This window comes from Mustelus asterias, chromosome 15, assembly GCF_964213995.1.
Source record: "Mustelus asterias chromosome 15, sMusAst1.hap1.1, whole genome shotgun sequence".
NCBI classification, from domain to species: domain Eukaryota; kingdom Metazoa; phylum Chordata; class Chondrichthyes; order Carcharhiniformes; family Triakidae; genus Mustelus; species Mustelus asterias.
Genome location: NC_135815.1, coordinates 81057045 through 81129133, shown reverse-complemented (window position 1 = coordinate 81129133; position 72089 = coordinate 81057045).

The window sequence follows — 72089 nt, the reverse complement described above, 5'->3', positions numbered from 1 at the left end:
TAGTTTTAGGGCGATTGGCATGGTAAATATGTGGGGTTACGGGAATAGGGCCTGGGTGGGATTGTTGTTGGTGCAGGCTTGATGAGCTGAGTGGCCTCCTTCTGTACTGTAGATTAATTCATCTGGAAGGAGTTCCCTGAATCTTAGCTCCTGTTTCTTCAGGATGCTCAGTGCGATTTTAAATTTTATGGGTTTTTCCAAGTCTTTGTGAACAGGAAGGTTGGTGTTGCTCATGACATCTCATGGAGCATGACAGTGTCACAGCCAATAACAAGTGGGGCAATGAGAAACAGCATTGGGAGACACTCATTAGGAGTGGATTTAAGAGTCTCTGATAACTGGCCCAATGTCAATGTTTAGCTGCATGTCCATGATCCGTGTACGGGAGCGGCAGGACCATGAGGCAGTGCAGCCTTCTGCAGGAGAGTAGACTAGGGCCATGGCTCCATTGCAGAGTGTTGTGGCTGTGCTTTCCCCATGCCGAACGAGGTTGTTCCGGCTTTTCGCTGGTGTTGCTGAGATAAAACCAAAGGAAGAGAATCCTGACCTCAGTGACACCCAGGTATTTTGGATGGGGTCATTTGTTAGGGACCAGATCAGAAACTCCAAGGTATGTTATGGAGTTAACCTAGACCCCAATCTTTTTTGATTTTGGCATTAGGATGAACATAAGGTGTTTTGCCCTGGAAGCCTCACAGTGTCAGGGACCTGGGTTCGATTCCTGGCTTGGGTCATTATCTGTGGGTAGTCTGCACGTTATCCTCATGTCTGTGTGGGTTTCCTCTGGGTGCTCTGGTTTCCTCCCACGGTCCGAAAGACGTGCTGGTTAGGTACATTGGCCATGCTAAATTCCCCCTCAGTGTACCCAAACAGGGTCGAGAGTGTGGTGACTAGGGGATTTTCACAGTAACTTCATTGCAGTGTTAATGTAAGTCTACTTGTGACACTAATAAATAAGACTTAAAAAATAAAACTTTAAAAAAAGTATGATTCAATTGACCCACTCGGAAGCTTTTATTAAAACAAACATTTTTAATACAGGTAAAAATAACAAAAATAGTGAGCATAACTTTTATCAATTGAAATACTTAAACATGACAACATATAATTCTTAACAACTAGAAATCTCTATAGTTCCAATGTCAGCAGTATCCCCATAGACATGAATCACTTTTTAAAATCAGCACAAAAACAGATATACTTACGTGGATGCTAGATTTTTTACACCTCTGGACAGAGATGCAGATGGCACCAGTTTTCTGACTCTCAAACAGCAACCTCCAGAGAAAGATTCACCCCCAAACACCAGACTCTCAGGGAAAGATTTGTTTCTTGGCAGCACCAGAGACCCAGTTGTTGGAGAGGCACTGCTCTCCAACAACTCCAATCAGCATTTAAGCTTAATTTCCCTGTGTAAGCCTAGCTCGACCCAGTCACCTGAGTTTTCTGTCAATCAGTCTGATCAAGTCCTACTCTGCAAAACCCCAAAGGAAAACATCAGAATAACAGAACAGCTTTAGTCCAGATTAATACTAACATTTTAGTAATTAGGACCAATTATGCTGCTGCAGTAACAGCAGAGGCTGCTGGTTACAGACCCAACGGCACCAGTGTTGGAACAGACTGTTAAAAAAATATCCTGCATAGAAACATGACTCAAATACATTTCCTAAAGGCACAGTATCGTCACACATGGACAACTCATCTCCCACAAAGGGAACAGTGTTCTTTCCTGTCCAACACAATTGCCTTCATTGGACAGGGGTAGAGTCATCGGGTCTGGAAGTAGAATTCCAAGTGGTCTGGGTCACTAGTGAATGTCCTGTATTCTTCTTGCCTTGTTGCCTGGCTCAGCAGTGCCAGTTATTCAACATTGTTAACATCGGGGACTCGCTGCGTGGTGCTGCTGTGAAGATATTGGAGAGGTCAGTGTGAGCACTGACCCTGTCACAGATCATTGTCAAGTGTTCCTGTTTGGCTGATCTTGTCCTCAAGTTAAACACAGAACCTCTGGTTATTGAGAAGCCGGAGATGTTTGTGGCATTGATTAGCATTTGGATAAGAGAAAAGTTCAAAGTTTGAAGTTTATTTGTTCGTGTCACAAGCAGGGTTACATTAACACTGCAATGAAATTACTGTGAAAATCCCTTAGTCGCCACACTCCGGCGCCTGTTCGGATACATGGAGGGAGAATCTAGCATGGCCAATGCGCCCAACCAACACGTCTTTCAGACTGTGGGGGGAAACCAAAGGAAACCCACGCAGACACGGGGAGAATATGCAGACTTCACACAGGCAGTGACCCAAGCCGGGAATTGAACCTGGGTCTCTGGTGCTGTAAGGCAGCAGTGCTAACCACTGTGCCACCGTGCTAGAATGCAGTCAAACAGTAATGCAGATCATTAACCGATCCTGCATTTATTGAAAGCCTGTCTAAATCACAGGGATTGCACATTCTCTTCAAAGTTGAGAATACGTTTTACTTGCTTAGATCGATAATGAGGATAAAAATCAAACACTGCAGTTTTACATTAAATCAATGTGGAACCGAATTAAAGGAGAGTTTCCATTTACATTTCCCACATTCAGCATGTCCCAATGCTCTTTATGGCCAATGAAAGACTTTGAGAAGAGTGGTCAGGGTGGCAACCTGGGGAAACAGCTCACAAACAGCCCTCATAAACTGCAATGTGACCAGATACGGATCATCTGCTTTCAGTGACGTCGGCTAAAAGATAAATATAGGGCAGGACACCAGGGAGATCTCCCCTGCTCTTCCTTCTGTTATTGCCACAGTAAGTGTGAGTGTTGCCCGTGAGCAACATACCCACTGAAGCATGAATACAAGAGTGATCAACTGCTAAAAGACATCAGAGTAGATTCTTGCCCTTACTGCCTCGGTTTAAAGGCATCATTTCAGGGAGATGAACAGGAGAAGCCCCTAGGGAGGTTTGCGTTAGCAGTTGGCTTTTTTTTAAGAAGAGATGCGATGGCCCAGTGGTATTACCGCCGCACTATTAAACCAGAAACTCAGCTCATGTTCTGGGGACCCGGTTTCGAATCCCATCATGGCAGATGGTGGAATTTGAATTCAATGAAAAATATTTAGAATTAAGAATCTACTGATGACCATGAAACCATTGTCAATTGTCAGAAAAACCCACCTGAATCACTAATATCCTCCAAGGAAGGAAATCTGCCACCCTTACTTGGTCTGGCCTATATGTGATCCTAGAGTGATGTGTTTGACTCTCGACTGCCCGTGGACAACCAGGGATGGGCAATAAATGCTGGCCAGCCAGCGTCGCCCATGTCCCATGAATGAATAAAAAATAATTGTCAGATTTTAGCTCTCTGGGATCCATTTAGGTAAAGCCTACTGCCCAACAGGTAATGGGAAAGTTGCCATTGTCCCAGATTGCCATAGGCTCACCCCTTTGAGGGTGCAAGAGAGAGAGTTGATTGGTAGTGATTTAACCTGAGGATCACCACACCACAGCTGAGGGTCAAGGTTGCGAAGGCGGGGCCTTCATAAATAACCTCAGCTGGTATGGGATGGCGTTGCTCCGCATCACTAACCAGTCGTCCAGCCAACTGAGCTAACTGATTCCCCTGAGGTTACAGCAAAATGATGCATCGACAGAGTGAAAACACTTTGGCACAGTGGTTAGCACTGCTGCCTCACAGCGCCAGCGACCCGGGTTCAATTCCCGGCTTGGGTCACTGTCTGTGCGGACTCTGCATTATCTCCCCGTGTCTGCGTGGGTTTCATCCCACAGTCTGAAGGACATGCTGGTTAGGTGCATTGGCCATGCTAAATCCTCTCTCAGTGTACCTGAACAGATGCCGGAATGTGACAACTGGGGGATTTTCACAGTAACTTCATTGTAGTGTTAATGTAAGCCTAATTGTGACACTAATAAATTTTAAACAGCACTGTGACTGTCTAACAATTATGCATCAATCACACTTCTATGGTAGATGATTCAAGAAGGTAGTCATCACCTTGTGCCTTCTTAATGTTTTTATTCATTCGTGGGATGTAAGCATTGCTGTCTATTGATCTTCCCTAATTACCTTTGAGAAAGTGATGGCGAGTCAGCTTCTGGACCTGCTGCTGCTCGGCAGTGCTGTAAGGGGAGAGTTCCAGGATTTGGATTTGATTTGATTTATTATTGTCACATGTATTAGCATCGAGTGAAAAGTAGAAAAGTATTGTTTCTTGCATGCGATACAGACAAAGCATACCGTTCATAGGGAAGGAAAGGAGAGAGTGCAGGATGTAGTGTTACAGTCATAGCTAGGGTGTACAGAAAGATCAACTTAGTGTAAGGTAGGTCCATTCAAAAGTCTGACGGCAGCAGGGAAGAAGCTGTTCTTGAGTCGGTTGGTACGTGACCTCAGACTTTTGTATCTTTTTCCCGATGGAAGAAGGTGGAAGAGAGAATGTCCGGGGTGCGTGGGGTCCTTAATTATGCTGGCTGCTTTTCCGAGGCAGCGGGAATGTGTGGACAGAGTCAATGGATGGGAGGCTGGTTTGTGTGATGGGCTGGTGCAACGACAATAATCTCTCTCTCAATGTCAACAAAATGAAGGAGATTGTCATCGACTTCAGGAAGCGTAAAGGAGAACATGCCTCTGTCTACATCAACGGGGACAAAGTAGAAATAGTCGAGAGTTTCAAGTTTTTAGGTGTCCAGATCACCAGCAACCTATCCTGGTCCCCCCATGCCGACACTATAGTTAAGAAAGCCCACCAACACCTCTACTTTCTCAGGAGACTAAGGAAATTTGTCATGTCAATTACAACTCTCACCAACTTCTACAGTTGAACCAAACAAAGCATTCTTTCTGGTTGTGTCACAGCTTGGTATGGCTCCTGCTCTGTCCAAGACCGCAAGAAACTGCAAAGGGTTGTGAATGACGCCCAGTCCATCATACAAACCTGCCTCCCATCCATTGACTCTGTCTACATTTCCCGCTGCCTTGGAAAAACAGCCAGCATAATCAAGGACCCCTTGCATCCCGGACATTCTCTCTTCCACCTTCTTCCAGCTGGAAAAAGATACAAAAGTCTGAGGACACATACCAACCGACTCAAAAACAACTTCTTCCCTTCTGCCATTAGACTTTTGAATGGACCTACCTCAATTAAGTTGATCTTTCTCTACACGCTAGCTATGACTGTAACACTACATTCTGCACTCTCTCCTTTCCTTCTCTATGTCCGGTATGCTTTGTCTGTATCACGCGCAAGAAACAATACTTTTCACTGCATACTAATACATGAGACAATAATAAATCAAATCAAATCAAATTATCCCATCATGTTCAATGCTGAGAAGAAGGCTGACAAGGTCACCTCTGTGGTGAGAATTGTTTTTAGCACAAGCTTTTAAACCAACCTAAAATTTTATAAACACCTGCTGAGCAAGTGGGCCAGTGAAGGTTTAAGCAAATATAGAAAAATTAGCCATTCTCCAGTTAGGTATTTTTCAGCTCGTTTGTCAGTGCCCTCTGCTGTAACATTACCTGTTATGATTCCTGCTCCCCAAATGCTCTTTGATTGGAACATGCTTTGCATATCCCACATCATCTCCGCAGCAGCACTCCTTCCATTCTTGAACAAGCACATTCCCTTGTCCACGATTGAAGAATTCTTCCCTCCCTTTATATTATTATTATCTCAGTCTGTATTAAAGAACAAAGAGAACAAAGAACAATACAGCACAGTAACAGGCTGTTTGGCCCATGAAGCCTGCGGTGGTATGCGGTTTCTATCCCTCTGTTTGCCCCCTGTTCATGTGTCTACCTGGATGCAGCTTGAACGTTGCTATTGTTCCTGCTTCCACCACCTCCACTGGCACCCACTCTGTGTGAAAAACTTTCCCTGCACATCTCCTCTAAACTTACCACCTTAAACCTGCAGTCGACCCTTCCACCCTGGGAAAAAGCCTCTGACTATCCACCCTATACGTGCCTCTTACAATTTTGTAGACTTCTATCAGGTTGCCCCTTAGCCTCCTTCTTTCCAGTGAAAACAATCTGAGTTTATCCGACCTCTCCTCATATCTAAAATTCTCCAGACCAGGCAAATCCTAGCAAACCCTCTTTGCACTCTCTCCAAAGCATCCACATGCTTCTGGGAGCGTGGCGACCAGAACTACATGCAATATTCCAAATGCGGCTTAATTGAAGTTTTATACAGCTGTAACACAACTTGCCAATGTTTATACTCGATGCCCCAGCTGATGAAGGCAAGCTTACTGTATGCCTTAGGTTCACTGGAGTCTCCCATTTCTTAATAACTCTTGTAACTTTTACTTTTTAAAATTTGCCTCTCTATCTCTTCCCCACCATTTGGTGGCCTATAATACAATATATTAGATTACTCGAGTAATAGCTAATCTATTGTTCTTTAATACTAAAAAAGATGACTGTCTTTAACCCTTCAAATGTTATTCCTTTCCAGTGCTATTCTAATCTCTGATCATCACCGACTGCACCTCCCCCCCCCGCCAACCCCCCATCTTCTTTTCTTCAGTCGGATTCCTAAATACTTGGCAACCTTGAGTGTTCAAGCCCCCAATCCTTGAAACCATAACTTCTTGGAGAGACTTGTGCCTGTATCTCACCAGTCATCTTCAGCCAGAAGTGTTGAGTGGACGATGCCTCAATTCCTCCTCCTGAGGTCCCACCATCACAGAAACCAATTTTCAGCTCATTTTCTCCACTTGAGGTGGATACTCAGTGAGACCTTGGAGTCCTTGTGCATCAGTCGCTGGAAGTAAGCACGTAGGACAGCAGGCCTTAAAGAAGGCAAATGGTGTGTTGGCCTTCATCGTGAGAGGATTTGAGTATAGGAATAGGGATGCTTTGCTGCAATTGTACAGGGCATTGGTGAAGCCGCACCTGAAGTATTGTGTGCAGTTTTGGTGTCCTTATCTGAGGAAGGATGTCCTTGCAATAGAGGGAGTGCAGCGAAGGCTTACCAGGCTGATTCTTGGGATGGCAGGTCTGTAATTTGAGGAGAAACTAAATCAGTTAGGATTGTATTCATTGGAGTTTAGAAGAGTGAGAGGGGTTCTCTTAGAAACTTATAAAATTCTGATAGGGTTAGACAGAGTAGATTCAGAAAGAATGTTCCCGATGGTGGGTGATGCGCTATCAATAAGGCGAAAGACTACCGGTGTGCCCATACAAGTGTAGGCTTTTATTCACAACAGAATCAGGAGCAGATCCCAACAAATAACCGACCTGGACTGAACAACGGGGAGGAGACAGCCACCTTTATACTAGGTGCCAAGGGGAGGAGCCAAACTGGAAGGGGATGTGTCCAGGTATGACAAACACACACAACGGTGGTCCATATAGGACAAAGGCACAACTGAGGTCCACCACAGTGGGGTAGTCCAGAACTAGGGGTCATAGTTTGAGGATAAGGGGTAAACCTTTTAGGACTGAGGTGAAGAGAAATTTCTTCACCCAGAGAGTGGTGAATGTGTGGAATTCACTACCACAGAATCTGGTTGAGGCCAAAACATTGTGTGATTTCAAGAAGAAATTAAATATAACTCTTGGAGCTAAAGGGATCAAGGGATATGGGGGGGAGGTGGGATCAGTGTATTGAATTTGATGATCAGCCATGAACAAAATGAATGGCAGAGCAGGCTCGAAGGGCTGAATGGTCTACTCCTGTTTCTATTTTCTATGTTTCTATGTCTGACATCCATAGCTGAGCGCCCTGGATACAGTGAGGGTCTGTAGTCTTGACAACATTCCAGCAGTAATATTGATGAATTGTGCTCCAGAACTAGCTACTTGACACACTGTTCCATTACAGCTAAAACACCGGCATCTGCTCGACAATGTGGAAAATTACCCAGCTTATGTCTGCCTCACAAAAAGCAGGACTAATCCAACCAGACAAATTACCATCCCAGCCTGCACTCAATCAGCACACTGGTGGAAAGTGTCATTGACAATGCTATCAAATGCCATTACCCGGCAATAACCTGCTCACTGAAGCTCAGTATGTCCTCCACCAGGCCACTCGAGTGCAGACTATGTCACAGTTTTAGCCCAAACATGGACTGAAGAGCTGAATTATCGAGGTGAAGTGTGCATCCACCCTTGCCATTACAGCAGATATTTCCCCAGCATTGGGGAAACTGGTTGGAGTCATATTTAACACAACAGGAAGATGGTGGTGGTTTCTTGAGGCCAATCATTTCCACCTCAAGTCATCACTGCCTCAGGATAGTGTCCTAGGTCCAAACATCAGTGTCCTTCCCTCCATCATAAGGTCAGAGCTGGGGATGGTCGCTGATATTTGCAGCTTGGGTATCATTTAGGCAGTTTAGTATCATTTGCAATTTCTCAGAGCCTGACACTATAGAACCATAGAATCCCTACAGTGCAGAAGGAGGCCATTCAGCCCATTGAGTCTGACTAACTCTCCGAAAGACCTTCTTACCCAGGCTCATCCCCCTGCCCTATCCCCGTAACCCCGCACATTTACCATGGGTAATCCACCTAGCCTACACATCTTAGGACACAAAGGGCAATTTAGCATGACCAATCCACCTAACCTGCACATCTTTGGACTGTGGGAGGAAACTGGAGCACCCGGAGGAAGCCCACGCAGACACACAGGAAACGCGCAAACTTCACACAGACAGTGACCCAAGGCCAGAATCGAACTCGGGTCCTTGGCGCTATGAGGCAGCAGTGCTAACCACTGCGCCACCCTGTGAACATATTGTGCTTGCATGCAAGACCTGGACAACATTCAGGCTTGGGCTGCTAAATGGCAGGTAGCATTGTGACATTAATGTACCTTTAAGAAATGTTTTTTTTTAAATCATGTTCTCTGCAGCTTGTAAGCTGTCCTTTTGGTTTCATTGTGGCACTGGCTGTCTGCTGGAAGTCCTTTTATTGCTGCTTCAATAGTTTAAGTGGGGTTTTGTTATTTTTACTCTGGGTCTCAGATACTTTCTGGGATTTTTTATGATCCTGCATTGTGAGGGGGAAGATTGATTGACAAGTCAAAGTCAGGTGGTTTCCCCCCCAGAAGAATCTAAGGATTGACTTTCAGTTTTGGTTTTAGAGTGAGAAGCTGCTCTGGTTGACAAGTGGCAGCCAGTTTTTCTCCCTTTTCCCCCTGGTATTTTAAATTCTGTTGGCTAGCTGGTAGCAGACTTCCTGGCATTTCTGGAGTGAAAATTCTGCTGTTGGTGGGTTGCTAGTTAGTACCTCGAGCCAATTTCTCTCCCCGGTGTTTTGGGAAGCTGCTCTTACTCCAAGCTTGTGCGTGTGCATCAGGAGAGCTACAGCATCCAACCAAAGGACTAGGTTCCAGCATCACGTGAGCATTCATATTTTCTGTTCTAAACCTGTGGCAAGGAAGTGTGTGTGGTTGGAACATTTCATATACTTGTTAAGGGTTATACAATATCATGGTTATTTTTTCTTTCTTGTTCGTAATTGGTAAAAGTGATGGCTAATTTTCTTTCCATATACGTTAACTGTAAACTTAAATAAGCTTTGTTTGCTAAAAGCTCCCCAGTAGGTCATTTGAATCACACCTGAAGTGAAACATATCATGCTCACCCTAGTCAAAATCAAATTGCAGACTTCATAACATGCTTTGGAATTTCTGACCTGAATTATAACAGCATTCGCATCACGTAAGTGCCAGACAATGAGAGCCTCCAACAGAGTGTCTAACAAACTATCCTCGACTTTCCAATGCCAACCCTGCATTGGGCTCTTCAGTTAGGAGAGGACTCACAGAAGTTGACAAAATCATTTACAGTTTGGAGACACTCAAAACAATGGTGTCTATCATGATGTGAATGCTCTACCTACACCACATGCATGGCAGAGTTGCGAAGGCCGCTCACTGCACCTTCTCAGGTATAGCTAGGAGTTATAAATAAATACTCGCTTACTGGGAACACCCAGCAATTCAGGAAGAATCCGCGGAAAAACTTGTGGCGGGATTTTACGCCCTTGCTCGAGTGAAACTGGTAATTCCCGGTAATTCCGGTAATTCCCGGTAATTCCCGAGTATCACACTGCAATGAAGTTAATGTAGAAATCCCCTAGTCGCCACACTCCGGTGCCTGTTTGGGTACACTGAGCGGGAAGTTAGCATCCCAATGCACCAAACCAACATGTTTTTTGGACTGTGGGAGGAAACTGGGGCACCTGGAGGAAAGCCTGCGTGGGGAGAGTGTGCAGACTCCACACAGACAGTGTCCCAAGCTGGGAATTGAACCTGGGTCCCTGGCGCTGTGAACAGCAGTGCTAACCACTGTACCACCATGCAGATTTACTCTTGTTTTTTGTTTGCAATAGTAGATTTTGTAACTCTCCTCTGACCAAGCTGCAATTGCAGAGCCCTGGTGTGGTTCCTCAGGTAAAGAGTTCAAGGTCAATGGGTGTCCACCTACATATGCCTTGAGAGCAGGTGCTTTTAGGCAGGGACCTTTCCCTTTGTTGGTATAAATGCTCTGACTAACCAGAACATCGCTTCCCATTGTCTTCAAATAGTTTGATGGTTGGGCCACTGTCAGTCTCATCCACATATCACTTAGATAAAATAAAACTTTTCCCATCCAATGTTTCTGGACTTCAAGTATGGAGCTGCAGAGACTGCAACAATATTGTGAACTTGAGTCTTTTTTAAATTTGTTAGTCAAATACAGTCATTATCCCAGGAATGGACATTTGTATTTTAATAACCAACTTCACCAAGCCTTGTCCAGACATGCAAGTGAGCTCAGTCATCTTACATGTCCAGGTGTGAGCAAGAAAAGAAAAGGTCACCTGGCCTCTCAACTCCATCTTGTTACAGGAAAGCATTCATTTTCAGGCTTCTACTTCATTCATTCATGTGTATAGTTCATATGGTAGGAGAATGATGACATGCCATTGGTTCCCACATGAACCATAGCTTCTGGCTGTTCCCTTGTCTGCTGCCCCTCAAACTGTTCTATGTCCTCTCAGTCATACTAGAGCAGATGATCTGGTCATGATGTCATTACTGTGCATCAATTGACAGCTCCTTTCCCTCCATTACAATGACTCCATTACAAAGGGTGGCACAATGGCACAGTGGTGAGTAATGCTGCCTCACTGTGCCAGGGATCCGGATTCAATTCTGTCATCAGGTGACGGTTTGTGTGTCTTTGCACGTTCTCCCCGTGTCTGCTTGGGATTACTCCGATTTCCTCCCATAGTCCAAAGATGTGCAGGTTAGGTGGATTGGACCATGCTAAATTGGCCCTTAGTGTCCAGAGATGTGTAGGTTAGGGAGATCAGTGGGGTAAACAAGTGCAATTATGGGGATAGAGCCTGGGTGGGATGCTCTGTCGAAGAGTCGGTGTGGACTTGATGGGCTGAATAGCCTCCTTCTGCATTGTAGAGATCCTATGACTCCACTCTCAAGGTGCTGAACTAGCTGGAAGGCTTGGGGTGGTCATGAAAATTAAGATATAAATGAAAGTATTTATTTATCATTCACTTCAATGCCGTAATTTTACTGCCCTGCCCGCCACAGAATCGGAGCAGGCAAGAGGCGAACAATGGAAAAGTCCGTTGACCTCGGGTGGGAATTACCGGTTTCACTCAAGCAAGGCCGTAAAAGCCCGCCACAAGTTTTTCCGCGGATTCTTCCTGAATTGCTGGGTGTTCCCAGAATTTTCTGGCTTTTCTTCCGATTTATTGGCAACCAGAGAATGTTGCTTTTCTGGTAATAACCATTTTGTATGAAACAATGGAAGTAAATCATACAAACCTCGGGACAAGGTACCTGGCATTAATACCGCTTCTGGAGCTCTCTCTTTCACGGTGTAATCAATCCTGTCCCCATGAACGAATTGACACTTCATAATGGCCCTAACGAGCAGACATAAATCACTAATTTATCACCATTCTCATGACGATATTTCAACACTCCTCACAGCAGAACGATTCAAACAGCAAAGGTGGATCCAGCTGAGGTGGTTTTGCCTCCTTGAATTCTGTTACTGCAAATTGTTTTTGATCAGTGTAATAAATCTTCATTTGCTCGTTTTAACTTCTCTTCTTTGCAGTGAAGTATGTCCGAATTCAGGAAGGAGATTTCTTTTCTCCACGTAACCGGTGCTGAAATCAACAGGATTCTCTTGATTCGATTCCCCCGCAACCACAAACAACCTTTGTTTAGGAATGATTATTGCATTTAGTGTCAAATGAAAGGTTCATATCTTCTAAATTTTAAGTTGTTGCATAGGACATGATAGAAATGTAAGGCCTTTTATTTCCCCCCTGTCAACTGTTTCTCAGTGGGTGTCGGGTTCATTCATTCCTCAGAATAGGCGTAGACAGCACTGGTATGTTGAATTTTTTTTATTGTGCAGAATTTTTAAATTAACACATTACAAAAAGTGAAAAAAAATGATTTACTGGAAAGAAAGAGAGGGAGAGAGACAGGGAGAGAGAGACACCAGCAAAAGCCAGTCCTGACAAGACTTGACCCACACCTCACACTGAACACTTTATACAGAATTATAACTTTTCCGTTACATCGTATTGAAATTGCTTGGTACAAGCTGTGTCTCTGACTTTCAAAAACAATTTGCAGCTGTGGCCGTGAAAAGCTTTGTTTTGGCTTATGAAAAAGCCGTTTCTGCTGGCATTGTACTTTCAAAGAATGCAGTCAATTTTCAAACTAATCCCAACATGCATGCTGAGTTTAAAAAATGGTCAAGTTAACTTTACCATTAGAGTTAGATAGGCAGAAATATCTTAAAATGAAGTCTTTGCACTAATGAGGCAAGCCATGCAAAGGATCCCACAGTGGGTAACACTCTCTTGCCTTTGATTGGTTCATGCTTCAAGTTCCACTCCAGAGACTTGAGTCCGTAATCCAGGCTGGCACTCGCAGTACAGTACCGAGGGAGAGCTGCACTGTCAAAGATGTCGACATTCAGACAAGACGCTAAACAAAGGTCATATTTGCCATTGCCAGTACATGCATAGAACCCATGGCTCAGTCCAAAGATTAAAATTCCACCCCCTACACCCTCACTAGCCAATTTAATCCTTCCACTAACATACGCCTGAAACCTTCACCCTCGCTGTAGATGGGATTCTTCAGTGCTGCAGCAGTGAATGAAGGATTCTGGCTGAGCGCCAAATTCTCCAATCTCACTAGCAGCGGGGATGGGGCAAATGAGATTGGAGAATCCCGCCTGTAATCAAAAAGATCACTTGGTCACGGTCGCATTGCTGTTGCTGGGATCATGTTGTGTGTAAATCAACGAACCCACTTCCTATATTCTCACAATGATTAAGCCTCAAAAATACTGAAGTGGCTGTAAAACATAACTAGCGCTGCTGTCTCACAGTGCCAGGGACTCGGGTTCGATTCTGGCCTCAGGTGACTGTCTGTGTGAAGCCTGCACGTTCTCCCTGTATCTGTGTGGATTTCCTTTGGGTGCTCCGGTTTCCTCCCACACTCCAAAGGTGTGCAGGTTAGGTGCATTGGCCATGCTAAATTGTCCTTCAGTATCCAACAATGTGTGGGTTAGGGGGATTAGTTGGGTAAAAATGTGGTTACGGGGATAGGGTGGGGTTTGGGCCTGAGTGAGATGCTCTTTCGGAGGGACAATGCAGACTTGATGGGCCGAATGGCCTCCTTCTGCAGTGTAGCGATTCTGTGGATTCTAAGGATCCCAGAGTGAAAGGTAATATATGAGTGCTCACATGTACTCAAACTGGAGCTCGTTGAGGGAATATGCTGTTCAGATAATATGATTTGAAATTTTGCCAGTTTTGAATGGTTAATAAAATGTAACAGCCTCCATTAGCAGGGGGAAAACGATAAAGTAGTTGATTTACTGTGGATCTGTATGGAATATCACTTCTGTCTGTTGGAATAGAGGAGTTTGATGATTAAAACACTGAGCTGTCTCCTCCCCCTTTAACTTTCGATTCTCTCTCGGAGATATGTCACACATAAAGTGCAGCCTCGTTAATCCGTCTCAGCCGCACTGAGAGTTTGGAAGCACGCACTAATACATATTTCACCTTTAAGTACCAGTATATTCATCAGGAAGATAAGAAACACTTTAAAGCCTCCCTCCGAAAGTACCAGTAGCAAATCCTTGCTGGAATTGGAAAATTTCTCAGAGGGCTGAAGGAAAAGGAATTGGTTTGATCAATTATTCTGGAGTATTTACTCAAAGGGCATCAAGGAACTTACATTATACTAAGAGGTCAGAGAAGGTAGAATTATTCTCCTTCAAGCAGAGATACTTTGGGCAGAATTAATAGGATCATTCAAAACCATGGAGGCTTTTGATGGAATTAATAATGAGAAAATGGCCCGTCAGATCTGCTGGGATTTACCAGCATTTTCTGTTTTTGTTTCTGATTCCAGCATCCGCAGTATTTTGCTTTTATTACAGAAAATGGCCTGAGTTTTCAAAGAACAAAGAACAAAGAACAATACAGCACAGGAACAGGCCCTTCGGCCCTCCAAGCCCGTGCCGCTCCCTGGTCCAAACTAGACCATTCTTTTGTATCCCTCCATTCCCACTCCGTTCATATGGCTGTCTAGATAAGTCTTAAACGTTCCCAGTGTGTCCGCCTCCTCCACCTTGCCTGGCAGCGCATTCCAGGCCCCCACCACCCTCTGTGTAAAATATGTCCCTCTGATATCTGTGTTAAACCTCCCCCCCTTCACCTTGAACCTATGACCCCTCGTGAACGTCACCACCGACCTGGGGAAAAGCTTCCCACCGTTCACCCTATCTATGCCTTTCATAATTTTATACTCTATAATTTTCCTCACCTTATGGAGGCAGCTTTTGAGATGTTTTAGATTTCAGTGCATTGTACTAGCGCCCCACAGTGTTCTCACTTCCTTGCTTCTTTCCCTGAAGCGAGCTCCCAGGGGAAATAATTACCCACCTGACAGCAAAAGTATCTTAAAAAGGCAACTAGTCCCTATTTTTGATTCGATTTTTATTGTCCCATGTATCGGGATACAGTAAAACGTATTGTTTCTTGTGCACTCTGCAGACAAATCAAACTGTTCATAGAGTACATAGGGGAGAAGGAAAGGAGAGGGTACAGAATGTAGTGTTACAGTCATAGCTAGGTGTAGAGAAAGATCAGCTTAATAGTTGATAGCTTCATTCGGCAGCAGGGAAGAAGCTGTTCTTGAGTCAGTTGGTACGTGATTTCAGATTTTTGTATCTTTTTCCTGATGGAAAAAGGTGGAAGAGAGTATGTCCGGAGTGCGTGGGGTCCTTAATTATGCTGGCTGCTTTGCTGAGGCAGCAGGAAATGTAGACGGAGTCAGTGGATGGGAAGCTTTGTCTGTATAGTGCGCAAGAAACAATATTTTTCACTGCATACTAATTCATGTGACAATAATAAATCAGATCAAAGATGATAGATGTCCCTAATGCCACAGGCATGGTCAGTCAGGCCCAGAGGGCTGTAGTTCTGCCCTTTTACCTTTTCAAGTATTACTGGAATGTTCTTTGGCTGGAATTTTCCGGCCCCCCGTTCACACCGGCGGGATCTTACAGTCCCACCTAGGGTGTACCCCTGCCCGGGTCTCCTGTCAGCGAAGGATGCATTCGATGGGAAACTCGATTGACAACAGTGGGACCAGGAGATCCCACTGCTGGCCAATGGTGGGCTGCCTCCACGAAACACATGGCGGATTGTACGGAAAATGCCACCCCTTGTGTCTTCTACACGAGACAGACAAAATACCCGTTCAACATTTCTGCCATTTCCTCATTCCCCATTGTTCATTCCCCAGTCTCACCCTTTAAGGGACCAACACGCACCTTAGTTACCCTTTTCTTTTTAAAATACTTGTAGCAAGAGGAGCAAGAGGTCTAAGGGGGAATGACCCAGAGGGTGGTGATGGTCTGGAATGCACTGCCTGGGAGAGTGGTAGAGGCGGGTTGCCTCACATCCTTTAAAAAGTACCTGGATAAGCACTTGGCACATCATAACATTCAGGAGGAAACCGGAGCACCCGGAGGAAACCCACGCAGACACGAGGAGAATGTGCAAACTCCACAAAGACAGTCACCGAGGCTGGAATCAAACCCGGGTCCCTGGCGCTGTGAGACAGCAGTGCTAACCCCCTGTTGCCACCCCTTTTTCTATGTTGGATGCTCTTCCTCCTGTTTATCAATTGGTGGGGAGGCAGGGGTGGGGGGGGGGGGGGGGGGGTCGGTGGGGGGGGGGGTGTGTGGGGAGGGGGGGAGGGGGGGGTGGCGGGGGAAGGGGGGGTGCTTCTTCAACCATCTGCTGTTCAGCTGTGGCGACTGAGCCGACTTCTCCCAGAACGTTAACTCTGTTTTTCTCTCCACAGGTGCTGCCAGACCTGTTGAGTTTATCCAGCTTTTTCTGTTTATATTCCAGATTCCCAGTGTGTTTTTAAATGGAGTTGAACCTCTCCAATGGTCTCAGTTGATGAGATGTAACTTGCATTTTCTGGATTGTTGGTCCAGTAACATAATAACCATACACACTTGGCCAAAAATAAAAGAACCATTTTCCAATTATGACGGTGATCAGCAGAGAAGGTTTACCAGGATGTTGCCTGGTATGGAGGGTCTTAGCTATGAGGAGAGATTGGGTAAACTGGGGTTGTTCTCCCTGGAAAGACGGAGAATGAGGGGAGATCTAATAGAGGTGTACAAGATTATGAAGGGGATAGATAGGATGAACGGTGGGAATCTTTTTCCCAGATCAGAAGTGACGTTCACGAGGGGTCACGGGCTCAAGGTGAGAGGGGCGAAGTATAACTCAGATATTAGAGGGATGTTTTTTACACAGAGGGTGGTGGGGGCCTGGAATGCGCTGCCAAGTAGGATGGTGGAGGCAGACACGCTGACATCGTTTAAGACTTACCTGGATAGTCACATGAGCAGCCTGGGAATGGAGGGATACAAATGATTGGTCTAGTTGGACCAAGGAGCGGCACAGGCTTGGAGGGCCGAAGGGCCTGTTTCCTGTGCTGTACTGTTCTTTGTTCTTTGTTCAAGCAGATACCAGCAATCCGGGATTCAACTTCTGCTGAATTATTGAATTACAGGCAGGTGAATAGAGAAAGGGGTAAAACAGTCAGTGAATCTTATAATTGTTTGAAGCCTCTCATGATGAGAGAAGTAACCTTTGGGAAAACAAGTTAACAGTTACACTGTGTAAAATCTTGCTCTGAAAAGAAGTTGCTAACACTTTAAAAAAGTTCCTTTGAGGAACTGATAGTTCTCAGCATTTCTAGCAGCAATACTCTACCAATGATATGGAGAAGGTGAGAGTTGGTTATGCGTAATGGAAAATGGGAATGTGAGAGAGATCTTATTATTGATTGGTCAGGCTATTGTGTTTGCAATAGGTCAGTACATGTTAACATTCTTGCTGCTGATTAGTCAGTACACGTTAATGTTCTTGCTTCTGATTAGTTGACTGTGTGAACTCAAGAAATATGAACATGAAATATGGGGCGGCACAGTGTGGAGTTTGCACATTCTCCCCGTGTTGGCGTGAGTTTCCTCCGGGTGCTCTGGTTTCCTCCCACGCTCCAAAGATGTGCAGGTTAGGTAGATTGGCGATGCTCAATTGTCCCAAGATGTATAGGTTAGGGGGATTAATGGGGTAAATCCAAGGGGTTATAGGGGTAGGGGTGGGCCGGGTTAAGATGCTCTGTTGGAGAGTTGGTGAAGACTCAATGGGCCGAATAGCCTCCTTCTGCACTGCAGGGATTCAATGAAACCTCCTACAAACACAGAGTGAATGGGACAAGTTAGCTATTGTCAAACATGCTCAACTGAATAACCCCCACATCCAATGGTCTGACTCAGAACTTATCATAGAAGCACAGAAATCATAGAAACCCTACAGTGCAGAAGGAGGCCATTCGGCCCATCGAGTCTGCACCGACCACAATCCCACCCAGGCCCTACCCCCACATATTTACCCGCTAATCCCTCTAACCTACGCATTTTAGGATTCTAAGGGGCAATTTTTAACCTGGCCAATCAACCTAACCCGCACATCTTTGGACTGTGGGAGGAAACCGGAGCACCCGGAGGAAACCCACGCAGACACGAGGAGAATGTGCAAACTCCACACAGACAGTGACCCGAGCCGAGAATCGAACCCAGGACCCTGGAGCTGTGAAGCAGCAGTGCTAACCACTGTGCTACCGTGCCGCCCCCATCTCATCCATCTTATCTCATCCATCACACACTAGCATACAAGGTTTGTCAGGGAGGCTATGGAGACCATCAACACCACACTGTCCCCCAACCTGTCTTATTATAGCCTTATTAACAGTGACATCTGGCCTACCTTACTGAAGAAACACATTGCCATCCAGCTGTACAGTCAAGCAATCAACGCCACGAATTAGTGTGAACTGGCCAATCAGCATAAAGGGTGTTAACACAAACTGGCTAAATGGCATCAAGAATGTTAACATGAACTAACCAATCAGCATCAAGAATATTAGCATGTATTGGCCTTCTGCAAAGAATTGCCTCACCAACCAGCTGTGAGATTCTGGCTGTTGTAGGGACGAATCCCTTGTACCAGTGCATTCAAGGAAGTCGAGTCGCAAGGCAAGGTTCAAAGCGTTTTTCTTTATTGTACAATTACTGGGATCCCAGGGAGACCCCTGTCGCCAGCTTAGAAACAGTGGCTTGGCCACATTGATCTCAATAGTTACACATTTGCTCTGGATATTTATAGGAATCCAAATTCGAGCAGGAACATTTGCTCATACATTTTTACAATACTTAAAAAGTGGCCTGTCTGGTCAGGAAGTTCCCTGGGAGGCTTGTCAATTTGCATCTGTATGGTGTGTGTCCGTGTTAATGGGACTGCCTGTTCTTGCCCCGGTGTTTTAATGTGTTTCCCATTATCCTCTCGATGTGTCCCCTTATCTAAATCGACCTCTGCTGTTTTGTGTCTGTATTCTACAGCTTGCGAGATTAGGTGTTAATGTCATTTTGTCCTGCTGTGTGTAGGGGGATTTAATCTAATCTTTTATTCTTTTTATCCTGGTTTATTAAGTTTCTTTGCCTGCCTTGGCCATTTTATTCCCTAATATTTTATTGACAGTACAGTTATGCCATATATCCCACTGCCAGGTCTTGACTCGCAGATATCCCGATCTTCTGGCCAAGGGCTGGTTTAAAATGCAGCTTCGTGCTGTTGCCGGGCAGAATAAGGATCTTTTGTCGGCTTTGAAATTAAAGGTCTCTCAGCTGTGCAGAGGGGGATTTAAACGAATGTCCATTCAGGTGTTCCCCTCTGCATTGTGGGCAGTCCAATAAATGAATATGTTTAATGAGGTGAATATTGATGAGATAATAAAAAATATGGCTTTTGGAAAATGGCCCATTTCAGTCCCTCCTCTCGTCCAGGGGGTCCCATTCATGGCTGACCCCCCATGGACGATCTTCAGAGGTACAGTGACTTGTACAGATGTCGTCCTTGCCGTTGTTCCTCTTCCTCTGTGGTGTGGTTAAATTCTTGCATCTGGATACTGGCAGTGGGTAGCATTCTTGATGCAATATTTGCACATATCACTTTAATACAGGTTAGGCCCAGGCAGAGTGTGAACAGGATGGCTACTACTAAAATTAATCCCTTCATAATGTATGCTCCCCAAACTGTGTTAAACAGCCACCCTAACCACCCATCAGTCCCTGTAAATCCCTGTTTAAAGCTATCCAATTGCTTTTGTATCCCGGACATGGCTGCTGTTATGTTTAATGTCTCGTCGTGTACATATGTGATGCATTTTCCTTTGATGATGGTGCATACCCCTCCTTGTCTGGCTAGCTGATAGTCTACTGCATATCTCGTTTGCTGTGTGTATAGTCTGAGTTCTGCGAGTTCTTGGTCAATTGCACCCAGTGCTTGTCGGGTGCTGTTTCCTAAGATGGTAAGTCCACATATGAAGAAATTCCTATTACTGGCACTGATCATCCCTGTGGCGCCCCCTAGGGATAGTGTCCCCAGAAATCCATACCCCAGAGAAGATCCTAATGTGACAGGGGCCTGCCAGTCGGTGCAGAATTCTGCGCTGATGGCCCTGGTCACTATGCGTTTCTGGACATGCCCTTCGCTTGGGCACGGAACCGTGAGAGGTCTGATTGTCCCTACGGAAAAGAACCTTGGAGGCCTGTCTGTGGCCGTCATGTCTACATTTTTGAATAAAAACACATAACCTTCTTTAACCCGATAACATGCATTACCCCGGGGTCGTTTGACCACATGGTCCCATGTTGTGGAACCTTCCCTCCCCTGGGACTGTCCACTTGATTGTGCCCCTTGGTGAGAGTCAAATGGATATGTCCCCGAGGCTGAGCTGACGTGGGTGCCGTTGCACTTGCCACACATAAGCTGCCTACCCGCGGTGACTGCAATGCATTTTTGTTGCTTGCAGTCACAAGTGAAGTGTCCTTCCCGGACCCGGCACTCCTGGAGAGCACAATGTGCCTCAGCGCACGAATCATTTTTAGGGACAAAGACATGCACGCACCCACATCCCTCTCCCTTAAAACATTGTGGGTAGTTCCCATGTGTCTCCTCCTGTTGGGGTCCCATCCCCCCTAGAATTCCCGGCTCAGTGAGCTCTACACACCTTCCTTGTATCCCTTGTTTAAAGTACCCAATATGTTCCTTGCAGGGTGCCCCCGATGTGTCAATAGTGAATAACTCTTGTGGGAGCCACCCTGGTGTTGCGATGAATAGGGAGTTTACTGATCGCGCTGAAGGGTAACAAGCGGTCCTATTCCCATAGATCTGGATGTGTGTTTTCAGGAATAGGTTTTCTTCCATGATTGGTGGTTCTGCTCCCCTAACCCCCATGTGTTGGAGCGTATTTACAATGGTCATGGTTATTATCAAATATGTCCCTGTTCCCATATCGTTTTTTTTACAACAGTATTTTTACAGTTATAGTATATACAGAAAATAAACAGGCAATCAAATTAAAAGTAGTTTGTTCCGACGTCTTGATAGTAGATCTGGTCCTGGTTCCTGTGGAATTTGAATGAACGAAAACGGTATCTTTAGTTCATTTGTCTTCATACAGCTTTAATCGGGTCCAATGTTTCCAGACCCCCTGTCCCCTTATATCTATACAGGCACAGGTATCTCTGCTAATAATGACCTCGTAAGGTCTGTGCCATCTTGGGGCAAATCCTGGTTTTGCAGGAAGCACTTTTGTTAATACCCGGCTCCCGGCTTTTGGGACCTCTGGTAATATTTCTGAGTCCTCCTCTGTATCGACCTGTGCCTGATTAAAAATTACGGACCGGCGCATCCCCTTCAATTGGGTGCTAAGGTCTCGGATGTATTGACGAATCTTATCCTTTATCGGACCCACATCTGTCCAGCCTGTAATAATGTTTTCGGGTAAGTGCATTGCTCGCCCGGTCATCAGCTCGTATGGAGTCAAGCCGGTAGTTCGATTTGTGGTCGCCCTAAGCCTCATCAGAACTGCAGGTAGGACTTCTGTCCAATTTCTACCTGAGGATTGCATTGCTTTTGCCATGGTTATTTTTAGAGTCCGATTCATCCTCTCCATCATCCCGGAACTTTGTGGGTGATAGGGGATGTGAAATTTCTGTTTTATTCCTAATATGTTTTTCATAACCTTTTCTGTGAAATGTGTTCCCTGGTCCGAATCAACTTGAATTGGCATCCCCCATCAGGGAATGACTTCTGCTGCCAATATCCTGGCTACCGTTAGGGCTGTACAATTGGTTGTGGGGAATGTTTCTACCCACCTGGTGAATTGATCTACTATTACCAGGCAGTATGTTTTCCCATGAGAGGGGGGCAATGGTCCTATGAAGTCCATTTGTATCTGTTTCCAGGGTCCCTTTGGTTTGGGTTGGTGTCCCATCTTTACCTTTATGGGCTTCCCGGGGTTGTGCTGTGCACATATAGTGCATCTGCGGCAGTATGCGGCCACATCCTGTCCCAATCCTTTCCACCACCACTCTCTCCCCAGGCTCTGTATCATTGCATCCCTGCCTGTATGGGGAAGTCCGTGGTGTAGTTCCAGTAATGTGTTCTGGATACATCCTGGTGCCAATACCCGGTTATCTTTTCTCCACACCCCGTCGTCCCTTTAACTGCGCCCAGCTCCTCCCATCTATCTCGTTCTTGTTGGGGAATGGCTCCATGTAATTTCTGTACGTCAATTTCTTCCGGTTCTACCACTATCGCTGCAAGGGGCAGGCTTTTAATGTCGCTATTTTCTAGTGCTTGCTGTGCCGCTGTGTCTGCGGCTTGATTCCCTTTGAAATGAATCCACCCCGGGGTGTCCCTTCCGGGTTCCCGCCGGTGGGCTTTTATTTTAATTACTGCGGCCTCTGTAGGCTGTTCACTAGCTGCTAGCAGCGTCCTTATCTGCTGTTGGTGTTTAATGGGGGTACCTCCTGTAGTAATGAACCCCCTTCTCCCCCATGCGGACATGTAATCATGGATCATACCAAACGCGTATTGGCTGTCTGTATACACATTTACAGTTTTTCCTGCTGCTAATCTTAAGGCTTGGGTGAGGGCAACTAATTCTGCTACCTGAGCGGACTGACCCCCGTCGATCCGTCCTGATTATAGGGTTTCCAGGTTCTGGTCTACTACTGCCCACCCTGTCCTTGGTGATCCGGATACATATTTGCGGGACCCATCCACATAGAAGGTCTTATTTGCTGTTGGAAGGGGTTCGTCTCTAATCTTTCCTTCCTTGCTATCTTCGTCAATTTCTCCACAGCTGTGCACTTCCCCGATATCTAAAATCCCTTCCGCGGGGTTTTCTCCCGTGTCTCTAATGATGGAGACTGACTTGTTAGGTGGTAGAAGTGTGGCCACCCACCTTGCCCTCCTTATATTTGAGACTGTTTTGAGTTTGCCCGTGTTTAGCGTTCCTACCAATGTATGTTTTGTGTGTAGCACAATATCTCCTGTCATGACAATGGGCTCACTTATCCTCACAGCCCATGCTGCACAATCTAGGACGGCTATGCACCTGGGCATCCCGGTGACTACTGGTCCCTCAGCCGTTGAATAATACCCTACGGGTCTCTTTTTATCTCCATGAGTCTGTGCCACTACGGCAGAATAGAAGCCGTCCTGGTTAACACAGAAGATGTGGAACTTCTTGCTTCCATTTGGCAGTCCCAGCCCTGGGGCTGAAATTAACCTAGCTTTCAACTCTGCATATGCTGTCTCTTGCTCTTGTCCCCACTCTATACTTTCCAAGGCTGGCTTTCCTCCCTTCACTAGTCTCTGAATTGGCTCCGCGGTTCTTGCGAAGTCAGGGATAAAACTCCTACTGTAATTGAATAGTCCTAAAACTTTTCGGACCCCTCTTACTGGAACTGGTCGCGGCATTTCTTTAATCGCGGTTTTGCGATCTGCGGGCATTTCTTTAATTCCCTGGGAAATTAGGTGTCCTAAGTACAGGACCTGGGGTTTTGCAATTTGTGCCTTATGTGGGCTGACTTTCAGCCCGGCTTTTGCCAATCCTTCTAGTACTGCATACAGGGCTGCCTTGTGCCCTTCTTCTGTTTTGGACGCTATTAACACATCGTCCACATACTGGAGGACCGTATTGTCCTCATGCAATTTCACCCTACTCAGGATATCGCTCATTGTTCTGTGAAATATGGCAGGACTGTTATGAAATCCCTGTGGGAGGCGAGTCCATGTATACTGTTTCTCTCCCACAGTGAAGGCAAATTTGTTTTGGGATTCTGTGTCCAGTGGAAGGGACCAGAACCCATTTGCTATATCTAGCACCGTGAAAATTTTGTGGTCTTGTGGCAATCCGTTTAAAATAGTCGAGGGGTTTGCCACAATGGGGTGTAATTTAGGTGTTACCTTGTTCAAACCTGTGTAATCGATGGTGAGCCGGTAGCTCCCGTCAGGTTTTATAACTGGCCATGTGGGGGAATTGGTGGTACTGGTGGTTTCCCTGAGGATTCCCTTTTCTATTAAATCCTTGACTATTTCTACCACTGCCCCTTGCGCTTCTCTCTTGATAGGGTATTGTCGGTGGGGCTTGTGTTCCGGTCCTGGGACTTTTATCGGTTCTGTGTCGGTTAGTCCGGTATCTAATTTCGTCCTAGCCCAGGCTTCGGGAATGGAAGTGCAGATGGCTCCGAACCCTTCTTTTTCCTGGTCCCAATCTCGGGCCACGATGGTGGCTACCCCAACCGCCCCCAGGTGGCTAGCTAATATCCCTATTCCGGTCTTCCTACCGTCAGGTTGTGGCCAAATTAGTTTCCCTTTCCCACAATCTATCAGCACCTGGTATTCCCTCATTAAATCGTTCCCCATGATTGTGCCCTCATTATTCTGACAAACGTAAAATTGCATTGGAATATACTTGTGGCTGATTTCTACTAGTGTGGTCTCACTAAGATAGGCGGGTATTCTCTCTCCCCCTACCCCGGTTATGTGTATTCTTTTGTTGGTCAGTGGCAGGGGTAGGTTTGTAATTGATATGGCTGCCCCCGTATCTACTAACATGTGGCATTCCCTACCCCCTACCAAGGCTTCTACATATATTCTCTCCCCCTCTTTCCTGTTTTGGATGGGAGCTACGGGTTGTGAGATTTCGACCAGTGTTGGTCGATGAGTGGAGTGGACGGACACCGGCTTCTGTCGGGATTCACTGTCTTCTGTGGGCGTGGCTACACTAATCCTCTCTTGTCTCCCATCTCCCTGGTTTGGGGTCTCTTCTAGTCACCCTAGTGGATTCCGGGAATGTGGTGCCCCCGGGGTTGGTCTATAGTTGTCTTGGGGTCTCCCATGTTTCCCCCAACACCTTGCCTCGGTGTGCCCTGCCCTGTGGCAGTGGTCACAGCGGGGCCTGCCATTCTCGGGTTTCCCTTTGAATGGTGCTCCCCTGCAGAATCTAGCCATGTGCCCTGGCTGGCCACACGTGTAGCAGCTGAGCCCGGTTCTCCCCTTATCTCCATTATGGGGGGTTCCAGTTCTCTCTCGTCTGGGCTTTGTCTGGGCAGCCTTCCCTTCTTTTATCCCGCTAGCCCACTTGACTAGCTCGTCATAGTCTTGGGATGCTATCACCCCCATCTTAAGGATTTCTTGGTGTACCTCTGATAGATTCCGATGCACTTTCCCCCTGTCCTTGTTTAGTATTTGTGATCCTGCTCCAATTAGTGGGGGAGTTCCCTAAGACCCGTTGGATTTTGGTCTTAAATAATGTGAAGGGTGCCTGCTGGTCGTCTATCTCAGCCGTTGTAGCAACGGCATGTGTCCACCTTCCTCCATTATAGTCCTGTGCTGCTTGGGTCGCTGGCCCTCCTGCCACCAACCTCCATTTATCTGCTGGACTGGCTGCCCTGACCAGCTTGTGTATGTCCCTTGGATGTAAATGGTGTCCTACCCAGAGTGAATCTAATTTGCCCCAAAATCCCAGGTTTGCGCTTTTGGGTTTTAACTTCCCCAGGGATGCCATAATCTGCTGCCTTTCCCCTGGGGTAAAAGGCTTATAGGTTGCTTTTGGTTGCGCTAACGTCCCTCCTCTGGTGACTGGCGCTAGATTATAATTTTTTATGTCCCCTTCTGATACTGGAGCGGTTGCATGTTCCTGCACTGACTCGTATGAGCGCCGAGAGTCCGTTTCCTCTGATCTCTGCGTTATCTCCGCAGTGTGGTTTCTGTGTTCTAATTCCCTCACTCTCTCCTGCAATACCTTAATTTGTTCTGTCTCTTTGTGTCTCTCCTCCATGGAGGCATTTACCTTCTCAATTAGTCCAGCTAACTGGGTCACTAACATTACTCCTATTACTTTTGTTTTGTCCCGTTTAACTCCATCTACCCACTTTCTCTGATCTTCTAAAGTTTGTGATGCGTTCCACCCGTTCCGTTTCATCTTTGCAACAGTCGCTTCTCTGGCTAACAGATACTTAAAAATGAGAGCTACTGCAGTTTCTCCCTCAATAACGTGGTCTGCCATTTTTCTGTCTAGCAGTCCTGCAACCCCCGTATGCTGGTTCCAACAGTAAAAGTGTCCCAACTCTCTCTCTCTTATCTCCTGTCACTGATACTGCTCCAGCACCGTCTGTATTGCTGTAGGGTCTCGTAGTGGGGTCCCAGTGGGTCTCTGCCCCTGTGCTCCCCCAACTATTCCTGACACCTCACGCTTGGTCTGTTTTGTGTTGTCTTATTGGGATGTGTGCTGGTCTTTTAGTGGGTTTGTCGGCCCCTGTCCCCAGCCCCTAGCAAGGTTGATCCGTTACCTCAAAAAGGGAGTTTCAGCTCCCTGGTACCCTGCTATGGACTGTGGTGTTCCCTACAGACGAACAAGGTTATCAAACTCCGCCCGCGTCCCTAATGGATTCTCCGTCGTTATGTCTCTTGGTCAGGATGGATCGGGTCCCCTTTTCCTCAACACTTACACATATGTATCTGTTATCAAAGCCCCTGTTATAATTAGTAACTGTATCGACTCTGAGGTTGTTCGTCCCTTCAGAGTCTGTGTTGTTACCCGATTTACACTGTCCGTGCCTTGCACCCTGAGTGCCTGTGCCTCTTAGCGCCCGCTTCAAACCCAACCTTAGCGTGGGAGATTTCTCCTCTTAACGTCCAGTTTAGGGTCGGGCACTTTGAGTCAAGCACTCCCTTGTCCTATTGCCTTGGCACAGACAGCGGTTTCGTTTACAATCCTGGGTTAGTTACACCAATTAGTTCTGCATGTGGTTCTTATCTTTATATTAGTCTTAATTCCTTATTCACGTTATCAAATAGCCCAAAACCTGTTATCTTTACCTCTGGTCCTCTATTTCTATTAAAGTTACTTACCTTCTTCCACGCGGTCATTCTGACCTATACCTCTTTAGTGCAGAATTCTGTTTCAATTTAAAAATCTTAGGCAAGATTATACAGTTCTACAAGACAACAATATTTAAAACGGACAAACCCTAACCCTTAAAGGTACCTCACTTTGAACGGAGACTTGTACTCGCCCCTGACTTCTCTGGATTTTTATCAGATTCGTTTAAATTTGATCCCGGCTTCCAGACCGTGGCCACCAGTCAGAAGTCAGATATCAAACCCTGAGCCGACTACGCCATTTGTTGTAGGGAAAAATCCCTTGTACCAGTGCATTCAAGGAAGTCGAGTCGCAAGGCAAGGTTCAAAGCGTTTTTCTTTATTGTACAATTACTGGGATCCCAGGGAGAACCGCGTAACCAGCTCAGAAACAGTGCTTGGCCACGTTGATCTCAATAGTTACACATTTGCTCTGGATATTTATAGGAATCCAAATTCGAGCGGGAACATTTGCTCATACATTTTTACAATACCTAAAAAGTGGCCTATCTGGTCAGGAAGTTCCCTGGGAGGCTTGTCAATTTGCATCTGTATGGTGTGTGTCCGTGTTAATGGGACTGCCTGTTCTTGCCCCGGTGTTTTAATGTGTTTCCCATTATCCTCTCGATGTGTCCCCTTATCTAAATCGACCTCTACTGTTTTGTGTCTGTATTCTATGCTTGCGAGATTAGGTGTTAATGTCATTTTGTCCTGCTGTGTGTAGGGAGATTTAATCTAATCTTTTATTCTTTTTATCCTGGTTTATTAAGTTTCTTTGCCTGCCTTCGCCATTTTATTCCCTAATATTTTATTGACAGTACAGTTATGCCATATATCCCACTCCAGGTCTTGACTCGCAGATATCCCGATCTTCTGGCCAAGGACCGGTTTAAAATGCAGCTTCGTGCTGTTGCCGGGCAGAATTAGGATCTTTTGTCGGCTTTGAAATGAAAGGTCTCTCAGCTGTGCAGAGGGGGATTTAAACGAATGTCCATTCAGGTGTTCCCCTCTGCATTGTGGGCACGTTATGAATGGTGCCAATCAGTCCAATAAATGAATATGTTTAATGAGGTGAATATTGATGAGATAATAAAAATATGGCTTTTGGAAAATGGCCTACTTCACTGGCCATGAAGTATATCAGTCCTTTCGAGGAACTCTTGTAAGGTTTACAGCTGGTCTTTTCAGAGTTTACACAGTGTAAACTGTAAATTTGTCTGTCTCAATGTTAGTGAATCTGTTGGTTACTGGTTCTCCTGGGGCAATAGTTTATAGTGGAATCACAAGGGTGGCCATTTAATGGTCCCATAAATGAACTGAAAGGAAGCAGTCTTGTGTGTGAATCCCGGAAAAACAGTTCAATTTAAATCAATTTGAACAGATGAACAAGAAGCAAGAGAAGGGCATTCAGCTTCTTGAGCCTGTCCGCCACTTAATACGAATATGGCTGATCTAACAGTGACCTCAAACCTGCATCCCTCTGACACCCAATAATCTATCACACCCAATTCTATCTACACCTGCCTTCAAAATATTCAAAGACTCTGCTTCCACTGCCTTTCCAGGAAGTGAGTTCCCGACACTCATGACCCTCTGAGAGAAATTATCTCTGTCTTAAATGAACATCCCCTTATTTTTAAACAGTGACCCCCTTAATTCTAGATTCTCCCACAAGAAGATACATTCTCTCCACATCCGTCCTGTCAAAATCAGGATCTTATATGTTTCAATCAAATCCTCTCAAACTCCAGTAGATACAAGCCCAGCCTGACTAGCCTTTCCTCATTAGACAGCCCACCCATTCCAGGTATTAGTGTAGTAAACCTTCTCTGAACTGCTTCTCATGCATTTACATCCTTCCTTAAATAAGGACACCAATTCTGTACACAATATTTGAAATGTGGTCTCACCAATACCCTATATAACCGAAGCATAACCTCCTGAGGGCTAGTGGCATAATGGATAATGCGTCTGACCACAGATCAGAAGATTCCAGGTTCAACCCCTGACTGGCTCGCTGTAAGCTTTTGCCACGGCATGGTGGCACAGTGCTGAGCACTGCTACCTCAGTGCCAGGGACCCCGGTTCGATTCCAGCCATGGGGACTGTCTGTGCGGAGTCTGCACATTCTCCCTGTGTCTGCGTGGGTTTCCCCTGGGTGCTCCGGTTTCCTCCCACGGTCTGAAAGATGTGCTGGTCAGGTGCATTGGCCGTACTAAGTTCCCCCTCAGTGTACCTGAACAGGCGCTGGAGTGTGGCGACGAGGGGATTTTCACAGTAACCCCATTGCAGTGTTAATGTAAGCCTACTTGTGACACCAATAAATAAATTAAACTAAACTACTTTTATGTTTAATTCCTCTCATAATAAAGGATAGTATTCCATTAGCCTTCTTGATTACATGCTGCACCTGTATCTAACATACATATTTGTGTGCAGTCCAGCACACTCGTATCACTCTCTCCAGCCGACATGTCTGTGTCAGACAGTGTAGGAACCAAGAGGGAAAAAGCTAGCAGCCTCAAGAAGAAGTCAGTTCCCTGATTCAATCACCGTCCCCCTGAGCCCATCACCTGCGAGGTACCCATATCCCACTTGGACCTCTACCCACAGCATCGGGAGATTTCATCCATCCCTTTCCAGTAAAACGCGTTATCCCTTTGACCTCCTTGTTTGTGAACTTTTCATGTAGCCTTGTCAGTGTCCAGCCTCTCTCCCCTCAGTCTTTGCTCTGCCTTCCATTGTTCATCTTCTTCACCCACCTCCTTAATCCTCTACCTGCTATTGTGAGCCCTCTCCCTCCCCCCCACACCCCCCCCCCCCCCCATCCCACCACTCCTTGCTCTCCCTCCACATTGTTCCCCCCCTTATCTTTGTCATACCAATTTAGGTCCTCTTTCTCTCTGTATATTACTAATACCATCATTAACTAACAGAGCCTCTTTTCCCTCGCTCCCAGGCCTTCCTAAATATCCTTGTACCCTTCAATATTCAATCCCAGTCCAATCCTCCTGCTGCCATGTCTCTGTAATGGCTATCAAATCATATTTATTTATTTCTATGAGCGCTCTCCGTTCCTTTGTTTTGAATGATACATGCATTCCAATAAATAGCTTTTAGTTTTATCCTTGTCCTCTTCCTATAACCTCCTAGTCTCGTCCCTTGATTTATTGTTAGATTTGTATTTTCTATCCCTTCTTGGCAATGGTCAGTTTTTCATTTCCCGCCATAATACCTTTCTCTTTTGCCTTGTCTCTGCTCTGTGATTTACCACATCTTTCTACATTTGATATCTTGCTCACTCTTATTTAATTGCTATCCCTCTCTTCTTCTCTAGTGATGTGTCTCGCTAGAACACTGGTCCCAGCACGGTTCAGGTGTGGACCATCCCAACGATACAGATCCCACTTTCCCCAGTACTGATGCCAGTGCCCCACAATCTGAAACCCACTTCTCCCACACCAGTCTTTGAGCCACGCATTCACCTCTTTAATTTTATGTATCTGCCGACTGAGGTAATATGGGCTGAAGTTAGAAATAGGAAAGGAGCGTTTACGTTGTTAGGAGTTGTCTATAGGCCCCCAAATATTAATAGAGATTTGGAGGAAGAAATTGCAAAGCAGATTATGGATAAGTGGTAGTTGTCATGGGTAACTTTAACTTTCCAAATATTGATTGGAACCTTTATAGGTCGAATAGTTCGGATGGGGCAGTTTTTGTACAGTGTGTGCAGGAGGGTTTCCTGACACAATATGTGGATAGGCCAACAAGAGGTGGGGCCACATTGGATTTGGTACTGGGAAATGAACCGGGCCAAGTGTTAGATTTGGTTGTGGGAGAGCACTTTGGAGATAGTGACCACAATTCAGTATCTTTCGTTATTGCAATGGAGAGGGATAGGGCCGTATGGCAGGGCAAGGTTTATAATTTAGGAGGGGTAATTATGATGCGATTAGGTAAGAATTAGTGAGCATAAGATGGGAACAGAAACTGTCAGGGAAAGGCACAAATGAAAAGTGGAGCTTGTTCAAGGAACAAATGCTACGTGTCCTTGATAGGTATGTCCCTGTCAGGCAGGGAGGAAATGGCCGAGTGAGGGAACCATGGTTCACAAAAGAGGTTGAATGTCTTGTCAAGAGGAAGAAGGAAGCGTATGTAAGGATGAGAAAACAACGTTCAGTTGGGTCCATTGAGGATTACAAGTTAGCAAGGAATGAGCTGAAAAAAGGGCTTAGGAGAGCTAGGAGGGGGCATGAGAAGTCCTTGGCAGGTCGGATCAAGGAAAACCCCAAGGCCTTTTAGTCTTATGTGAGGAATAAAAGAATGACCAGGGTGAGGTTAGGGCTGGTCAAGGACAGTAGTGGAAACTTGTGCATGGAGTCAGAAGAGATAGGAGAGGCGATGAATGAATACTTTTCTTCAGTGTTCACCAAGGAGAGGGGCCATGCTTTTGAGGATGAGAGTGTGATACAGGCTGTTAGGCTGGAGGAGGTGGATGTTCTGAGGGAAGATGTATTGGCAATTTTGAAAAACCTGAAGGTCGATAAGTCCACTGGGCCAGATGAGATATATCCTAGGATTCTTTGGGAGGCAAGGGATGAGATTGCAGAGCCCTTGGCTTTGATCTTTTAGGCGGGTAACTACAGGCCGGTTAGCTTAACGTCCGTAGTTGGGAAGATGCTAGAGTCCATTATTAAAGAGGAAATAACAGAGCACCTGAATAAGAATGGTTCGATCAAGCAGACGCAGCATGGATTCATGAAGGGAAAGTCGTGTTTGACGAATCTACTGGACTTTTATGAAGATGTCACTAGTGCGGTTGACAGAGGGGAACCGGTGGATGTGGTGTTTTTAGATTTCCAGAAGGCGTTCGATAAGGTGCCTCACAAAAGGTTGCTGCAGAAGATTGGGGTACACGGAGTTAGGGGTAAGGTGTTGCCGTGGATTGGGGATTGGCTATCTAACAGGAAGCAGAGAGTTGGGATAAATGGGTGCTTTTCTGGTTGGCAGTTGGTGACCAGTGGCGTGCCGCAGGGATCGGTGCTGGGGCCTCAATTGTTTACCATTTACATAGATGATCTGGAGGAGGGGACTGAATCTAGGGTATTCAAGTTTGCTGATGACACGAAGGTGAGTGGTAAAGCGAATTGCGTGGAGGACGTGGAAAGTCTGCAGAGAGATTTGGATAGGCTGAGCGAGTGGGCGAGGATCTGGCAGATGGAATATAACGTTAGCAAATGTGAGGTTATCCACTTTGGAAGAAATAATAGTAAATTGGAATATTATTTAAATGGAGAAAAATTACATCGTGCAACTGTGCAGAGGGACCTGGGGGTCTTTGTGCACGAATCGCAAAAACTCAGTCTGCAGGTGCAGCAGGTGATCAAGAAGGCGAATGGAATGTTGGCCTTTATCGCGAGGGGGATAGAATATAAAAGCAGGGAGGTCTTGCTGCAACTGTACAAGGCACTGGTGAGGCCGCAACTGGAGTACTGTGTGCAGTTTTGGTTCCCTTATTTGCGAAAGGATATATTGGCCTTGGAGGGAGTGCAGAGAAGGTTCACCAGGTTGATACCGGAGATGAGGGGTGTAGCTTATGAGGAGAGATTAAACAGATTGGGTCTGTACTCGTTGGAGTTTAGAAGGATGAGGGGTGATCTTATAGAGACATATAAGATAATGAAGGGGCTGGATAGGGTAGAGGTGGAGAGATTCTTTCCACTTAGAAGGGAAACCAGAACTAGAGGGCACAGCCTCAAAATAAGGCGGGGGGGGGGGCGGTTCAGAACAGAGTTGAGGGGGAACTTCTTCTCTCAGAGGGTAGTGAATCTCTGGAATTCTCTGCCCATTGAAGTGGTGGAGGCTTCCTCGTTGAATATGTTTAAATCACGGGTAGATAGTTTTCTGATCGATAAGGGAATTAGGGGATATGGAGAGCAGGCGGGTAAGTGGAACTGATTCGCTTCAGATCAGCCATGATCTTGTTGAATGGCGGGGCAGGCTCGAAGGGCCAGATGGCCTACTCCTGCTCCTATTTCTTATGTTCTTATGTTCTTATCTTTGGGTCCTCACTGTCCACGGGGATAGTGCCAGAGGACTGGAGAGTGGCGAATGTTGTTCCTCTGATCAAGAAAGGAAATAGGAATGAACCTGGTAATTATAGGCCGGTTAGTCTTACTTTGGTGATCCGCAAGTTAATGGAAAAGGTCCTGAGGGATAGGATTTATGACCATTTAGAAAGATGCAGCTTAATCCGGGATAGTCAACATGGATTCGTGAAGGGTAAGTCTTGCCTCACAAATTTGATTGAATTTTTTGAGGAGGTAACTAAGTGTGTTGATGAAGGTAGAGGAGTTGATGTCATATACATGGATTTTAGTAAGGCGTTTGATAAGGTCCCCCATGGTCGGCTCATGAAGAAAGTAAGGAGATGTGGGATAGAGGGAAATTTGGCCGATTGGATAAGTAACTGGCTATCTCATAGAACAGTAAGAAGTCTCACAACACCAGGTTAAAGTCCAACAGGTTTATTTGGTAGCAAATACCATCAGCTTTCGGAGCGCTGCCCCTTCGTCAGATGGAGTGGTTATCTGTTCTCAAACAGTGCCAACAGACACAGAAATCAAATTACAGAATACTGATTAGAATGCAAATCTCTACAGCCAGCCAGGTCTTAAATGTACAGACAATGTGGGTGGAGGGAGCATTCAACACAGGTTAAAGAGATGTGTATTGTCTCCAGACAGAACAGCCAGTGAAATTCTGCAAGCCAAGGAGGCAAGCTGTGGGGGTTACTGATAATGTGACATAAATCCAACATCCCGGTTTAGGCCGTCCTCATGTGTGCGGAACTTGGCTATCAGTTTCTGCTCAGCGACTCTGCGCTGTCGTGTGTCGTGAAGGCCGCCTTGGAGAACGCTTACCTGAAGATCCAAGGCTGAATGCCCGTGACTGCTGAAGTGCTCCCCCACAGGAAGAGAACAGTCTTGCCTGGTGATTGTCGAGCGGTGTTCATTCATCCGTTGTCGTAGCGTCTGCATGGTTTCCCCAATGTACCATGCCTCGGGACATCCTTTCCTGCAGCGTATCAGGTAGACAACGTTGGCCGAGTTGCAAGAGTAGGTACCGTGTACCTGGTAGATGGTGTTCTCACGTGAGATGATGGCATCCGTGTCGATGATCCGGCATGTCTTGCAGAGGTTGCTGTGGCAGGGTTGTGTGGTGTCATGGTCACTGTTCTCCTGAAGGCTGGGTAGTTTGCTGCGGATAATGGTCTGTTTGAGGTTGCGTGGTTGTTTGAAGGCAAGAAGTGGGGGTGTGGGGATGGCCTTGGCGAGATGTTCGTCTTCATCAATGACATGTTGAAGGCTCCGGAGGAGATGCCGTAGCTTCTCCGCTCCGGGGAAGTACTGAACGACGAAGGGTACTCTGTCCACCGTGTCCCGTGTTTGTCTTCTGAGGAGGTCGGTGCGGTTTTTCGCTGTGGTGCGTCGGAACTGTTGATCGATGAGTCGAGCGCCATATCCTGTTCTTATGAGGGCATCTTTCAGCGTCTGGAGGTGTCTGTTGCGATCCTCCTCATCCGAGCAGATCCTGTGTATTCGGAGGGCTTGTCCGTAGGGGATGGCTTATTTTACGTGTTTCGGGTGGAAGCTGGAGAAGTGGAGCATCATGAGGTTATCCGTGGGCTTGCGGTACAGTGAGGTGCTGAGGTGACCGTCCTTAATGGAGATGCGTGTGTCCAAGAATGCAACCGATTCCAGAGAGTAGTCCATGGTGAGTCTGATGGTGGGATGGAACTTGTTGATGTCATCATATAGTTGTTTCAGTGATTGCTCACTGGCTGGTTGTAGAGATTTGCATTCTAATCAGTATTCTGTAATTTGATTTCTGTGTCTGTTTGCACTGTTTGAGAACAGATAACCACTCCATCTGACGAAGGGGCAGCGCTCCGAAAGCTTATGGTATTTGCTACCAAATAAACCTGTTGGACTTTAACCTGGTGTTGTGAGACTTCTTACTGTGCTTACCCCAGTCCAACGCCGGCATCTCCACATCATATCTCATAGAAGACAGAGGGTGGTGGTGGATGGAAAATTTTCAGACTGGAGACCAGTTACCAGCGGTGTACCACAAGGATCAGTGCTGGGTCCTCTGCTATTTGTGATTTTTATAAATGACTTGGAGGAAGGGGCTGAAGGGTGGATCAGTAAATTTGCAGATGACACCAAGATTGGTGGAGTAGTGGATGAGGTGGAGGGCTATTGTAGGCTGCAAAGAGACATTGATAGGATGCAGAGCTGGGCCGAAAAATGGCAGATGAAGTTTAACCCTGATAAGTGCAAGGTGATTCATTTTGGTAGGACAAATTTGAATGCAGATTACAGGGTCAAAGGTAGGGTTCTGAGGAATGTGGAGGAACAGAGAGATCTTGGGGATCATATCCACAGATCTCTGAAGGTTGCCACTCAAGTGGATAGAGCTGTGAAGGAGGCCTATAGTGTGTTAGCTTTTATTAACAGGGGGTTGGAGTTTAAGAGCCGTGGGGTTATGCTGCAACTGTACAGGACCTTGGTGAAACCATATTTGGAATATTGTGTGCAGTTCTGGTCACCTCACTATAAGAAGGATGTGGAAGCACTGGAAAGAGTGCAAAGGAGATTTACCAGGATGCTGCCTGGTTTGGAGGGTAGATCTTGTGAGGAAAGGTTGAGGGAGCTAGGGCTTTTCTCTTTAGAGCGGAGGAGGTTGAGAGGGGACTTAATAGATGTTTATAAGATGAAGAGGGGGATAGATAGAGTGGACGTTCAGAGACTATTTCCTCGGGTGAATGGAGCTGTTACTAGGGGGCATAACTATAAGGTTCATGGTGGGAGGTATAGGAGGGATGTCCGAGGTAGGATCTTTACTCAGAGAATGGTTGGGGTGTGGAATCGACTGTCTGCTGTGATAATGGAGTCGGACACTTTAGGAACTTTCAAGTGGTTATTTGATAGGCACATGGAGCACACTAGAATGATAGGGAGTGGGATAGCTTGATCTTGGTTTCGGCAAAGGTTCGGCACAACATTGTGGGCCGAAGGGCCTGTACTGTGCTGTACTGTTCTATGTTCTATGTTCGATGTATCCTGTGCCGGTTTGCATGTGGATCAGTAATAATCCAGAGATTAGAACCTTTCAGGTTCTGCTTTTCAATTTAGTGCCTAGCTCCTCATATTCTCTGTACAGAACCTCTTTCCTAGTTCTTCCTCTCCCATTGGTACCTACATGAACCGGGGCAACTGGTTTCTCTCCCTCCCACTGCAAGTTCCTCTCCAGCCTTGAGCAGATTTCCTGAACCTTGGCACCGGGCAGACAACACAGCTGTCTGGACTGTGGCTCTGTGCTGCAGAGAGCAGCGTCAATCCCTCTCACTACACTGTCCCCCTAGGACCACTACATTCCTTTCTGCTCTCCCCACTTGAATGGCTTCCTGTACCACGGTGCCAGGGTCAGTCAGCTCATCCACCCTCAAAGCTGTTGGACAATGGGAGAGGCTGACACTCCTGCCATCTGGACCGCCTGACCTGCCTTATTCACAGTCACAGCCTCCTGTCCCTGACCACTGACCAAATCAGAAGACCCTGTCTTAAGTGATGTGACTGCCTCCCTATATAAAAAATCCTCCCTCCCTGATGCATTGCAGTGTCTGCAGCTCAGCCTCCAACTCAATGACTCTAAGCTGAATCTCCTCGAACTTTAAAAACGTACTGAAGACATGATTGCCCTGGATGGAACTGGCATCCAGGAGCCCCCACATGCTGCAGCTGCGATACATCACCTGTCCTGCCATCCCTAATATGTTCAAATTAGCTATTTAATTATTTTATTCAATTATATGTTTTACTTTTGCTTTTATATATTTTATTAATCTCACCATCTGTTGCTGGACTATTTTGAATCTTAGGAATAGACTAAACTATAGTCACTTACCCAGGTACTCACCAAATAACTAGCTCTTCCCCTGTAGCAGAGGAAGACCAGTTCCTGAAAATCAAGAAAGTTAGAAAACAAAAGTAAAAGAGTATTTCTTTCCCTTCCCTCCCTAACTCCCTGACTTACCCAATGCCCAACACTCTATTCTAAGTCGCACTTCTTGCAGTCAACCTTATCTGAAGCATCTCTTCCCCCCGCCTCCCCCACCATCCACCAAACTCCCCCTTTGAACCAAATTCTCAATCATATTCACTCTGTCTTTGTCTCACTCAGGTTGAAGCCTCCTTCACTGACCGTGCGCCATGATCCAAATGAGATGTGAGAAATATTGGTTGCCTTGCCAACTCCTCAGACACGATGCGTGGTATCTTATGCTCTCTGCTGTGATTTGTTTGAAGGAAGGGAGGTTCCCTGGGCAGCATGGTGGCAGGAGGAGACCCTGCTAACTCCCTGCCTCCACCCTGTGCCAGGCGGCGGCAGCACGGTGGCACAGTTGTTTGTAATGCTGCCTCACAGCGCTAGGGACTTGGTTTCAATTCCCGGCTTGGGTCACTGTCTGCACAAACTCCCCGTGTCTGCGTGGGTTTCCTCTGGATGCTCGGTTTCCTCCCACAGTCCAAAAGACGAGCTGGTTAGGTGAACTGGCCATGCTAACTTCTCCCTCAGTGTACCCGAACAGGCACCGGAGTGTGGTAACTCGGGAATTTTCACAGTAATTTCATTGCAGCGTTAATGTAAGCCTACTTGTGACAATAATAAATAAACTTTAAACTTTAAGTTACATAAATGGTCTTCCTGCCCTGCTGCAATTGAGACCCTTAAGCAGGTAATTAAAGTGAATTCAGAGCCTCTTCTGCCATTCTGGCCTGAGTTACTCTGTGAGACTGGGCCTCTGGTGGGTGTCTTCCTCTCAGTAGCCACTGGTGGTGCTGCAGATCAAAAGAGCCAGTGGCCTCTTATTGGCTGGCATCTCTCTGTGGGTGGGACTGGGGTCCTGATCCTGTGGAAGGCCTGTTGGTGACCTCTCAACTGCCTGACTGACTGGTTATTGGGTGGGCTTTCCCAGGAGGACACACTGTGAGGTCACTTGCCAGCTCTCCAGTGACTGAGTCCCCTGTTGCCTCCATAAAACTCCTCCATCCTGATGCGCTTCTCAAACACGAGGCCAGGAGCTCGGTAAATGAAAGGCTTCTATTTACTGTAATGAAGCAGCCAGTAATTATATACACTATCCCAGACTGAAGGGGTCCCGGCCAGAGCAGGGACTTTATACCTCTCCCAGGAGGCGGAGCCCGACTGGGATGTACCACAACACTACAGTACAAAGTTGTAACAACCCCACCCTAACCCCAACAGCAACAAGTAGCACAACCCAACAGTAACATATGTACATCCTTGTAGTACTGGCCAGACCCTGGCTCAGTACTATCCAGTGGGAACCAACGATGGTTCACCACATTCACCCCTCCTTTGAGAACAAAGGCCGGCGGGGTACAAAAACAGAATAAAGTGTCAGCAGTCTATAAGTTCAGACGGTCAGGGGGACCGCACCGTCGTTGTGACCTCCTCAATTCCGGCGGTGACACCGGAGTAGGCACTTGCGGTGGCGTTCTCCCCAAGGCGGCGTCCAGCTGTTCTTCCACGGACTCACAGGCCGGTTGACCCTGAGGTGACGGTAGTCCATGGGATCCTGACACACCCTGCAGTGGCGACCATCTTCTGGGCTCAGGCAAGCTGTACACGGGAGTAAAAGGGTTAAGCAATGGTCCCGATGCTCCCCGCGCCGTGTCCGGGGGAGAAACAAGAGTTAAGGGGTTTGTAACAGGGGGTATGGGAGCGACAGGGGTTGCTACGTCCCCTGCTGGCGCCAGGTCTCGGATCGAGACCGTGTCCTCTCGCCCGTCAGGATATGCCACATAGGCATACTGAGGGTTGGCGTGGAGGAGATGGACCTGTTCGACCAACGGGTCGGACTTGCGGGCCCTTACATGTCGCCGCAGGAGGACGGGTCCTGAGTACGTCAACCAAGACGGTAATGAGGTCCCCGAGGAAGACTTCCGAGGGAATGAAAACATCCTCTCGTGGGGAGTAGCATTGGTTGCCGTACACAGGAGGGAGCGAATAGAATGGAGCGCATCAGGGAGCACCCCTTGCCAACGGGAGACTGGAAGACCTTTTGACTTCAACGCCAGTAAGACAGCCTTCCAGACTGTAGCATTCTCACGTTCCACCTGTCCGTTACCCCTAGGGTTGTAGCTCGTGGTCCTACTAGAGGCAATCCCGTATGAGAGCAGGAATTGCCTCAAGTCATCGCTCATGAACGACGAGCCCCTGTCACTATGGATGTAGCCGGGGTACCCGAACAGGGTAAAGAGATCACGGAATGCCTTGATAACTGTGGCAGCGGATGTATCAGAGCAGGGAACAACAAAAGGGAACCAAGAGTACTCGTCAACGATATTGAAGAAGTACACATTCCGATCTGTTGAGGGAAGGGGGCCCTTAAAATCGACACTCAGTCTCTCGAAGGGACGAGTGGCCTTGACTAAATGTGCCCGGTCAGGTCGGTAAAAGTGCGGTTTGCATTCCGCGCAAACCCGACAGCTTCTTGTTACTGACCTGACGTCCTCCACCGAGTAAGGCAGGTTGCGGGCTTTTATAAAGTGGGAGAGCCAAGTGACCCCAGGATGGCATAGGTCATTATGGAGGGCCTGCAAACGGTCCTCCTGTATACTGGCGCATGTTCCACGCGAGAGGGCATCCGAGGGCTCATTGAGTTTCCCTGGACGGCACATGATGTCGTAGTTATAGGTGGAGAGTTCAATTCTCCACCGCAAGATCTTGTCATTCTTGATCTTGCCCCTCTGCGTGTTGTTAAACATAAACGCCACGGACCGCTGGTCCATGATCAGGGTGAACCGTTTTCCCGCCAAGTAATGGCGCCAGTGCCTGACGGCCTCCACAATGGCCTGGGCCTCCTTTTCCACCGCTGAATGCTGAATTTCAGGGCCTTGGAGGGTGCGGGAAAAAAATGCGACGGGCCTGCCCGCCTGGTTAAGTGTGGCGGCCAGGGCGAAATCAGATGCATCGCTCTCCACCTGAAAGGGGATGGACTCGTCAACAGCATGCATCGTAGCTTTCGCGATGTCGGCTTTCAATTTATCGAAGGCCAATCGGACCTCTGGCGTTAGGGGAAATGTCGTGGACTTAATGAGCGGACGGGCTTTATCCGCGTAGTTGGGAACCCACTGCGCATAATAAGAGAAGAAGCCTAAGCATCTTCTCAGTGCTTTTGCACTAGCAGGCAAGGGAAGTTCAGAAAGGGGGCGCATACGGTCTGGATCAGGGCCAATGACCCAGTTTTCCACCACGTATCCTCGGATGGCTAAACGGCGCATACGAAACACATACTTCTCCCTGTTGTAGGTCAGGTTCAGGCGAGATGCAGTGCGTAGGAAGTTCAGGAGATTCGTGTCGTAGTCCTGCTGGTCATGGCCGCAGATGGTGACATTATCCAGGTACGGGAAGGTAGCCCGCAGCCCGTTCTGGTCCACCATTCGGTCCATAGCACGCTGGAAGACCGAGACCCCATTGGTGACACCAAAGGGAACCCTGAGAAAGTGATACAAGCGACCATCTGCCTCAAAAGCCGTGTATTGTCGGTCCTCTGGGCGAAAAGGGAGTTGGTGGGACTTGAAGTCTATGGTGGAGAACACCAGGTACTTCGCAATCTGATTGACCATATCAGATATGCGCGGGAGGGGATACGCATCCAGCTGCGTATATCGATTAATGGTCTGACTATAGTCAATGACCATCCGGGGTTTGTTCCCGCTCTTGACCACCACGACCTGCGCTCTCCACGGACTAGCGCTGGGTTGTATGATCCTTTCTTTGATCCACTGGAGCAAGCTGAGAGGGGTGATTGAAAGCAGCAGTGCTGGTGACAGATTAATTGAATTGTTTATTTATTTAATTAGTCAGCTAGTGTGTGTATTTTTTTGGCCTTTACTTTAACAGCAGCTTTTCAAGTTTAAAGTGAAAACTAGAAGTGGGCAGCAAAGGAGTCTGGGAAGGGTTTTTTAAGTGCGTGAAGTATAAAAGGTAGGCTGCAGTATACAGCGGGCAGCGTCGGGAGCGGGCAGTGGAGTGTGTGGGAAGCAGAGTGTGAGCTATAAGACTTTGGCTCACAGGGCTTAGGCTGAAAGGGCGAGTAGGGGTGAGTTGAATTCATTTTTGCACTTTCTACCTGGTACTGGCAAGGTATCTAGAGGGGATGGGTGTGCAGGCAGTGCAATGTTCCTCTTGCACTATGTTTGAGGTGAGGGACGACGACAGTGTCCCTACTGATTACACCTGTGGGAAGTGCACCCATCTGCAGCTCCTCCAAAACCGTGTTAGGGAACTGGAGCTGGAGTTGGAGGAACTTAGGATCATCAGGGACGCAGAGATGGCCATAGACACAAGCTTTAGGAATACAGTTACTCCGAGGATTGAAAACAGATGGGTGACGGTGAGAGGGGCTGGGAGGAAGCAGTCCGTGCAGGGATCCCCGGTGGTCGTTCCCCTTAGCAACAAGTATTCCGCTTTGGATACGGTTGAGGGGGATGACATACCAGTGGGGAGCCGCAGTGAGAGGATCTCCAGCACTGTGTCCGTCTCTGTGGCTCGGGAGGGAAAGGGGGAGAGCGGGAGGGCGATAGTTATTGGGGACTCGTTAGTTAGAGGGATAGATAGGAGGTTCTGTGGCAGCAAAAGAGACTCAAGGATGGTATGTTGCCTACCGGATGCCAAGGTCCGTGATGTCTCAGACCGTGTTTTCCAGATTCTGAAGGGGGAGGGGAAACAGTCACAAGTCGTGGTGCACATTGGTACCAATGACATAGGTAAGAGAAGGGACGGGGATTTAAAGCAGGAATTTCTGGAGCTGGGCTGGAAGCTGAGAGCCAAGACGAAACATGTGGTCATCTCTGGTACGTTGCCGGTACCACGTGATAGCGAGTTGAGGAACAGGGAGAGAGTGCAGTTAAATATGTGGTTGCAGGGATGGTGTAGGAGGGAGGGTTTCAGATACGTGGATAATTGGAACACGTTCTGGGGAAGGTGGGACCTGTACAAACAGGACGGGGTGCACCTGAACCAGAGGGGCACCAATATCCTCGGAGGGAAATTTGTTACGGCTCTTCAGGGGGGTTTAAACTAATTTGTCAGGGGAGTGGGAAAGGGAGTTGTAGTCTAGAAGTCAGTGAGGGTGGTGAGGTATTGGGGAAGGTATCAGGGTCAAGGGTGGGTACTGGTAGACAGGAAGGTGGGTTGAAGTGTGTCTACTTCAATGCAAGGAGCATCCGGAACAAGGTAGATGAACTTGGGGCGTGGATTGGTACTTGGGACTACGATGTTGTGGCCATTACGGAGACGTGGGTAGAACAAGGACAGGAATGGTTGTTGGACGTTCCAGGGTATAGATGTTTCACTAAGTGTAGGGAAGCTGGTAAAAGAGGTGGAGGAGTGGCATTGTTAATCAAGGATAGTTTAACGGCTGCGGAAAGGCACTTCGTGGGGGATCTGCACACTGAGGTAATATGGGCTGAAGTTAGAAATAGGAAAGGAGCGGTTACGTTGCTAGGAGTTTACTATAGGCCCCCAAATAGTAATAGAGATGTGGAGGAAGAAATTGCTAAGCAGATTATGGATATGTGTGGGGGTCACAGGGTAGTTGTCATGGGGGACTTTAACTTTCCAAATATTGATTGGAACCTTTGTAGGTCAAATAGTTTGGATGGGGCAGTTTTTGTGCAGTGTGTGCGGGAGGGTTTCCTGACACAATATGTGGATGGGCCGACTAGAGGTGAGGCCACATTGGATTTGGTACTGGGAAATGAACCGGGCCAAGTGTTAGATTTGGTTGTGGGAGAGCAATTTGGAGATAGTGACCACAATTCGGTGTCTTTTGTTATTGCAATGGAGAGGGATAGGGCCGTACGGCAGGGCAAGGTTTACAATTGGGGGAGGGGTAATTATGATGCGATTAGGCAAGAATTAGGGGGCATAAGTTGGGAACAGAAACTGTCAGAGAAAGGAACTAATGAAAAGTGGAACTTTTTCAAGGAACAAATACTGGATGTCCTTGATAGGTATGTTCCTGTCAGGCAGGGAGGAAATGGCCGAGTGAGGGAACCATGGTTCACAAAAGAGGTGGAATGTCTTGTGAAAAGGAAGAGGGAAGCTTATGTAGGGATGAGGAAACAAGGTTCAGATGGCTCGATTGAGGGTTACAAGTTAGCAAGGAATGAGCTGAAAAAGGGGCTTAGGAGAGCTAGGAGGGGACATGAGAAGTCCTTGGCGGGTCGGATCAAGGAAAACCCCAAGGCTTTTTACTCTTATGTGAGGAATAAAAGAATGACCAGGGTGAGGTTAGGGCCGGTCAAGGACAGTAGTGGGAACTTGTGTATGGAGTCAGTAGAGATAGGCAAGGTGATGAATGAATACTTTTCTTCAGTGTTCACCAAGGAGAGGGGCCATGTTTTTGAGGAAGAGAAGGTGTTACAGGCTAATAGGCTGGAGGAAATAGATGTTCGGAGGGAGGATGTCTTGGCAGTTTTGAATAAACTGAAGGTCGATAAGTCCCCTGGGCCTGATGAAATGTATCCTAGGATTCTGTGGGAGGCAAGGGATGAGATTGCAGAGCCTTTGGCTTTGATCTTTGGGTCCTCGCTGTCCACGGGGATGGTGCCAGAGGGCTGGAGAATGGCGAATGTTGTTCCTCTGTTTAAGAAAGGGAATAGAAATGACCCTGGTAATTATAGACCGGTTAGTCTTACTTCGGTGGTTGGTAAATTGATGGAAAGGGTCCTTAGGGATGGGATTTACGACCATTTAGAAAGATGCGGATTAATCCGAGATAGTCAGCACGGATTCGTGAAGGGCAAGTCGTGCCTCACAAATTTGATAGAATTTTTTGAGGAGGTAACTAAGTGTGTTGATGAAGGTAGGGCAGTTGATGTCATATACATGGATTTTAGTAAGGCGTTTGATAAGGTCCCCCATGGTCGGCTTATGATGAAAGTGAGGAGGTGTGGGATAGAGGGAAAGTTGGCCGATTGGATAGGTAACTGGCTGTCTGACCGAAGACAGAGGGTGGTGGTCGATGGAAAATTTTCGGATTGGAGGCATGTTGCTAGCGGTGTGCCGCAGGGATCAGTGCTTGGTCCTCTGCTCTTTGTGATTTTTATTAATGACTTAGAGGAGGGCGCTGAAGGGTGGATCAGTAAATTTGCTGATGACACCAAGATTGGTGGAGTAGTGGATGAGGTGGAGGGCTGTTGTAGGCTGCAAAGAGACATAGATAGGATGCAAAGCTGGGCTGAAAAATGGCAAATGGAGTTTAACCCTGATAAATGTGAGGTGATTCATTTTGGTAGGACAAATTTAAATGTGGATTACAGGGTCAAAGGTAGGGTTCTGAAGACTGTGGAGGAACAGAGAGATCTTGGGGTCCATATCCACAGATCTCTAAAGGTTGCCAGTCAAGTGGATAGAGCTGTGAAGAAGGCCTATAGTGTGTTAGCTTTTATTAACAGGGGGTTGGAGTTTAAGAGCCGTGGGGTTATGCTGCAACTGTACTGGACCATGGTGAGACCACATTTGGAATATTGTGTGCAGTTCTGGTCACCTCACTATAAGAAGGATGTGGAAGCGCTGGAAAGAGTGCAGAGGAGATTTACCAGGATGCTGCCTGGTTTGGAGGGTAGGTCATATGAGGAAAGGTTGAGGGAGCTGGGGCTGTTCTCTCTGGAGCGGAGGAGGCTGAGGGGAGACTTAATAGAGGTGTATAAAATGATGAAGGGGATAGGTAGAGTGAACGTTCAAAGACTATTTCCTCGGGTGGATGGAGCTATTACAAGGGGGCATAACTATAGGGTTCGTGGTGGGAGATACAGGACGGATATCAGAGGTAGGTTCTTTACGCAGAGAGTGGTTGGGGTGTGGAATGGACTGCCTGCAGTGATAGTGGAGTCAGACACTTTAGAAACATTTAAGCGGTTATTGGATAGGCACATGGAGCACACCAGGATGATAGGGAGTGGGATAGCTTGATCTTGGTTTCAGATAAAGCTCGGCACAACATCGTGGGCCGAAGGGCCTGTTCTGTGCTGTACTGTTCTATCTATCTATGAGCCGCTGAACCTCAGATCTAATGAAGATCCAATCCTCAGCGCTGTAACGCCTACGTTTAGTCGCGATGGGCTTGCAGCCTGGCACAAGATTCTGAAACAAGGAGGGTGTGGTGATCTTCAGCGTCGAGAGGCTACAGGCGTTGGGCAATTTGGAGGCTGCTGCTGTTTTTCCACTGCCAGTGAAGGGAGTGGCCCACCGTACTGTAGGATTACACTCCTCAAGTGGACCATGAAGTTTAGTCCGAGAAGTATTGGTGCGCAAAGATACGGTAACACTAGGAGCTTGAAATGCTCGTAAACTGTGCATTGCACCTTCAAAGTTACCACGCAACTCCCTCGCACAGCGACAGACCGGGACCTCGATGCCATAGAGATTGTCTGTTTGGCCGGTTGAATCTGGAGTCCACACCGCTTCACAGTGTCTGGGTGGATAAAGCTCTCAGTGCTCCCGCTGTCAAACAGACAATAAATCACGTGGTCATTTACCTGGATATTCATCATAGATTTGTCAAGTCTATGAGGCTTGGCCTGGTCCAGGATGATCGACGCCTCCATTGGTTCATGAGCGCCACTGCAGGCAGCCTCCGCAGCGGTCACCATAGATGATGACAGACTCCGGGTCCTCCATGCAAGGGTAAGCGACACTGTCTACCTCGCACTGAAATCGATGAGGAGGACCCCTGCTGGTCATTCGCGGTCAGTGTCAACCAACATGGCCGCTCCCATGAGTCGCACGTGGGTGAGGGCGCCAAACTCAGCGACCCCTGGTGGTCACACACCTCCGACTCCGTCGACCGTAATGGCGCCGTCCTGGCCTCGCACATGGACGAACCCCTCGATGACTTCGACGACGAAGTCCCGAGCTCTGAAGAATCGCAAGCCGCACTGCCGTTCCTGGGTTTAGATCGGCACACTTTCGAATAGTGCCCTTTCTTACCGCATGTGGTGCACAACACAGCTTTAGCGGGACACCGTTGCCGAGTATGCTTCGCTCCCCCACAGAAGTAGCACCGCGGGCCGCCCGGGGCTGCTGCCGTCGTCTGGCCCGAGTGTGAGCACGCCATTACGCAGCATTTCGAACCCGAGGGACGAGGAGGGATTGGCGACTGCTTCTGCCACGTTGTCTCCACATGGTCCTCCGGATATAATACTAAGCTTTTGGAGGCCGTCTCGAGCATCTCCGCTAGCTCGATGGCCTGGGTAAGATCAAGGTTACCCTTCTCCAACAGTTTAAGTCGAATGTACGACGATCCGACTCCCGCCACAAACGCATCTCGGGCGAGGTCGTACATGCTCTGCTCAGCCGACACAGCTTTGCAGTTACAGCCCCTGGCTAGCTGTAGGAGCTCGTTCGCATATTCCTCCATCGTTTCGCCAGACTGCCGTCGTCGAGTGGCTAGGAGGTAACGAGCGTGTATTTCATTGGGTGGTTTGATATAGCGCTTCTTCAGAAGCTCGAGGGCCTTAGTATAATCGGTGGCCGCGCGGATCGCGAGGTAGACAGTGTCGCTTACCCTTGCATGGAGGACCTGGAGTCTGTCATCATCTGTGGTGACCGCTGCGGAGGCTGCCAGGTAGTCTTCGAAACACTTCAGCCAGTGGTCGAAGGTGTTAGAAGCGCCCACCGCACGTGGATCTAGTGTAAGGCGTTCCGGCTTCAGTATCTTCTCCATACTCTTTTTTTTCTTCGACGAGAGTTTAACAACAGTAAATAAAACTGATGTGCTTCTCAAATACGAGGCCTGAAGCTTGGTAAATGAAAGGCTTCTATTTACTGAAATAAAGCAGCCAGTAATTATATACACTATCCCAGACTGAAGGGGTCCCGGCCCGAGCAGGGACTTTTATACCTCTCCCAGGAGGCGGAGCCCGACTGGGATGTACCACAACACTACAGTACAAAGGTGTAACAACCCCACACTTACCCCAACAGCAACAAGTAGCACAACCCAACAGTAACATATGTACATCCTTGTAGTACTGGCCAGACCCTGGCTCAGTACTATCCAGTGGGAACCAACGATGGTTCACCACACATCCCCCACCCAACCATGTCTCCACTGAAATTTCAAACCACTAATGATAATAAAATCATAGAATATTACAGCAGTGCAGTCGGCCAGTTGGTCCATTGCGCTTGAGCTTCTATTTGAAAGATTCCTTTAATCTCTTTTCTCCATAGCTTGGTGAGTTTATATTCCTGAAGTATAGCCATACCGCAGTGGTAGCAATCTATCGTCTGAGTCAGGTGGTTGTCAGTTTTCGCCGCAATCCAGAGATCTGAGCAGGTAATAAAGAACAGTACAGCACAGGAACAGAACCTTCGGCCCACCAAGCCTGCGTTGACACACAAAGCCTTTCTAAACTAAAGACCTTTTGCCTCTATGCGGTCCGTGTCCCTCTATTCCCTATTCATGTATCTGTCAAGATACCTCTTAAACATTGCTATTGTATCTGCTTTTACCACCTGTTCTGGCAGTGCATTCAAATCACTTACCACTCTGTGTAAAAACCTTGCCTCTCACATCTCCTTTAAACTTTCCCCCTTTTACCTTAAACCTGTGTCTCCTAGTAATTGACATTTCTACCCTAGGATAAAGACGCCGACTATCCATGCCTCTCGTAATTTTGTAAACTTCTATCAGGTTGCCCCTCAGCCTCTGACATTCATGTGAAAACAAACCAAGCTTGTCCAGTCACTCCTTGTTTTAGAAGTGCCTTTAATTTCTCCTTCAGCACCCGCCATGATAGTATTAGCCATGATTCAGTGAATAGTACCCTGATTTGATTTATTACTGTCACATGTGTTAGTATACTGCAAAGTATTGTTTCTTGTGCACTATACAGACAAAGCATACTGTTCATAGAAAAGGAAATGAGAGAGTGCGGAATGTCGTGTTACACTCATAGCGAGGGTGAAGAGAAAGATCAACTTAATACGAGGTAGGTCCATTCAAAAGTCTGATGGCAGCAGGGGAGAAGCTGTTCTTGAGTCAGTTGGTCCGTGACCTCAGACTGTTGTATCTTTTTTCCGACGGAAGAAGGTAGAAGAGAGTATGTCCGGGGTGCGTGGGATCCTTGATTATGCTGGCTGCTTTTCTGAGGCAGCGGGAAGTCTAGACAGAGTCAATGGATGGGAGATTAGTTTGCGTGATGGACTGGGCTACTTTCACGACCTTTCGTAGTTTCTTGCAGTCTTGGTCAGAGCAGCAGCCATGCTAAACTGTGATACATCCAGAAAGGGTGCTTTCTATGGTGCATCTGAGCAGAGATTGACTACTGTGTTTCCTATAATGCAGTGGTAACTACAGCCAGGATTTAATGGTGTATGGGGCCCCCTCACTACCAATCCTCCGCACCTCCCACCACCCAGAACAGAGGAGGCAGTGACGTATTGTCACTGGACTAGTAACCCAGAGACCCAAGGTAATGCTCTGGGGACCTGGGTTCAAATCCTACCAGGGCAGATGGTGGAATTTGTCTCAGTAAAAAGAACTGGAATTAAAAGTCAAATGTTAACCATTGTCAATTGTTGTAAAACCCACCTGATGTCCTTTAGAGAAGGAAATCTATCGTCCTTACCTGGTCTGGCCTACATGTAACTCCGGACCCACAGTAATATAGTCAACTCACGCTCCAAAAATGTGCGGGTTAGGTCAATTGGTCATGCTAATTTGATCTCAGCGTCAGGAGATTAGCATGGTAAATATGTGGGGTTACGGGAATAGGGCCTGGATGGGCTTGTAGTCGGTACGGACTCGATGGGCCGAATGGCCTCCTTTTGCACTGTAGGGATTCTAAGGGGTAGCACAGTGGCACAGTGGTTAGTACTGCCTCCTCACAGCGCCAGAGACCCGGGTTCAAGTCTGGCCTTGGGCCACTATCTGTGTGGAGTTTGCACATTCTCCCTGTGTCTGTGTGTGTTTCCTCTGGGTGCTCTGGTTCCCTCTGACATTCCAAAGATGCGCAGGTTAGGTTGATTGGCTATACTAAATTTCCCTTTTGTGTCCTTAAATGTGTAAATTAAGGAGATTAGCAGGGTAAATACGTGGTGTCACAAGGATAGGGCCTGGGTGGGATTGTAGTCAGTGCAGGCTCGATGGGCCGAATGGTCTCCTTCTGCATTTAGGGATTATATAACTCTAAAATATCCCTACAAGCCACTCAGTTCAAGGGCAATTAGGGATGGCGGGCCATACTGTCCATGGTTGAATGAACAAAAAAAACCTCACTTTTCTAGGTGACCCTGCAGCCGTTTAACCAATCAAATGGCTGGCAGCTCTTTGGTCTCAGAAGCGCCACCAGGAGTGGTGGCCACTGCTGGAACTACATCCAGTCCCCAGCGGCAATAATTGTTGGAGCTGGGTGCAAAGATAAATGGGCAGGCCCAGTGAGGGTGAGGGTGTGGGGGGATGCATGGGGTCGTGGGAAGTAAACTTTGGTGAGAAAGGGGGCCCTCTGATGGTCACTGGTTGCCTGTAAAGGCACCCCCCCCCCTACCCCGCCAACCCACTTGCCGTCACCATGCCGAGCTGGGGGTTGAGGGTGGAGTGAACCACAGGTATAATTGCACCGGGGTGAGTAAGTCCTGGGACTGCCTCCCATGAAATTGCACCCAACTTTACACCGTCCTGCCTGCCACGCTTTGTCCTCCCCACACCTCCCACCCCCGTAACCTTCACCCCGACACTTCAACAGTCCTTCATTGTCTGAAATGTGCTTGAAGATGTCCTGAAGGAAATGATATAAATGGAAGCCCGCTACAGGGTGATTAATAACACCATGGCTCCATCTAGTGCTCAGCTAATAAAATGCTAGCACTGCACACACTGGGATTCTCACAGAACACAACCACAATAAGGTGGTCAATTCAGCAATCTTTCCAAGCCTTCCAGTTACCCATTGAGTGGAATACTATCAGTAATGTGGGCGGCATGACGGCACAGTGGTCAGCACTGCTGCCAGGTGCCCAGGTTTGATTCTGACTTCGGGCCACTCTCTGTGCGGAGTCTGCACTTTCTCCTTGTGTCTGCGTGGGTTTCCTCCGGGTGCTCTGGTTTACTCCCACACTCCAGGTGGGAGGTTTAGGTTGAATCGCCATGCTATTTATCCTTATTAGTGTCACAAGGAGGCTTACATTAATACTGCAATGAAGATACTGTGAAAATCCCTTCGTCGCCGCACTCCGACCGGCGCCTGCTTGGGTTACACTGAGGGAGAATTTATCACGACCAATGCACCCTAACCAGCACATCTTTCAGACTTGTGGGAGGAAACTGGAGCATCCAGAGGACATCCACGCAGACACGGGGAGAACGTGCAGACTAAATTGCCCCTTCATGTCAGGGGTTTAGAGGGATAAATATGTGTGGTTATGGGGATAGGGCCTGGGTGGGATTGTTGTTGGTGCAGTCTTTATATGATTAAATATTATTAAAATAACAATAAAGACATTCCGAACATAGCTGACACTAGCTATCTGTATGGAAACAAAAACAGGTAGGATGAGATGTGCACAATAGGGTCCTTCCCAGGATTGTGAACCTCTGGTTTCAATGTGAGATGATAGGTGTGTCCAGGTTAACCTGCACCAGGTGTGTCCAGGTTAACCTGCACCGAGTATACCCAGGTTAACCTGCACCAGGTGTGTCCAGGTTAACCTGCACCAGGTGTACGCAGGTTAAGCTGCACCAGGTGTGGTCAGGTTAAGCTGCATAAAGTGTGCCCAGATTAACCTGCACCGAGTATACCCAGGTTAAGCTGCACCAGGTGTGCCCAGGTTAAGCTGCACCAGGTGTGCCCAGGTTAAGCGGCACCAGGTGTGCCAAGGTTAAGCTGCACCTGGTGTACCCAGGTTAAGCTGGACCAGGTGTGCCCAGGTTAAACTGCACCAGGTGTGTGCAGGTTAACCTGCACCAGGTGTACCCAGGTTAACCTGCACCAGGTGTGCCCAGGTTAAGCTGCACCAGGTGTGCCCAGGTTTACCTGCACCGGGTGTGCCCAGGTTAACCTGTACCTGGTGTACCCAGGTGAAGTCGGTAAATATACCTCTTGAGGCTGGTATGAGTCAAAATACAGTCAGGCTTTATTCTCACAAGCTTATGGGAGAACTTGACCCCTTGAAAGCGGAAGCCAAAGTTCTCTCTGAACACAAGAAGCGTGGACATTTATACATCAGGGTTCCCAATACAAGCCATAAAGCAAAGTCCAGTTAACAGTCCTTGATCATAAATTATAGTTCCTTTAACAGCTTCTGATAGTCTCTGCATCATGGTTAGAGACTATCTGGTATCCTTGGGTCATAAAGCACAATTCTCCTGGTCGTTGCAGTCAAGGTGCCACCTCTGGTCCCCTGCTTTTCCCGCGGCCTTTCCTTTGAAGTGACTGTGTACGATTTCAGCTGTCCCAGTGGGAGTCCTCCTTCAAACGGCCATTCTTGCACTCTACCATTTGATAGCTGCTTCCTTTGTTTAAATCATACACAAGCCTACGGAAAAAGTAAGACTTACAACCCTACATCTACATTTAACTGTCTGTTTTATCAGAATGATATAAACAAGCAAGGGAACCATGAACAAATGGCTTATACTACTAAAAGTTAAAGATGAAAGACATTAACAAATGGCTTATACTACTACCAGGAGCAATATAAACAAAGGGGAGGCTAGCCATAAGGAAGGGTTATGTTTATGATACATTCCAGGTACAAAGTTCAACCTTTTAGGCACAAAATACATTGAGTACAAAAAAAAACATTAACCCTTTCCCTTCTTCACCAGGTTAACCTGCACCGGGTGTACCCAGTTTAACCTGCGCCGGGTGTACCCAGGTTAACCTGCACCTGGTGTACCCAGGTTAAACTGCAACAGGTGTGCCCAGACTAACCTGCACCAGGTGTACCCAGACTAACCTGCACCAGGTTTTCCCAGGTTAAGCTGCACCAGGTTTGCCCAGGTTAACTTGCACCAAGTGTACCCAGGTTAAACTGCACCAGGTGCGCCCAGGTTAACCTGCAGCAGGCGTGCCCAGGTTAACCTGCACTAGGTGTGCCCAGGTTAACCTGCACCTGGTGTACACAGGTAAAGCCACACCAGGTGTTCCCAGGTTAACCTGCACCTTGTGTACCCAGGGTAAGCCACACCAGGTGTGCCCAGGTTAAGCTGCACCAGGTGTGTCCAGGTTAAGCTGCATTATTTTTTTACCCAGGATAAACTGTACAACATAAACCTTCACTGTAGCAAAGTATTCTTTCTTCCAAAGGTAATGAGTTGCGGGCAGAATTCCAGATCTCCAAATCCCGCAGATGGTGCAGTATCCATGCTTGTACAGACTGGGATTGCACATGCTCCGATCCCTCCCTGTCTTTGTGCAGCTTTTTGGACTCAGGAGTAGTTAAGTCCACCTGTGCAAGATAAAAACAGCACAAAAAACATGGGTCATGTGACAGGGAGTGGAGTGCCAATGGAAACATGTGTCCCAGCAAGAGAGAACAGGGAAAGATCCCGAAGGGAAGCCCCAGGGAGCGGACAGGGATAGGAAGAGGTTACATAGGAAAGGGTTGCAGTTAGCAAACTAGTTGAGGTCAAAACATTGTAGATTTTCTGGAAGGAGTTAGATATAGTTCTTCAGGTGAAGGAGATCAAAGGATACGGGGGGAAGGTGGGATCAGGCTATTGAGTTGGATGATCAGCCGTGGTCTGCACGGGTCAAATGGCCTCATACTGTTTCGACTTTCTATGTTTCAATGTTAAGCTCGGTGGCACAATGGTTAGCACCGCTGCCTCACAGTGCCAGGGTCTTGGCTCACTGTCTGTGTGGAGTCTGCACGTTCTCCCAGTGTCTGCATGGGTTTCCTCCGGGTGCTCCGGTTTCCTCCCACAGTCGACAAATATGCTGGTAAGGTGCATTGGCCATGTTAAATCCTCCCTCAGTGTACTCAAACAAGCTCTGGAGTGTGGTGACAGGGGATTTTCACAATAATTTCATTGCAGTGTTAATGTAAGCTGACTTGTGACACTAATAAATAAACTTAAACGCTTGAAGAGAAGTCAAGAAAAGTCTTGGCTATAAAGAGGACTTGGGAAGCCTTGAAGGTTCAAGATGGCAGCAAAACCATAACAATAGGCTTATTTACTTGAAACAAAGAGGAAAAAATGAACGATCAAAAAGCTTCAACATCCCTTTTGTTACAGCAGGGAATCTTTCTGCTCTGTTTCCAATTGAAAACTGCTATTTCCAAGCAGGATCTCAAAGGGAGTTCCCAAGCTGGCTCCATCATAAAACAGCGTGGATCGAGTAATCCGGCGTCACACTGGAGCCTATTGAGATCGTATTGCTGAAGGCTGCTGCTCCCATTGGAAGTTAATTGGCAATTTTTGAACACAGGTAAGTCAGCAACAAAAAGTTTTATATTTGGCAGCCCATGGCTTTCTGCTGCTAATTGGAAGTTATGGGCCTGATGCGCGTTATCATACATGAGGCTTGATGCTCAGGAAATAAAGGCTTTTATTTGCTGTAACAAAGCAGCTAACAATTATATACACGATCCCAGACTGAGGGGTCCCAGCCAGAGCAGGGACCTTTATACCTCTCCCAGGAGGCGGAGCCCGACTGGGATGTTCCACAACACTACAATACAAAGGTGTAATAACCCGACCCTAACCCCAACAGCAACAAGTAGCACAACCCATCCCTAACCCAACAGCAACATATGTACATACTTGTAGTACTGGCCAGACCCTGGCTCAGTACTATCCAGTGGGAACCAACGATGGTTCACCACATTCACCCCTCCTTTGAAAACAAAGGCCGGCGGGGTACAAAAACAGAATAATTTGTCCTCAGTCTATAAGTTCAGACGGTCAGGGGGACCGCACCGTCGTGACCTCCTCAATACCGGCGGTGACACCGGAGTAGGCACTTGCGGTGGCGTTCTCCCCAAGGCGATGTCCAGCTGTTCCTCCACAGACTCACAGGCCGGTTGACCCTGAGGTGATGGTAATCCATGGAGTCCCGACACGCCCTGAAGTGGCGACCATCCTCTGGACTCAGGCAAGCTGTACACGGGAGTAAAAGGGTTAAGCAATGGTCCCGATGCTGCCAGCGCCGTGTCCGGGGGAGAAACAAGAACATAGAACATAGAAAGCCACAGCACAAACAGGCCCTTCGGCCCACAAGTTGCGCTGATCATATCCCTACCTCTAGGCCTATCTATAGCCCTCAATCCCATTAAATCCCATGTACTCATCCAGAAGTCTCTTAAAAGACCCCAACGAGTTTGCCTCCACCACCACCGACGTCAGCCGATTCCACTCACCCACCACCCTCTGAGTGAAAAACTTACCCCTGACATCTCCTCTGTACCTACCCCCCAGCACCTTAAACCTGTGTCCTCTCGTAGCAACCATTTCAGCCCTTGGAAATAGCATCTGAGAGTCTACCCTAACCAGACCTCTCAAAATCTTGTAAACCTCTATCAGGTCACCTCTCCAGGGAGAAGAGACCAAGCTCCCTCAACCTATCCTCATAAGGCATGCCCCCCAATCCAGGCAACATCCTTGTAAATCTCCTCTGCACCCTTTCAATGGCTTCAACATCTTTCCTGTAATGAGGTGACCAGAACTGCGCGCAGTACTCCAAGTGGGGTCTAACCAGGGTCCTATAAAGCTGCAGCATTATCTCCCGACTCCTAAACTCAATCCCTCGATTAATGAAGGCTAGTACGCCGTACGCCTTCTTGACCGCATCCTCCACCTGCGAGGGCGATTTAAGAGTCCTATGGACCCAGACCCCAAGGTCCTTCTGATCCTCTATACTGCTAAGAATGGTACCCTTCATATTATACTGCTGCTTCATCCCATTGGATCTGCCAAAATGGATCACTACACACTTATCTGGGTTGAAGTCCATCTGCCACTTCTCCGCCCAGTCTTGCATTCTATCTATGTCTCGCTGCAACTTCTGACATCCCTCCAAACTATCCACAACACCACCTACCTTGGTGTCGTCAGCAAACTTACCAACCCATCCCTCCACTTCCTCATCCAGGTCATTTATGAAAATGACAAACAGCAAGGGTCCCAGAACAGATCCCTGGGGCACTCCACTGGTCACTGACCTCCATGCAGAGAAAGACCCCTCCACAGCCACTCTCTGCCTTCTGCAGGCAAGCCAGTTCTGGATCCACAAGGCAACAGCCCCTTGGATCCCATGCCCTCCCACTTTCTCAAGAAGTCTTGCATGGGGGACCTTATCGAACGCCTTGCTGAAGTCCATATAGACCACATCCACCGCTCTTCCTTCGTCAATGTGTTTGGTCACATTTTCAAAGAACTCAACCAGGCTCGTAAGGCACGACCTGCCCTTGACAAAGCCGTGCTGACTACTTTTGATCATACTAAACTTCTCTAGATGATCATAAATCCTGTCTCTCAGGATCCTCTCCATCAACTTACCAACCACTGAGGTTAGACTCACCGGTCGGTAATTTCCCGGGCTGTCCCTGTTCCCTTTCTTGAATATAGGGACCACATCTGCAATCCTCCAATCCTCCGGAACCTCTCCCGTCTCCATCGACGATGCAAAGATCATCGCCAAAGGCTCCGCAATCTCCTCCCTCGCCTCCCACAGTAACCTGGGGTACATCCCATCCGGTCCCGGCGACTTACCAACCTTGATGCCATTCAATAGTTCCAACACATCCTCTTTCTTTATGTCCACATGCTCGATCCTTTCTGTCCACCGCAAACCAGCAGTACAACCACCCAGATCCCTTTCCACCGTGAATACCGAGGTAAAGTATTCATTAAGCAGCTCCGCCATTTCTAACGGTTCCGCACAAACTTTTCCCCCTTCACCTTTTAAGGGTCCTATGCCTTCACATCTCATCCTTTTACTCTTGACATATTTGTAGAAAGCCTTGGGATTCTCCTTAATCTTACCCGCCAAGGTCTTCTCATGACCCCTTCTCGCTCTCCTAATTTCCTTCTTAAGCTCCTTCCTACATCCCGTATACTCCTCTAAATCCTTAACACCTCCTAGCTCTCTGAACCTTCTGTACGCCTCTCTTTTCTTATTCACCAGGTTCATCACAACCTTCGTGCACCACGGTTCCCGTACCCTACCAACAGCCCCCTGTCTCATCGGAACGTTGTCATGCAGAGCTCCAGACAAACATTCCTTGAAAATCCTCCACTTTCCTTCGGTACTTTTCCCCAAGAATGCCTCCTTCCAATTTACCCGTCTAATTTCCTCCCTGATGACACTGTATTTCCCTTTACTGCAGAGAAACACTTTCCTAGCCTGCCTGATCCTATCTCTTTCCAATGCTATCGTGAAGGAGATAGAATTATGATCGCTATCCCCAAGATGCTCACCACCGAGAGATCCTCCACCTGTCCAGGTTCATTAGCCAGCACCAGATCAAGTACAGCCTCTCCTCTAGTAGGCTTATCCACATACTGTGTCAGGAAACTCTCCTGGACACACCTAACAAACTCCTCTCCATCCAAACCCCTAGCCCTAGGGATATTCCAATCTATGTTTGGGAAATTAAAATCTCCCATCACGACAACTCTGTTATTCCTACATCTCTCCAGGATCTGTTTCCCCATCTGCTCCTCAACATCTCTGTTACTATTGGGCGGCCTATAGAAAACATCCAGCAAAGTTACCGACCCCTTCCTGTTCCTAACCTCCACCCACAAAGACTCCGTAGTCAATCCCTCCACGGCGTCCACCTTCTCTACAGCCGTGACACTATCCCTGATCAACAGTGCCACTCCCCCCCCTCTCTTGCCTCCCTCCCTGTCCTTCCTGAAACATCTAAAACCCGGCACCTGAAGCACCCAGTCCTGTCCCTGAGACATCCAAGTCTCCATAATGGCCACCACATCACAATTCGAAGCAGCAATCCACGCTCTAAGCTCATCCACTTTATTCACTACACTCCTGGCATTAAAATAGACACATCTCAGACCTTCAGCCTGAGCACTTCCCTTCTCCATCACTCGTCTAACCTCCCTCTTACCCTGTCTACATTCCTTATCTATTTGCGAGCTAACCTCCTCGCTCTCAGTCCCCTCATTTCGATTCCCTCCCCCCAACCTTTCTAGTTTAAAGTCTCTCCAGTAGCCTTAGCCAACCTTCCCGCCAGGATATTGGTCCCCCTGGGATTCAAGTGCCACCCGTCTTTTTTAAACAGGTCACACCTGCCCCTAAAGAGGTCCCAATGATCCAAGTACCCAAATCCTTGTCCCTTGCTCCAGTCCCTCAGCCACGCATTCATTCTCCACCGATTCCTGTTCTCACTCTCCCGCGGCACAGGCAGCAATCCCGAGATTACTACCTTTGCATTCCTCTTTCTCAGCTGTCTACCTAACTCCCTATATTCTCTTTTCATGACCCCTTCCCTCTTCCTACCTATGTCAGCAGTACCTATATGCATCACGACCTTCGGCTCCTCTCCCTCCCCCTTCAGGATTTCTGGGACTCGACCAGAGACATCCCGGACCCCTGCACCAGGGAGGCAAACCACCATCCGAGAATCGCGTCTGTGTCCGCAAAAACGCCTATCTGACCCCCTCACCGTAGAGTCCCCAATTAGCACTACCCTCCTTTCCTTACCCTTTTGCACTACTGGGCCAGGCTCAGCTCCAGAGACGCTGCTTCCCCCAGGTGGGCTGTCCTCCCCAGTAGTACTCAGACAGGAGTACTTATTATTAAGGGGCACATCCACCGGGGTGCTCACCATCAACCGAGCTTTCTCCTTCCTCACTGTTACCCAGTTACCCTCCTCCCGTGGTCCCGGTGTGACCACCTGCCGATAGCTCCTGTCAATGACCTCCTCACTATCCCTAACCTGGCGAAGGTCCTCGAGCTGCAATTCCAGTTCCCTAACATGGTCCCTTAGGAACCGCAGCTCAACACACCCAGCACAGATATGGTCGTCCGGGAGGCTAGGAGCCTCCAGGACCTCCCACATCCTACATTGGGAACAACATACTGGTCTCACACTCATAATTGCCCTTTTAAACACACAGGGAAAAAAAAAGTGAATGAAAATTTTAAACTTACCTTTCCTCCTCCTGTTTTCTCCAAAGCCCTGCTCTCACTGGGTCTTTTTTTTTAGGTTAGAGGAGGAGGGAGGGTGGGATACTCTACAAGTGTAGAGTATCGGGATTCCTCTCTGTTCCAATTTATTGGGGAAAAAAAAAATCTCTCTCTCCCAGACCTCCCTGCGCGACCACTTCCGGGTTTAGATATTTTTTTAAAAAACCCGCGAAAAAGTAAGTTAAAAAATAAAAGCGCTTACCCGCAGCACTCCTCTCGCGAATCTCTCCCTCTCTGCTGTACTTCCAAGAAGCAATGAGTTAAGGGGTTTATAACAGGGGGTATGGGAGCGACAGGGGTTGCTACGTCCCCTGCTGGCGCCAGGTCTCGGATCGAGGCCGTGTCCTCTCGCCCGTCAGGGTATGCCACATAGGCATACTGAGAGTTGGCGTGGAGGAGATGGACCTGTTCGACCAACGGGTCGGACTTGCGGGCCCTTGCATGTCGCCGCAGGAGGACGGGTCCTGAGTACGTCAACCAAGACAGTAATGAGGTCCCCGAGGAAGACTTCCGAGGAAATGAAAACATCCTCTCATGGGGAGTAGCATTGGTTGCCATACACAGGAGGGAGCGAATAGAATGGAGCGCATCAGGGAGCACCTCTTGCCAACGGGAGACTGGAAGGCTTTTTGACTTCAACGCCAGTAAGACAGCCTTCCAGACTGTAGCATTCTCACGTTCCACCTGTCCGTTACCCCTAGGGTTGTAGCTCGTGGTCCTACTAGAGGCAATCCCGTATGAGAGCAGGTATTGCCTCAAGTCATCGCTCAGGAACGACGAGCCCCTGTCGCTAAGGATGTAGCCGGGGTACCCGAACAGGGTAAAGAGATCACGGAATGCCTTGATAACCGTGGCAGCGGATGTATCAGAGCAGGGAACAACAAAAGGGAACCGAGAGTACTCGTCAATGATATTGAGGAAGTACACATTCCGATCTGTTGAGGAAAGGGGGCCCTTAAAATCGACACTCAGTCTCTCGAAGGGACGAGTGGCCTTGACTAAATGTGCCCGGTCAGGTCGGTAAAAGTGCGGTTTGCATTCCGCGCAAACCCGACAGCTTCTTGTTACGGACCTGACGTCCTCCACCGAGTAGGGCAGGTTGCGGGCTTTTATAAAGTGGTAGAGCCGAGTGACCCCAGGATGGCATAGGTCATTATGGAGAGCCTGCAAACGGTCCTCCTGTATACTGGCGCATGTTCCATGCGAGAGGGCATCCGAGGGCTCATTGAGTTTCCCTGGACGGTACATGATGTCGTAGTTATAGGTGGAGAGTTCAATTCTCCACCGCAAGGTCTTGTCATTCTTGATCTTGCCCCTCTGCGTGTTATTAAACATGAACGCCACGGACCACTGGTCTGTGATCAGGGTGAACCGTTTTCCCGCCAAGTAATGGCGCCAGTGCCTGACGGCCTCCACAATGGCCTGGGCCTCCTTTTCCACCGCTGAATGCTGGATTTCGGGGCCTTGGAGGGTGCGGGTCAAAATGCGACGGGCCTGCCCGCCTGGTTAAGTGTGGCGGCCAGGGCGAAATCAGATGCATCGCTCTCCACCTGAAAGGGGATGGACTCATCAACAGCATGCATCGTAGCTTTTGCGATGTCGGCTTTTAATTTATCGAAGGCCAATCGGGCCTCTGGTGTTAGGGGAAAAGTAGTGGACTTAATGAGCGGACGGGCTTTGTCCGCGTAACTGGGAACCCACTGCGCATAATAAGAGAAGAAGCCTAAGCATCTTCTCAGTGCTTTTGCACTAGCAGGCAAGGGAAGTTCAGAAAGGGGGCGCATACGGTCTGGATCAGGGCCAATGACCCCGTTTTCCACCACGTATCCTAGGATGGCTAAACGGCGCGTACGGAACACACACTTCTCCCTGTTGTAGGTCAGGTTCAGGCGAGATGCAGTGCGTAGGAAATTCAGGAGATTTGTGTCGTGGTCCTGCTGGTCATGGCCGCAGATGGTGACGTTATCCAGGTACGGGAAGGTAGCCCGCAGCCCGTTCTGGTCCACCATTCGGTCCATAGCACGCTGGAAGACCGAGACCCCATTGGTGACACCAAAGGGAACCCTGAGAAAGTGATACAATCGACCATCCGCCTCAAAAGCCGTGGGCGAATGGGGAGTTGGTGGTAAGCAGACTTGAGGTCTATGGTGGAGAACACCCGGTACTGCGCAATCTGATTGACCATATCAGATATGCGCGGGAGGGGATACACATCCAGCTGTGTGTATCAATTAATGGTCTGACTATAGTCAATGACCATCCGGGGTTTGTTCCCGCTCTTGACCACCACGACCTGCGCTCTCCACGGACTAGCGCTGGGTTGTATGATTCTTTCTTTGAGGAGCCGCTGAACCTCAGATCGAATGAAGATCCGATCCTCAGCGCTGTAACGCCTACTCTTAGTCGCAATGGGCTTGCAGCCTGGCACAAGATTCTGGAACAGGGAGGGTGTGGTGATCTTCAGCGTCGAGAGGCTACAGGCGCGTTGGGCAATTTGGAGGCTGCTGTTCTCCCACTGAAAGTGAAGGGAGTGGCCCACCGTACTGTAGGGTTGCACTCCTCAAGTGGACCATGAAGTTAAGTCCGAGAAGTATTGGCGCGCAAAGGTACGGCAACACTAGGAGCTTGAAATGCTCTTAAACTGTGCCTTGCACCGTTAAGGTGACCACGCAACTCCCTAGCACGGTGACAGACTGGGACCTCGATGCCATAGAAATTGTCTGTTTGGCAGGTTGAATCCGGAGTCCACACCGCTTCACAGTGTCTGGGTGGATAAAGTTCTCAGTGCTCCCGCTGTCAAACAGACAATAAATCAAGTGGTCATTTACCTGGATGTTCATCATAGAGTTGTCAAGTCTATGAGGCTTGGCCTGGTCCAGGATGATCGACACCACCGTTGGTTCATGAGCGCCACTGCAGGCAGCTGAAATCGACGAGGATGACCCCTGCTGGTCGTTCGCGGTCGGTGCTGACCAACATGGCCGCTCCCATAGATCGCACGTGGGTGATGGCGCCAAACTCAGCGACCCCTGGTGGTCACACATCTCCGACTCCGTCGACCGTAATAGCGTCGTCCTGGCCTCGCACGTGGACGAACCCCTCGATGATTTCGACGACGAAGAACCGGGCTCTGAGGAATCGCAGGCCGCACTGCCGTTCCTACATTTAGATCGGCACACTTTTGAATAGTGCCCCTTCTTACTGCAGGCGGAGCACAACACGGCTTTAGCGGGACACCGTTGCCGAGTATGCTTCGCTCCCCCACAGAAGTAACACCGCGGGCCACCCGGAGCTGCTGCCGTCGTCTGGCCCGAGTGTTACGCCATTACACAGCATTTCGAACCCGAGGGACGAGGAGGGATTGGCGACTGCTCCTGCCACGTTGTCTCCACGTGGTCTTCAGGATACAATACTAGGCTTTTGGAGGCTGTCTCCAGCATCTCCGCTAGCTCTATTGCCTGGGTAAGGTAAAGGTTACCTTTCTCCAGTAGTTTAAATCGAATGTACGACGATCCGACTCCCGCCACAAACGCATCTCGGGCAAGGTCGTTCATACACTGCTCAGCCGACACAGCTTTGCAGTTACAGCCCCTGGCTAGCTGTAGGAGCTCGTTCGTGTATTCCTCCATCGTTTCACCAGACTGCCGTCGTCGAGTGGCTAAGAGGTAACGAGCGTGTATTTCGTTGGGCGGTTTGATATAACGCTTCTTCAGAAGCTCGAGGGCCTTTGTGTAATCGGTGGCCGCACGGATCGCGAGGTAGACAGTGTCGCTTACCCTCGCATGGAGGACCTGGAGTCTGTCATCATCTGTGGTGACCGCTGCAGAGGCTGCCAGGTAGTCTTCGAAACACTTCAGCCAGTGGTCGAAGGTGTTAGAGGCGCCCACCGCACGTGGATCTAGTGTAAGGCGTTCCGGCTTCAGTATCTGCTCCATACTCTCTTTTTTTTTCTTCGACGAGAGTTTATTTACAGCAAATAAAATTGATGCGCGTTATCATTCACGAGGCTTGATGCTCAGGAAATAAAGGCTTTTATTTGCTGTAACAAAGCAGCTAACAATTATATACATGATCCCAGACTGAGGGGTCCCAGCCAGAGCAGGGACCTTTATACCTCTCCCAGGAGGCGGAGCCCGACTGGGATGTACCACAACACTACAATACAAAGGTGTAACAACCCCACCCTAACCCCAACAGCAACAAGTAGCACAACCCATCCCTAACCCAACAGCAACATATGTACATACTTGTAGTACTGGCCAGACCCTGGCTCAGTACTATCCAGTAGGAACCAACGATGGTTCACCACAGGGCCATTGTTAAATTGAAATGAGAATTTACAGTATGTGAATTTGGAAATTGGGTTGGAGAGTGAAACTCTGCCTACAAAGAGCAAAAAGGACAATATAACTGCAGGTTTCAATAAAGCATTCTTTTCTGTGTAAAAAAAAAACTGGACACCAGAAGAAAATGAAATACAAAACTTGAGTTCTGACAATGCTATCACGTGCAGCTTCCGATAATGTTTTTACATTGGGTGCTTTGGTTTTGGTTAAATCCTTGTAATTATGCAATCCAACTTGTAATTGTGAAATGAGAGAAGTCTACATGCATGATGTAACAAGTTATGTTGTGAGGTATTTGTGATGATCAGTTTGTGTGAAGTGGATGTAACACCAGTATAAAGAAACCTTCATGGTTATGAAGTAAGCACGGCAGATGAATATTAATGATACACACATTTAGATTTTCCATGGCCCCAAGTGTGAACTCTACACCTGACACTTACTGGAATCTGTTCATGAGGTGACACAAACAGTGTGTGTGGAAATGCAGTGCATGTTGTGTACATGGATCTTCAGAAAGCTTAAGTACAATACCTCACAGGATCCGAAAATGCTGGAAAATCTCAGCAGGTCTGACAGCATCTATGGGGAGAAAATAGAGACAACGTTTGAAGTCTAGATGACCCTTTGTCATAGCTGAATGAAGAGTCATCTAGATTCGAAACGTTGGCTCTATTCTCTCCTCACAGATGCTGTCAGACCTGCTGAGATTTTCCAACATTTTTCATTTTTGTTTCCGATTCCAGCATCCGCAGTATTTTGATTTTACCAATTAGAATCTGATTGGAGAAAATGAAGCAGAATTAAATCAGGGGGAGGGAAGCAAACTGCTGAGATGGGAAGAAACAATGGGAGTTGAAAGCAGTTTTTCTGAGTGTTTGCAGTGGAGGTCCAGAGGGGTTTTGCTTTGGACTCACTGCTGTTAACTGTGTACAACAATGGTCGAGATACAGGGTGAGAGGGAGTGATGTAGAAATTTGCAGACAATATTAAAATAGGAAGCATAGTAATGAATTCTGAGGATCAAAGAAACGTGGCTGAGATAAACGGGCCAATGAATAACAATGAAAGTTAATGTTAGTAAGTGTGAGGTTTGACATTTCACTGAAATAATATTTTGAATGGGGGAAAGCTGGATGATATCAAAAAGCTGAAGGGTTTGGAGACTCCGGCTCCTAATATTAAAAACAGCTCCTCAAGTGGATAAAGAGAAAGGGCCAATGAGATACTGACTTTGACGGCAGTAGGTATCGATCTTAAAGTCAAGATTTAATGGTGAATCGAAATAAAACCTCCGAAACTGCACAGTTGGAGAAATATATGTGGTTTTTGATTTCCCATTATTGGAAGATGTTGCTGCGATTGAGAGGATACAACACAGATTCCCCAAGCTATTTCCTGGCATTGTAAGGTGTTGTCTTGTCTAACAGTTCACTGAGTTCAGATATCTGGAAGATAGAACTGGAGACAAAGGCCCTTAACTTCCTCAGCGGGGCAATCAGTGGTGGAGTGCCATTATGTAATGACTCACATGCTTGAAACGTGAACCCCCAAAAACCCCACACAGGGGAGCCAGGTGATTGTGGCCCAAAGAGTTTCAATTGATTTTAAGTTCTAGTGACTGTAACCAAAAGCCACATATGTACGAACAAGAGCAAGTGGTCAGTTCGGCAGTTACTCAACATCGATGTTTAATTTGTGACTGACCATTTTGGCCTTGGCTACAGCTCCAAGACATTCAAAGTGTGCCCTAATGTTACCCACCCTCCAGGAGATTTTAGTGCCTTTGCTCATTCCTTCTGTCTTTGATTAACCAGGCCTTTAACTCCTCTTCCCTTATCCCATCCTGCGCTGTTCCCCATGACCAGTTCCACAGATGCTTTCAAACATAGAATCATAGAATCAGACAGCGCAGAAGAGACCCTTTGGCCAATCGACTCAGCACTAACACGTTTGAAACACCTCAACTCCCACCTAATCACATCAGCCAGCAGTTGCCCATAGCCCTGAATGTTATGATGTGCCCAGTGCTCATCCAGAGATATGAGGCAACCTGCCTGTACCAGCCTCCCAGGGAGCGCATTCCAGACCATCACCACCCACTGGATAAAAAAGTGCTTCCTCACATACCCCTAAACCTCGTGCCCAACATCCTATCTCCAGCCCTCCAACTCAATTTCAGCAGATTCACTGTGAGTCTTTGCCTGTTTAGTGGTTCTCCAAATCGCTATCTGCTCCAACCCTCACACAGAATCAATAACTTCCACATTCCAGAATTGGAAAGTTATTTTTCCACTTCTAGCTCATCAATCACTCATTCCATTCGGATCAAAACTGGACACGACGTGATCTGGGGATGCTCATGTTTTTCATAATTTCCAACAGTTCATCCCTGCCCAGAGCTTTCCTTGTCTGTGAAAAACAGCTTGCAACATTCAACAATTATATTTTATTTTGTTGCTACTTAGATAAAGTAAGGTCAATTCTTAGGATTGGTCAAATTACAGCAAAATGTACAACAGTAATCTGAATATTAACAGTGTGAAGAAAGGCAGATACAAAGACAGCCTTGGACAAGGACAACTGTTTTGTTACCAAGGTGATTGGATACAATTTTAAATGATAAAGTGATGGGACAGGACAGATAGAAACAGGCTGTAGATTCTGAGGGAACATCGATGTGATGTTAATTTGAAGAGACTTGGACAAGAGCAGGAGATATATTTGTACACAGAGGAATGCACGTATTTAGAATTAATGCTTGTATCGAGACCCTGTCCCAAATAGGGGTCAATACATTGGGCTCTTGGCGTTTTTTCAATGGTGGGGCAGCTCTGCATCCTGTGAGGAGTCATCAGTTAATTGGAGCTGGCCACCATGTGATAGTCCAGGGGGATATCACAACCAGAGACTGAGGATCCCACAGATGGGGACACGGGCAGGGAAGATCCCACATTTTAAAAGTATTTTTGTGAACATTTCCTGCCCAGTTCCTGAGGTTTCTTCCTGGCTGAGCGGTGATAATCTCTCCCAATGGAGTAACAGAGCGGCAGCATCTGGAGCTTGGCTTAGAAGTGAAAACACCAGTGACCAATTAGAGCCCGACACCCAGCCTGTTTATCATTTGTTGAGAAGTAGAATCCTTATCACCCTTGTCAATCATTTCTGTATCCTCCTTGGTGCTTCTATATCCTTTTTAGAATGTGGTGACCAGAACCATACACAGAGCTCCACGTGCGGTCGGACCGTGCTTTGTACAGGTTTAACTGCAATTCTTTAATTTTCAATTCCAATCCTCAAGAATTAAAGCCTAATGTTTTGGTTGCTCCTGTAACAGCTTTAATACCTTGGTCACCGAAAATCTAAGACCTCTTTGCATCTCTGCCTCATTTAGATTCTTATTTTCCATCTTTTTTCTGATCTTATGATTCTGAGCAAATTGTAATGCCTCACACTTATCAATGTTGAAATTAATTTGAAATGCCTCTTCTGTACATTTATGAATGTTTTCTCCTCATGTGTGGCAGTCCCCCCTCAGCATCGACAATGCTGCTCAATGTTGTGTCATCTACAAATGTGGAAATTGCATTGTTGGTGTCATCCACATTTCACTGTCCCCACAGTTTGTTCTTCATTGTGGATATTGTTCATGTTGTTAATATGAATTGGGAACAACAATGTTCCAGCATTGGTCCTTTTGGTAGCCACTTCCCACTTCCTGCCAATCTGAATGACTTTAACTCAACTCCCAGTTTCCTGAAGCCAAAAGGGAAAACGCTGGAAAATCTCAGCAGGTCTGGCAGCATCTGTAAGGAGGGAAAAGAACTGACGTTTCGAGTCCAGATGACCCTCTGTCAAAGCTAAAAGGCATAGAAAGTGGGAGATATTTATACTGCAGGGGGAAGGAATGAAAAATGAGTCATAGCCATAGAAAACAGGGGAAAAGACTGCTCATAGCTATCCACAGAGAGAATAAAGGGTTTGAATGGTCAAACGGCAGAGAAGCTGTAAGCTGTGACAGATGGAGATGTTGTGGGGTGGAGATCGATGTTGAGACCGGAAGGCTGTAAATTACTGAGCCGGAAGATGAGATGCTGTTCCTCCAGTTTGTGTTGAGCTTCACTGGAACATTGCAGCAAGCCAAGGACAGACATGTGGGCATGGGAGCAGAATTGTGTGTTAAAATGGCAAGCAACCGGAAGGTCAGGATCCTGATTGCGCACAGAGCGAAGGTGCTCAGCAAAGCGATCACCCAGTCTACGTTTGGTCTCTCTGATACAGAGGAGACCACATTGGGAGCAGCGAATGCAATAGACCAAATTGAAAGAGGTGCAAGTGAAACGCTGCTTAACCTGGAATGAATGTTTTGGACCGTGGATGGTGAACATAGGAGAGGTAAAGGAGCTGGTGTTACACCTTCTGCGATTGCATGGGAAGGTGCCATGAGTGACGGGAGAGGTGTTGGTTTAGTGAAGGAGTGGACTAGGTTATCCTGGAAGGAATGGTCTCTGTGGAATGAAGGGAAGATGTGTTTGGTGTTGGCATCATGCTGGAGTTGGCGAAAATAGCGGAGGATTATGCTTTGCATGCAGAGGCTGGCGGGGTGAAATGTGAGAATCAGGAAGACTCTATCCTTGTTCTGGGAGGGAGGGGAGGGGGTGAGGGTCATGGTGCGGGAGATGGACTGAACGCTGTTGAGGGCCCTGTCGTTAACTGTAGATGGGAATCCACAGTTGAGGAAAAAGGAGCACATATTAGAAGCACAACTTTGGAAAGTGGCATCATTGGAACAAATGCGATGGAGGTGAAGGAGCTGAGTGAAAGGGATGGAGTCCATACAGGATGTGGGGTATGAAGAGCAGTAGTCCAGATAGTTGTGGGAGTTACTGGGCTTGTAATGGATACTGGTAGATAGTCTATTGTCGGAAATGGAGACAGAAAGGTCAAGGAAGGGAAGGGAAGTGTGTGAGATGGACCAGGTGAAGGCAATGGAGGGAGGAAACTGGAAGTGAAGTTGATGAATTTTTCAAGGTCTGGATGAGAGCATGCAGCGGAACCAAAATTGTCATCAATGTACAGTAAAGGAGTTGTGGGAGGAGACCTGGGTAGGCCTGGAACAAGGAATGTTCCACATCCCCCATAAAAAGACAAGCATAGCTAGGACCCATGTGGATACCCATTGCTACTTCTTTGATTTGAAGAAAATGGGAGGAGTTAAAGGAGAGGTTGTTGAGAGATAGAATGACTTCAGCCAGGCGGAGGAGAGTGATGGTGGATGGGAATTGTTCAGGCCTCTTTTCAAGAAAGAAGCGAAGAGCTCTCAGGCCGCCCTGGTGTGGAATGGAGGTGTAGAGAGATTGCACATCCATGGTGAATAGGAGGTGGTTCGGGCCTGCGGACTGGAAGCTGGCAATATGATGCAGGACATCAGAGGAATCCCAGATATAGGTGGGGAGGGAATGGACCAGGGGAGTGAGGATGGAGTCAAGGTAAGAGGAAATAAGTTCAGTGGGGCAGAAGCATGCGGACACAATGGACCTACCAGGACAGTCCTTTTTGTGGATTTTGGGAAGTAGTTGGAAGTGGGCTGTCTGGAAATGGGAGACCATGAGGTTACAAGCTGTGGGGGGAAGGCATCTGGAGGAAATGAGGTCAGTGACTGTGTTGGAGATAATGGCTTGATGTTCAGTGATGTGATCATGGTCCAGGGGGAGGTAGGAGGAAGTATCTGAGAGTTGGCGCTCAGCCTCTGCGAGGTGGAGGTCAGTACGCCAGACGGCAACAGCACCCCCTTTGTTGGCAGGTTTGATGACAATGTCAGGGTTGGACCTGAGGGAGCGAAGGGCGGAAAGTTCGGAAGGAGAGAGATTGGAATGGGTGAGGGGGGCAGAAAAATTGAGATGGCCAATGTCCCGACGACAGTTCCCAATGAAAAGATCGAGGAAAAGTAATTGTCCCGGTGGGGGTGTCCAATTGGAGGCAGAATGTTGGAGGTACGTGAAAGGATCTCCCAGTTTCCTGTCTTGCAGTCAGCTCTCTGTCCATTCCAAATTGCCAGAGAAATATGCCATGTAGAACGTTGAGGAATATGTTTGATTGGTGGCTGGTGGAATGGAGATAAAGAGACATGGAAGCGCAGAAACACATGGGATGATGACTATTGATCACTGAATGAACTGGATGGGATGTCCAACCTGTTTCAGAATGTTTGTTCAAACTCCATTTTCTGAATCTCGTTCAAGTGAGCTGGTTCAAAGTCCCCTTTCCCATTGCTGTTTGTTCTCACCAGGTTGATGATTCAGCAATTGTCTCCATGTTCCTGCTTTCCAGGAGTTTTCAATTTGTCGACATTCTAAATTCCTCACAAAGATTTCACTTTCCCTGAAAAGGCAGTTTTCAAACTATTTTTATTGTCAGTTCTCAACAACAACAATCATCGTTTCGACGCGGCTTCTTCAATTTTTCTGCGTCTCACTGAATCAGTTGTTTCCATTCCTTTCACTGTATTTATTCTGTGGAGTTAGTGAGAAGTGAAATCTGTGTCATTCGAATCTTTCCCTTTGACTTGTCAGAATGTTTAAATTATAATCAGATCTCATTTAAACTTTGTATTTGAGACAAAATAATATTCATCCCAATATCCTCAAATCAATTATTTCTCAGAACCTGGAGAATTCACTTTTAAACTTCCACCTGACTATCATGTGTAGATTTGAGGAAGATTCTGCTTCTCATTTTCAAAGCCCTTTGGACATGTTTATTCAACAGGAGTTGAGCTGGACAGGAACAATAACTTTGCTACCCAGTCCCGGTTTAAATTTTCCAGCTTTCTTCCCATCATTTAATGAAATTCCGGATGACAGTAAAGGGATATTTCACAGCATTCATCACCTCCTCTCTGAACTTCCTCTGTGTGACTGCGTAAATAAATGTGTTGGTGCAGGAACTGGATAACTGGAGCATTGATCCCATCATATCTAATACAAGTTCGTGAGGTGTCCAAAAATCATACATTCCAGTGATTCGTTGAATCGATAGAAATACAACACGTGTCACCCATAACAGGAGAAAGCTGCCCGATATGGTGAAGAGTAAAATGATGGATCTTCTTCGATTCCTCATTTCTGGATCATTCTGCTCCTCCCCGTTTCGCTGTCCCCTCAGTTTCCTGCGGACTGCACTGGCCAGCAGGATGTGCCTGACAGTGAGAGTATTGAGCAGCAGTATCAGCACGAAGGGCAGCACTGGAGTTAAAATGCGGTCCGTCCAGTCAAAGACTTTCCACACAGGATAATGGTAGTACTCGTATGATACCCTGAAGTAATAGGGGTCATACTTAAAAAACATTGGGATTTTGGTGAATAAACACAGTAAACTCACCGTTGTGATAACGATGGCTGCTGTTTTCTCAGTGCAGTATTTCATCTTCAGTTTCTGGAAGCAAATGGTCACCATTCGGTCAAAGGTGAAGGCGACTGTGAGCCAGACAGAGCTGCTAACAACTGCAGTAGCAATAACTTCTCTGATGCCACAAGCATAACGAGAGAAAGTTAATACAACGCTCAGTTTGAAGGGATTAATTTTATCCAGTATGACCCGAATAATGACAACCAGCAGATCGGCTGCAGCCATCGCCACCAGGTACCGAGTGACACCTTTGGAAAGACCGCACCTCCCTCGAGATAGAGTCACAATCGCGACTAAGTTAGCTGTAAATTTAAAACAGATCGTAAAACAAAGTTGTCCAGTGAGAAGAAGCAAAGATATAAAGAACAAGTAGAGAAAATGTTAAAAGTTGCAGTTTTACAACTCACTTAAAGAAACAGCCCAATGGGTCAGCAGATAAGTTTCTCAATGAACAAGGAGAATGTCATTCGTGCAGAAATATAGAAACTGAGTTCAGGTTAAATTAATCGAAACAGACTCACTGGTGAGACAGGTGGAGTTTCTATATTTAGTTTCAGCTCCTTGGGTTGGAGATTGGATCTGATTCACTGTTGAATCAGTTGAATAATCTACAGGAGCTCTGAATTTGGGCTGTAATAGTGAGCACGTGGATAATTCATGAATCCAATAATGGAATCACAGCTTATTACTTATCAATTCTTCCAGAGCATTCCGGGAAGATGGAAAATGGTACAGCAAATAATTTACATTCTGTTCACCACAGAACACACCCTCACAATCAACTCCAAGAAAACAGCTACAAGTGCATTTATCGAATGTCTTTCACAACTGTAGTTTATCCTGAAGCTTTTTTCATGCCATAAGGACCTTAGAAATGTATGTGACGTCTCTATCTATCTGCACTGAGACTCCCCTTGTATTTGTTAGTTGTTACTCAGTGGCAGGTGTGATGCTACTGTGACTTTAAGAAATGTACTTTTTAATATGTTCACTGCAGTTAGAAGCAGCTTTGTTTTTTTATCGTGGCACCGGCTGTCTTATTAGAGATCCTTTTATTTCTGCTTAAATTGTTGAAATGTTTTTTTAAAAATCTTGACCTTCAGGGAGTTTCCGACCATTTGGATTGTTATGGGAAGAATGATTGAAAGGAGAAGTAGGATAGTTTTTTTTCCTCTCATAAGAGTTTCTTCCTTTCAGTTTTGGCTGCTGGTTAGCTAGAATCTGTTCGACTCAGGACTGGAAGCAGTCTTGCCTCTCTCTGGAGTGAAAATTCTGCTGTCGGTGGTTTTCCAGCTGGGAATTTGAGGCAAGGATTGCCTCTCATTCTTGCAGTGGTTTTCAGGCTAAAGCTGGAGGCCAGTGGTGGCTCTGCCCCTGCCTCGAGGTCTGTGAGAAGTTACAAGGCTGGGAAGTCAGAGTTTCAATTCTCCAGCCAATGGACTAAGTTTCAGCATCACGTGAGCATTCTTACTTTCTGTGCTAAACCTGTGGCGGGTGTATGTTATAAGCAGGTTTGTATTGGAACAGTGCATGTCGTTGTTAAGGTTTATACAATATCATGTTTGTTTATTTTTAACCTTGCTTGTAATTGGTAAAAACTATTGCTATTATTCTTTCAACGTGTCCACAGTATTCTTAAATAAAATTTGTTTGATCAAAGCTCCCGAGTGGGTCATTTGAATCATACCTGAAGTGAAACACCTCTTGCTTAACCTAGCCAAATTCAAATTTGCAAAGCTTATGATTCAGGCAGAAAAATGCTTTGGAGTTTCTAACCTGAATTATAACACAGCAGACATACATTTGAGACTGAGAATTGTGGGTTGAGGGGAGCAGGAGGTGGCTCTCAGAGACAAGATGAGCTGCAGAAGGAATGATAGGAAAGAACTAAGCAAAGATATGTGTTCAGGGCTAGGACAGGGGGGGGCGGGGCTTCAGGGCAAGGTAGACTATATGCAGACATCGGAACAGTCATTAAATTTCAAAGGTCCTTTATAGCGTGCCAAGAGCTTTAGGATGAACTAAAATTCTGAAAGACATACTGTCAAGACATGTTCTTTCACATCCAAAATTCATTGGCAAGATTTAGCAAACAACTCAAAGACATTGGGAGGACATATTCCCACTTGTCCAATCATTTCAAGAAACTGCATCCACTGATATAAATGTATATAGAAAGAGGCAG